Consider the following 72,089-nt stretch of genomic DNA (forward strand, 5'->3'; position numbering starts at 1 on the left):
GCGCAGGCCCAGCGGCCATGGGTCACGGGCCCAGCCGCTCCGCGGCATGTGGGATCTTCCTGGACCCGGGCACGAACCCGTGTCCCCTGCAGTGGCAGGCGGACTCTCAACCTCTGTGCCACCAGGGAAGCCCCCCAAAATAACCTTTTCTTTTAGTATGTGTTTAGAAAACTCAAAAGTATCTTTGTTTTTAAACTTCAACTGACTAAGGACTCTGTAACTGCTTTGTTTGAAGAAATTGGCTTTTGAAAAACAAAGGTTAGGGAGTAGAGAAAGTGCAGGCTCAGCACCCTGCCCAGCCTCCTGGTGCATCCCTCCCTGTCACCTTTACAGGGACATCCAGAGAGTCCACATCTGAGTGTTCGTAGTAGTGGACCAAAGGACAGGTGACTGAACTTAGAGCAGGCGAGGAGATGACCCATGAGGGGCACCTAGGAAGTGATGGGGCTGGTTTTTCAAACAGGTGAATGTTCCTTTCAAAACTAATTTAAAGACACTCATGTTGGGAGATTAGAAATATCTTCCAATTAGGCTCCAATTAGAGTTAGAATCATAGACTCTAAAGATGGAAGGGACCTTCCAGGACATGGTATAGTCCAGACACCATATATGGATGTCTTTATGGTAAGATAGCTTTTTTCCTAGAAAATTGATTGAGTGTTTGAAAATTGCCCAGTGCCAGTTAGAGTCAGAGTTGATAAATAAGGTGGCCCACTGAACAGAGAGCTGTTGGTTTTGCCCATCTGATGTTTGTTTTCCCTCTTTTGATGCTGCTCCCTAGCTTTTCTTTAGGGGAATCACCCATCCCTTACTCTCAGTCTACAGGGACAGCAAGGGACCCACTCACCTTATGCTCTAGGAGTGGACATGTGCCCCTGGCTTTAGCCCATCAGCAGATTCTCTCTTCTTCATGGTGACTGTTCAGGATTGACATGGCCCAAATGAGCCAGTGAGAGTCAGGCCCAGGGCTTGTGTTGTAACCTCTGGGGTGAAAGGAGGGTGGGTGCCTGGGCTGCTGGCTGCCGTCTTACCACAAGAGAAGAGCCAGCAGGAGAAAAAAGCAAACGCAGAGGAGAGCAGAACCCAGAGCTGGAGAGAGGCCAGAGCTGCCAGCCCTGCCTGCACTTGACTTTCCAATCTTTACTTTTGGTTCAAGCCTGTTGGAGTTGGAGTTTCTGTCACTTAAACATAAAGTGCCTGTTATTGTTGTCAAGCTGGATAAAATACTTTAGAAAACAATATTAGAAATAAAGTATTAGATTAATATTCCTGCAAGACTCTGTAAAAAAGGAATTAACTATTGTTTGTGTCCTCATCGTAGAACCCGTGTCATCATTGGAAGGTAGGGTGGTACTGTAGTTAACAGGAAAGGACAGAGTGTGGTGTCCAGACTTAGGGAGAGCTGATTTAAATTCTGCTGGAAATAAAAGAGTCTATATTTGCAAGTCATAGGTGCCCAATCATGTTAGATCTTTATCTTAAACTCTAAGATGTTATACACCAGCTTCTACACTCCCATCCTGAATTAGTAACTGTTGGTTTAGCTGTTGAGCTGAGGTGGTCCAGAAGAAGCATAAACCACAGTTTTGGAAGGGGGTGTGTTAGTTACCAGTAGCTGTGTAACCAGGAGCCACAACTTTGGTACATTTACCATCTCACAGTTTTCATGGGTCAGGATCTGGGCAGAGCTTAACTGGGTTCTCTGCTTGGGGGTCTCACAAGGCAGCAATCATAATATAGGCCAGGCGAGTTTCTGTCTGGAGCTTGGGGTCCTCTTTCAAGCTCACGTGAAAGTTAGCAGAATTCAGTTGCGCTTGGTTGTGGGACTGAGGTCCCATCTTCTTGGTGGCTGTCAGTTGGAGTTACTCTCAGCTCCTTACCACGTGGCCCTTTCACAGGTGCTCTGACAACATGGCAGCCTACTTCTTCAAGGCCAGTGTATCAGTTCTTATTGCTGCTGTAACAAATTACCACAAATGTAGTGGCTTACAACAGCACCAATGTATTACTTTATGCTTTCCATTCTGCGGAAGTCTGGACACGGCATGGCTCAACTGGTTTCTCTACTCTGGGTCCCACAGAATGTTGGGATCACAAGGGCTGTGATCCTTTCTGGAGGTTTGGGGGAAGTAGCTGCTTCCAGGTTCCCTCTGGTTTTTAGTAGGATTCTGTTCCTTGTGGTTGTAGGACTGAAGTCCCCATTTCCTTGCTGGCTGTCAGCTGGGGGCTACCGTTGACTCCTAGAGACCTTTCTCTGGTCCTTGCACTTGGCCCCTACATCTCAGAACCAGCAATAGTGTGTGGAATCTTTTCATGCTGGGAATCTCTCTGACTTCCCATTGGCTGCATCTCACCTGCCTCTCTTCTGCAGTATTTCTCTGACTCTAGCCAGAGAAGTTTCTCTGCTTTTAATGGTTTATGTGATTAGATTGGGCCCACTCAGATAATCCAGGATAATCTCCTTGGAAGTCTGTAATCTTCATGGCATCTGCTGAATTTCTTTTGTTATGTAATGAGTTCCTGGAATTAGGGCGTGGACATCTTTGCTGGGGTGGGGGGAGGATTATTCTGCCTACCAAGGCAGTCAAAGAGAATCTCATTCCGTGGCTAGAATGGAGATAAGATGTGATGTAATCACAGGAAAGATTATCCAGTCACCTCTGCTGTTCTCTGTGGGCCAGAAGGACGTCACAGGTCCTGCCTGCACTCAAAGGGAGGGGACTACACAAATCTGCGACTCACAGGGGTCACGTAGGTGTGTCCACTGCAGGGGATTAGCTGGGAGCTGGGTGGCCTTGTGGCTGTTGGGCCAGGTGGCCTTTAAGACCAGTGCTCCAGTGAGAGAGGGAGGGAGGCTTTCTTCCATCCTTACCACTCAGGTCAGCTCCAGGCAGCTTTCTCTTGTCTGAGTCTTCCCTCTCTGCTTTATTACTGCTTCTCCCCACCTGTGTGGGTTTGGTTGGGAATTTTGAGGTTTCCTTTGGAGTGGCCTGGCCAGGCCTTACTTTTACACTGTACACCTGCAGAATCTATTATTCTGGGCTGAGAAGAGAGAGAGAGAGCCTAAGGTTTAGATGGGGGGTTGCTTGTGCCTGAGCGAGGGTTGTGCTGGGGGACATGTAGTGCGTGCCGTTGGGTCCTCATATAGGGCAGACTCTTGGCCCTACCTGCCCGGGACAGCCTGTGGAGGCGAGGGGATGCGGGCATGTTGCGGGAGAGTGGGGTGGTCCTTCCTACCCTGGGGGACCCCTGAGGTGGGCATTTAAAGCTGCACATGGCGGTGTTGTGCTGAGAGTCCTCTCTCCTCGGCCTCATTCGTGCTGGCTACGTTTCTCAACCCTCTCTTCCCATTTCTCCAAAAATCATTTGCAAAAAGATATTCTTACTGACATTCCTTACCATTCACCAGGGAACCAGTGATATAGCCCCTCTTAGGGTGTGAATGAGCCCCAGTCTTCCGGAGATAATAGTTTGGCTGCAGTCTCAGTTACTGCAAACTGGGTGTCTTTGTTAAGTAGAGGTTTATCACAACTGCAGCAGAAAAGAATACAAAATGCCATTAAATGCGGATACAAAAGTGTTCCTGGATTTATATTCTCCAACGAAACACATTATGTTCCTCCCCCAAAGAGTGGTACTTTTTTTGTATCTTTTCTGAAATAGACTGTTTTGCATTTTGTCTTATCTAGAAAACAGCCAGTTTATGTCTCCCCTGCCATCTACCTTATTCAGGCTCTTTGGGAATTTTGAGTTGTGTGTGTATGTGAGTGTGCGTGTGCTTGCTATGTGTGTACATGTGTGTGTTTACGGCTGGTAATCTTTATGATAGGTGGGGTCCAGAAATTTACTCTCTTTAAATGAATTGAATAACATACTAAAATATTGTCCCTAGCCATTGTCAATTTTATGCTGAATGGAGGTGAGCCATGAAGTGGCAGCTGTCATTTTGTATTTCCACTTAGTAGTGGAATAGCTCAAACATCTCCCCGTCTTTAATAAGACCCAAATCGACTCATCTTCCGTGTGTGGGAAAGAGATGAAGAAAATACATACATGCCCTGCTGGATCTGGGTGCAAGTTTTGTCAGCACCATGAACTTGCTGGGGATCAAATGTCTAACTTAAGATAAAACTCAAAGACAGAAACTAGGGAATTCCCTGCCCGTCCAGTGGTTAGGACTCTGCCCTTCCACTGCAGGGGACACGGGTTTGATCCCTGGTTGGGGAACTAAGATCCTGCAAGCTGTGCAGCACCGCCAAAAAAAAAAAAAAAAAAAGCAGAAACTGTAAAATGTGATGTGATGCTCTTGGTTCAATGGTTTTATGGGCAGATTAATTCTGAGATGTATTTAACCAGTCTGGAGTATCAGAGATTTTGATAGATAAGAATAAGAGCTCTAAAATGATCCTTTAATAAATTAAGACTTATTTCAGTGTCTTATTTTGGCCCTCTGATGGAGCCCTTTCATCCAAGTGTCTAGGCTTTCACCTTCATTACCACATCGTTCTTTAGATAGATTACCTTATATCGTTTAAAAAATCCTGAACACTGAGGCTCAGTATGCTTTCTTTCCTCTTTTGACCTGATTTGTCCTCGTAGCCACTCACTTGCTCCTCTCTTTTGCCGTGAAGACTGGTATATGGAAGAGAAACTCAGGTCAATGGTGACTTTTGCCCAAGGTCCCAATGTTCCCAAGTGGAGACAATGCAGAGGATGCAAAGTGAATGACGTATTTGCTGTTCAGTTTCTATTAAGATGCATTTGCTGACTTATTAGTAAATAGGCAGGTGCCCCCATAGCTGAGTGGAATGAATTTGTGGGGAGGGGGGCTCCCCGGTGTTCCCAGTTGCCCTGTGCACGTTGCCTAATGTCTGGGCTCTGCAGAACATTCAAAAAATTAACATGCTCACCAAATATGTTTTTCTTGCTCGTTAACTCGATAAAGCCCACTGGTTTTTTAGAATCACAACAGCAAGTTGTAAATGATGTATGAAATGAAAAATCTTTTCTCGCCCAGTGGACAGGGAGAGAGAACTGACAATGCTTTCTCACTGCAGCCGCTTGCAATCACATCTAAATGCAGAGATGGCCACATACCAGCGGTGACCTCAGAAGGCCTCCGGGATGAGCATGTGGTGAGCTCACGGTCAGACCCTTGCGTCCCCAGGATTTCCTCCCCTCCTTCACATACTCCGCTGGAGCCCAGAGAGAATGTGGTTGAAAGAAATGCCACAAGTGACCCAGTTGTCTGCCCTCTGGGGACAAGGATGGCCTGGGTTCTGTTTAGAAGTCAGGACCCCCCTTGGGGGCCACTGGTGTCTGAGGCTTAATTTGAGTCATACAGTTGCAGTGGCTGTAATATGTCGTTCAGCTGCTGCTGTTCACTCACTTGATAAACTAACACCTATTTGCAAACCCATATACCCAGCACTGGGCCAGGCGTTGTGGAGGACAAAATAAACATAAAATATAAATATGTAAAAGATAAAAACGCAGCTCAGCACTCAAACTGCCTATAAGTCGACAAAATGGTGAATTTACTGAACATTTCTCCCCTAGATGGAATAATTTTATTCTTATTGTTGCCCTTGTGGTGCTATTGCAGTGATTCATATATAAAAATTGACAGTGTATTATATGTTCACCCACTTTTGTAAATAGTATGCATTCATTGTTTTGAGAAATGGGGAAAGACTGAAAAATGGAGGAAGGCGGTTTTCGCTGGTTCCATCTCACGGGGATGGACCAACATTAACCAGACTCAAAAAGGCTGATGTGTAGACCAGAATGCTGATTTAGTGTTTTGAAATGTGCTCATGACCTGGGAAGGTGCATTATAATCAGAAGATGGCAGGTGAACATGGACTTCTAACAAGGTGCTCTGAGAACCAGCCCTGGTCATCTTTCTCAGAGAAGCTGGCCTGCCCCTGGGATGGCTGTTGGGCACCTGGACCAGGTAGCCCTCCTGTCTCAGTCAAGTCTTGGGGCTCTTCTTTCTTCGTTTCCATGACTATCCATCCGTCCTGACTGATGTATTCTTTCTTTAGATATTTAACCTCATTAGCCAGGTGATTGTCATGTCCTACAAGCCTACGGGGGTCTCTCTTTCTCTAATTTTAAGAGCCTTTGCATGTCTCTTTGGTCTGCAGATACCAACTTTATAGTTCAACTGTAAGAGGAAATGTCTCCAAATTTGTGCACCCCATTTTGTCCCTGTCACCTTCTACTGTATAGTAACCATCACGACTCACTCACGGTGCTGTAATGGAGTAGACGACACCCAGTTTGGGAGTCTAGAAGTCCCCCAGGAAACCGTGCTCCATCCCCGCAATGAATAATAACTATGGATTTTAAGATTGGCTTTGGGTTTGGGGTGAATTATCTTTATAATATCTGGGAGATTGTCTTTACCCATTTAATCGAGTTGCTTTAATGATAGCCATTGAGCAGCTTGCTGGTACATGAATGTAAATGTATTAATGTCTTCTTGGGAGAAGTCACAGACATTCTGGTCTCTGGACCAGAATGGCCAGGTCATGGCTTGACTGTCCTGATCTTCTGTCCATCTTAATGGTCACTGTTGTATTTCTACACCATCAGTTGTTCTCACGGTTGCTATCCTGTCCCTCAGTGATTGAAAAGGTAGCTGAAATAACTAGATTGCCTTGCCAAGGTTGATTCTGGTGGTTGTGTATGTATGTGTTCTGACTCCTCGTAATAAAAAAAAGCCAATAGTTCAAAAGCTTCCTATGTTTTCATCAATACATTGAATGTATCCTGAAAAAGGCTGTATTCTAGGATGAGAAGTCTGTCATTGACGTCAGTTGCTCTGTAAATGCCAGGAAGACATTCATCTTGGGGATCAAGTATAACCACATTGGTAGAAGATAGAATTTCCACATTTCAATAGTCACAGAAATTACTCCATTACTTTCCGTGCCCTCTTGCCCCCCACAATGGCAATGCTTAGGAGCCAATTCCATTTTGCACAAAGATTAGCAAATACCAGTCTGAATCCATGCAGATGTCTACGTAATTACAACATAGGAAATAACATTTTTAGACAATGAAAATCTGGATAATCCCTAAGATGAAGTTATCTCAGAGGCCATAGGAAGCATGTAGTTTTGAAACATCGTTTGCCTTGAGGATTTCACACTGACCGATGGGGACGTTTGGGCAGGTGGAGGACCCAGAGGAGAAGGCAGATGTCCTGGCAGTGGCTGACAAGCCCCCTTCACACATTAAATGCTTGGAAGGAGGATGTGGACCTTGCTTGGAGTCCCTTTACAACCACAAGAGGAGTGGAAATTGAACATGGGCTATAGAAGCTTAAAGAATTTGGCAGAATGACTATAAAAGTGAAATGTTTGCTCTAGACAAATCTTACCTTTGACCGTAGATTTATCCCTAAAATGTCTGCAGTGTTTAGATGCTTCCTGTCACCTGGAATGGGCACGCTCTCAGTTTCATTTTTCCTCTTAAAGAAGTTCTGAATGTAAAATGTCCTGGGAGTCCCCTTCCGTGGACTTAATCTGCCTCAATAGCCTGGGCCATCCCGAGAAAAGCACATTGGGTTTTGCTGTTTACACATCTTGACAAACTCAGCCTCTGAGGCAATGCATATCGAACCAGCTGGAAGGACATTAAAATGAAAAGCTAGCATCTTTCCTGTTCAGTGAAATATTCACTTCAAGGCAAACTCACCACTCAGCCTGAATTTAAAAGATGCTGCTTGAATACAAGTTGGAGTTAGTTTGAAAGTTAGTTCACTGCAGAATGCCCTGTAATCAAAGGGGACATTGCCCCTTAAATTTTGAAAGTGTCAGACATGCACCCCACCCAGTAGGACTATACTGATGACAGAGGATAAAATACACATGCATATTTATAACACTTTCCAAGTGTTTCTAGAAAGCCTTTCTTCTAGGAACTCAAAAGCTTTACTAGTATTACCTCGGGGACTTCTGATGTTGGGGGAGTCCCCCTAGACCGCCTGGTTCACCTCTTTGCCTCCAGGCAGCCTGATCTAGACAGGTTCCAGCCTCTCCTCCTGCAGTCTCTGGGGGAAGGGAACTCACAACCTTTATGATAACCCATCTGATAATGAGATTCCTCTGTTATCCTTTAAGCACATTTGTTCTTCTCTCTTTAAAAGAGACCTTAATAGTCTGATCACAATTTATACACTCAAGGCGGTTTTAAAGTCACCTTCTCAGCATGTTTTTCTTAACTTAAATCCTACAAGCCATTTTCCTCAGGTCTTACTTTTGGACCATGGATTTGATTTCTTTGTTTTCCTTGGGTGGGGTGGGGGCCAGGGGAGTGGGCGATGGGTGTTGAAGGGCGAGGCGTCTGGGGTCAGATGGACATCAGTTTGAGTGTCAGCTCCAGTATTTCCTGGCTGTGATTTGGGGCAAATTACTTGGCCTCTTTAAGCTTTGGTTTTTTCATCTGTAAAATGGAGATAATACAGTTGTGACTCACTGAGTTGTTGTGAAGATTTAATGAGACGATAAAGAATTTACACCACGCTGGGCACGGAGCTGTTTCCTCCACTACGTTATTTTCAGACACGGTCTTCCTCATATTCCAAAGAAAATGTGCTTTTGAGAAGCTGTGCAAGAGTTCCAGTTTGAAGTCAGGGTAGGGGTTTGGGTCCTTTATGTCTGGCACCTGTTCTGACTGGTCCTGATTTCTTTCCATGTGGTCACTGTTCTTCCCATACCAGTTGTCAAATATTTAGAAATGTATGAATTTTAAGTCAAGCTTGGAGCTAGCTAAAAGAGTATGTAATCGTCTTGAAGACATTATGCTAAGTGAAATGGCTCAGTCACAAAAGGAGAAATACTATGTGGTTCCACGTAGATGAGGTACATAGAGGAGTCGAATTTACAGAGGCAAAAAGTAGAGCGTGGTTGCCAGGTGTGTTGGGCGGGAGGGAGGAGAGTGAAGAATTATTGTTCAATGGGTATGGAATTTCAGTTTGGAAGGACGAAAAAAGCTCTGGAGATGGCTGTACATGCACGGCAGTGTGAATGTACTCAATGGCATTGAACTCTACACTTTAAAATGGGAAATTTTATGGTATTGTATTTTATCACAATAAAAAAGAATATATAAGGAATAATTTCATTTCTGCAGACAGAAACTCTTTTGGTACTGCAAATCGTCAGTTCTTTAGTTTTGCTGAGGCATATTTTCACATATTAGGCAATCAATCAATCAACCAAAAAAGTATTCCCTACTTGCTATACGTTAGGATGTGTCAGAGAATCACAAAAGTAGTGAAAGGCAACCCTCCTGCCCATATAGTTGGGGAAAGTCTGTACTCAGGCAAACAGAGGGGAAAACAGAAGATGGTCCTGAAGGAATCAGCTCTGTGCTCCCGAGATCCCTGAGAAAGAGGCAGGGGAAAGAATGTGACTCGGAGGATGAGGGAGAAGGTTGAGATGGGAAGGTACCTGGCTGGAGCAGGCCCACCTTCCAGCCAGGAGAGAAGGGGAGCCCCTCAAGGTGAGAGAGACGCCCCGCCCAAGGCAGGGCGAGCTGTCTCAGTGCAGCACCCAATCAAGTGGGAAAATCAGAGACTTTCATGGGGCCTGGGAAGCCAGGCAGAGGGCTTTAGAGGGCCGTCAACAAGGAGCCAGTGTTGAACTGGAGAAAACAAGCCGTGCCTCAGCAAAGTTTGTCAGTGGCTAGGACTGGGCTGCGGAGAGGGGATGGAGTTCAGAGTGGCCTATCTTTTTCGCTATGCGGCTGCAATGTTTTTGAGGACTTGTGCAATTCCTTTTGTCCAGATGGCCCCCTACCTTGATTTGGATTTCTCTGTCTCCAAGAACCTGCTGAACGTATCTAAACTCTCTTCCAAACCACGTTTCCCTCCCAATTTCCCGGTTTCTGTTTTGGCAACATGTTTCAGACTCACACACTTGAAATACTGATATTGTCTTGGCCTCCTGCCTCTCCTTCAATCTGCATATTGTAGACATCAGATCATTCTGTTTTTTGTTCTTTTTTTTGACGGAGGCCTGGTTGCAAGGGTAGGTAGTCTAGTGTTATGGAAACGAAGGAGAATAAGAACTTAAAAGGAGCCAAAGGATTTGGCAATAAGGTAATCACTGGTGACTCTTCTGAAATTGTTTTTCTTCTTTTTTTTTTTGCGGTACGCGGGCCTCTCACTGTTGTGGTCTCTCCCGTTGTGGAGCACAGGCTCCGGACGCACAGGCTAAGCGGACATGGCTCATGGGCCCAGCTGCTCTGCGGCATGTGGGATCTTCCCGGACCGGGGCACGAACCCGTATCCCCTGCATCAGCAGGCGGACTCTCAACCACTGCGCCACCAAGGAAGCCCTGAAATTGTTTTTAGTGTAACATTAGGAGTGTGTGTTGAGACCATAAAGATGAAGCAGGGGATTGGTAAGCAAAATGTGGCAGAGGAGGGCACAGCACCTTGCATAGATTTATTCCTGATAGGATGTTTGTTCACTTCAAGGGCAAAAAAAGCAAGAAGATTCTTATCAAAAAAATGCAGCCCAGCATCTCAGCGTTTTCCCTGCCTTCTTTCTGCACTCCCTGGGGGGAGGCGGTGGTCGGTGGTGAGGGCAGAGTACTCTGCCCTCCTCTTCTGTCTGCAATACACGAACACACACCTGAACTTTACTGCTGCACAGAGACACGTGGGCTTTCTGTCTAGCAAGGTCTTGGCATCACACACGGTCCAGATATAAAGAATACTGCAGCTTCCCCCTCCATGCTGCTGTTGTCCAGAGTGTTCACCTTCTTGAATTAAATTATTGATGAATTTTTGAGCGTTACTGAAGTCATTATGTGTTTTTCTCTTTTTCTTAGTCCATTGTTGTCAAAACCACAACTATTAATGACCCAAGAAAGAGAAGGAGAAAAACTAGAAACTTGATTTTCTGGACGATGTCATTCTCATTGCTGTCTAGGTTGTCTCTTTACACTCGGCCCTTCCGCCCAGGCTCTTGGACGGCACCAGACAGAGCTGCTAACAGCAGCAAGTGTCTCCTTCAGCCACTTGCCCCGGACCCTCCACGTGACTCCACTTCACCTGTTCCTGCTCTTCCGAGCCCTGGCTGTGGACTCATGGCTGCACACTTGCTGGGGCCTGCGACCACTCAGATTCCTCCTTGGCTTCTCTTGTAGAAGCTTCGGGTCACTCTGCACCCCTCCCCCCGCCCCGCCCTGTGGCGTGGGCCTCCCCAGAGGTCTCCAGGGCTGGTCTTGGCAGAGAGAAAACCACTCTCTGGCCTGGGCCCTGCCTCCTTTGCTCTGGGCGTCAGGTGAAGGTTAGGATGTGGTAAGATTCAGTGCATTACAGATATGACCTCATTAAAAACAAACAAGGCTTCCCTGGTGGCACAGTGGTTAAGAGTCCGCCTGCCGATGCAGGGGACACGGGTTCGTGCCCTGGTCTGGGAGGATCCCACATGCCGCGGAGCAGCTGGGCCTGTGAGCCATGGCTGCTGGAGCCTGTGTGTCTGGAGCCTGTGCTCCGCAATGGGAGAGGCCACAACAGTGAGAGGCCCGCATACCGCAAAAACAAAACAAAACAAAAGAAAACGTGAGTCAGACAGTGTAACTTACCCGCTTAAAACTGTCCCCAGGGACTCTTACTGCACCCCTCTGAAATCCTTTACTCTGGTCACCCCGACTTGCCTTCCACTCCCTGGAAAGTCTGTCTGTCTGTCTGTCTGCTCTCTCTCACTGCTGAGCCCTTTTCAAGCAACCACTCCACCTCCATTTCCACCCTGGAGAGTCCCCAGAGCATGAAAGACATCACGTGGGGGCCATGCCGTGCAATCCAGGCTGGATGGGAGATCTGAGGAAGCTCGTGGGTGTTCCAGAAGGACAGTGACAACAGTTCATGGGGAAGGGAGCGAAGTCTGGGATCAAGTATACGGTGGGGCCTCTCAGCAGAGGGATCTCTAAAGATAAGTGATAGGGATTGTTTCCAGAGTGTCCAGCATTTGGCTGCGGAACTCTGAGGTCACTGCTGAAGTGTTGCAAGGGCTTTGTGAATCCAGACATCACCTATAGAATGAACAAATGTTTCACATACAACTCTTTCATGTATACTGATATTGTAATTAATAAAATATAAATTTACTTTAAAGTCTAACTGAGTTCAGTTACTTTTAAACAAATTATGATGTGTTTTCTCAAACAACGCCTACTAAAACTATAATTTGAAGTGAGTGGACTCAGATTTTCAGTGAATCTAAGTTTGAATCCTAGCTTCTCCATTATGTGATGGTACTTAACCTTTCTATCTCTACTGCTTCACCTATTGAATTGAGTTTATATAATTCCAGAATCGTCATATTGTTGTGAAGTTTAAATGACAGAGTATATATTACAACTTATGAATATGCTCCACAGCAGTTGAATGCAAGAAATGTGTGAGATTCTTTTCTTTTTTTGAAAACCAAACAGCAGAAAGCCCTGCCAGCCACCAAAAGGCTGTGCAGTTCAATCGCAGGATTCTGTGATGTTCTTGTCGCAAAATATTTAACAGCTGGGTCTCTGAGTCTAGTTTGGACACAGATATTGGTTGATATTTTCATTTTCATTAGTGAGTTATATGACAGTGAAATAATAAAGCTGTGTTTCGGAACTTCATTAGTTTGCAGCGTCACTGATGTAAGTATCTTCTTTACTGAACTGGAAAATAGTTTTGAATATTAGAAGAATATTTCTTTAATTTTTTGTGCTATTCAAACACAACTACAGACCACATATGCAACACATTTTTAAGTTTAATCTGCATTATTAACATTTTCTCCATCACTTTCTTAAGTCTAGACTGGGGGGGTCAGCAAAATTTTTCTGTAAAGGAACATGTAGTAAATATTTCAGACTTTGCAGGCTATATAGTATCTGTTTCAACTACACAATTCCACTGTTGCATAAAAAAAGCAGGAAATGCAGCCATAGACAAAGCATAAAGGAATGGGCATGGTTGTGTTCAAATAAAACTTTATTTAGAAAAATAGGTGGTGGGCTACATTTGGCCTGTGGGCCATAGTTTGCTGACTCCTGGTCTTATAACGTCAAGGCTTGATTGGTAGGGATTGCTGATTTCTATGGTGTAAATACTCTCATCAAGGCTGGTACCAAGCTACTGATGTGACATCACTGCACACAGAGTTGGCAAGAGGTGTGCAGCAGGCCCCATGACGGTATTTCTATCGTTCAGGTACAGCCAAGGTAAAAGACTCCAAGAGCATAGATTATAGTCCAATGTAGTCAAATACTTAGGAAGTGTGAGTTTTAAGTATTTATTGCTTTTTGTACTTAATATAATTTATTTAATTGTAAGTTTATATGATTTAATTTTTAATGATGACATGTTTAACAACTGGCTCACAAAATTCCTGAAAATTTAACAATTGACCCTCGTGAGCCAGTACGGCCAGCGGCAGTAGAGCCTGGTTGCCTTCCCCCACCACAGGATCACATAAAAGTTCCATCCATACAAGGTGTCAGAAAACAGACGAGAAGCTCTAAAAGTCTGCCACCCAAGAGTGCCAGTGTAGTAACCTGGCCCAGGCTGGTGGTGCTGTGCTGTTTATGGTCAGCGGAGCATAGCGCTCTCACTGCAGCTCTTCAGGCGTCAGTTCTTAGCGTCCAGCCTCATCAGAGCAGTGCACAGGCCCTGACCCCTTGTGGAACCCACCCTTTTCAGTCATCTCCATTTCCCCCTCATCTGGAGCTTCCTTCCCTCCCCCAGGCAGAAGCACCTAGAGGCACCTCTCCTCCTAGGTCTCTGTGTGCACACGAAAGCCTGGGGTTGAGGGGCTTATTTCCAGGTGCCTGGCTGACTTCTGTGCCTTTGTCCCTCAAATAGGAGGGATGATAAAGCCCCCTCACCTGTACGCCTCCCCCTGTGTCCAGGCGGAGTGAAAAGAGAAAGGGAAATATAGTACTGCTCATTCTTTTGAGATCCCTTTTGCAGTGAGAATAAAATAGGAATTACTCATTTAAAAAATTATCTGGCTACCTGTTTCTCCTGGTTAGAGCATTGTTAGCTATAATTGTTCATAAGTGTTAGCTATCATTGTTAATACATAGAAGAAACTGGCTCTCTAGCGTTTACAATAAATTCCACAGTGAAATTAAAAATAGGTCAAAGTAAAGGAAACATGGGCTCAAGCCAAATGTATTTAATTTAGATTTCTAAAAATGCCTAATGAAAGTAGGTACTTTAGGCCCAAGTATATATCAGTGACACTAGCTTATACAGAATTTGAGAAAATCAGAAAACTGGTGGGAAGGTGCCGGCTAGTTGCTTTCAATTCAGGGCATGTGGCAAAACTGGGTCTTCAACTTCACCGGTAAATAGGCACTTTCCTTATTTTGTTTTTGTTTCGTAACGCAAGTACCAATATTTAGGCCACAATAAGTAGATATTAAGTTTGATCTCTTCCAAATATCTTAGGGAGGCATAGTTTTTCTTTTCTTTATTGTGAGGTACACTCATTGATAAATATTATTGCCCTATTAAAGGCAAACAGCAAACCCAGCGCAGCTCCTGATTCTGAACTTATGTGTCCCAGAGGCAGTGCACAAGCCTGGGGAAAGTTAAATATAATGCAGCGGGCACCCAGCTGCTAGTCTTCAGGCTTTGTCCTCATATTTAATATACCTCAACAGCAGCGATTGGCAATGTTTTTTCTCTCCCATCTGGATTCCTTATTGGCCTCTCAACTTCAGCTGACTTCCATCTTCCCTTTCTCCCACCTGCTCCTTTTAAGAAAAAGTAATAGACTATTTTTAAGACTATTTTTTGGCTCCCAGAAAGACGGAGCAGAGAATACTGAGCTCCTGTATACGTCACCCGCACAGTGGCCCCTGTTGTAACCTCTTGCATTAGCGTGGTAACTTTTTTACGATTGAAGAACCAATATTGATACATTTTATTAACTAAAGTCCATTGTTGAATTAGGCTTCCCTCTTTGTGTTGTACATTTTATGGGTTTTGACAAAAGTATAATGTCCTGTATCCACCATGACAGTCTCATACAGAATCGTTTCACCTGTGTTCCACCTATTCAACCCTCCCTTCCTCTGAATCCCTGACAACCACTGATCTTTTTATTGGTTCTAAAGTTTTGCTTCCTTCCTCTCTTTTAAAATTAATTAATTAATTAATTATTGCTGCATTGTTCTTGCTAATTGGATAGGCCACTTAGTCTTATCTCACCACCTCCATTCTAGAACTCATTGCTCCAAGAATTGCAGTTTCACTATTGCAGATTTTGTATATAAACCAGAGAGTTCTATATAAAGGAAAATACTTAAATCCTTTCTAATTTAATGTGGTTTCCTATCTCTTTTAGGAAACTTTTTCCTTGAGTATCTACCCACAGTTTCAATTAGGTCTAATAAAGCATGTCAAAGCTGGGAAGCAGATCTGAAGCAAACCTATTTTGCAAGCCCATTTTCTCCTTTAATTATTTTGAGCTGCGTGTTTCTAGTGCCTAAATTATGCTCCCACTTCCCATAAATGGGGCCCTTCGGAAGATGCAGTTTCTCTTTGAGGTTCCCAAGGTATCATTTACCGTGCTACAGCTTTAGTTAATTGAAAGCATCTTTCTTAGATCTTGGAGCTGATGGCTTACTCTGTGCCCATCTGCCTAAAGTGAGTTATACTTAAAGGACAGGCAGTTTGCATGTGTAATTAAGTCATATGTAAATAGTAGTAATCCCCTTTTCTTGGGCTGTTAGACCTGGTCCAATGTGAAACTCCAGTGGGAGTTCCTTAGGTAAATATACAGTCTTGAGAATCACCACATAGAGAGAAATGTTATATGAAGCAGTATGCCATATTTAATTTTAATATTAGCCTATGAGATTAGCAGAGATGAAATTTACCCTGGGAAAGAGAGCTGACAAAGTTCACCCAAAAGGGGAAAAATCTCTTTGATTTTCAAATTTTGCATAGAAAAGATTCCTTCATTCCTTCTTTTTCTTCTTCCTTCCCTCCCTGCCATATGGGATGCCAAGTTCTCTCTTAAACTCTTAAGAGGCTGAGATTTGGGGCCTGTGGTCATGCCTGAAGGGTACGATGGAAGCAGAGGGGCCGTCTAGTTTGTGGCCGTCCTCACTGAGAGATAGCCCGGCCTTCTTTATAAAGACACAGAGTATGAAGTGCATGATGCTTTGCCCACGACTGTGTCACTTGGGGGCATATTTTGATCTCCGTTGCCTTGCTCTCAATCATTGGAATCTCTTTCTCTCTCTCTTTAAAAATATTTTTAATAGATTGTATTCTGTGTTTGGTAGACGTCCTCATGGACTTTAATAAAGCTTTCAAACCTGAGGAACCAGATTGGCTGGGGCAGTTGTTTTTCCTTGTTTCAGTTGATAACCAGCTCTGTTTATTTATTTGTCATAGTTTTGCTTGATCTTACAAGGCACTGAAAACACAACTCCTATTAGCATCACACTGAATCCATTACATAAAGATCTTGTGTACGTCTTCTGGTGGGGCAGGCCAGAGAAGGTTCTGGAATGTGGCAGCACAACACCACTGATGATCCATACACAGGGGAGCAAAACCCCATGGGTTATCTATGAGTTCAGATGGCTCTAGACTCTTTTTTCCTCCCTTGCTTCAGTGGGCTGGAGAGCTTCTGCCTTTGGTCATAGCTCAAGATAAGTTATTTAAGGTGCCACCCTTGAGCTGTTCTGGTTTCTGGGTGAGGTACATTGGAGAGTTTGGTGTGAAGAGTGTTACACGGTGAGCATTTGAGCTCATTAGATTTTATTTGCAGTTTGCAAATCCTTTCTTATACCTAGAAATGCAAGAGAACTGATTTTACTTTTTATTAAACAAAATAAAACAGAAACAGAGCCACAACAAAGCCAACTATTTTTAGACTGAGAATTTTATGTTGCTTCTGCCCACACAGCACCAAAAAAATTTTCATCCTATTTATACCCCAACTTCAAGAACATTTACAGCCTTGATTGCTTTTGGAATTTGAAGTACGAGTGCTGGAAATCACATTTTGTTGAATAGCTGTTTGCACACCTCAGTTCGAGCACTGGCTACAAGGCATTGCAATTCTTTGTTTATATGTCTGTCTCCTTCGATAGACTGTGAGCTACTTGAGAGCAGTTACTGGGCCACTTCTCCATCCATCCATCCATATGTCCACCCATCCATCTCTCCTCAGCATTTATTGAGCGCCTATCATGTGGGAGGTACCGTGTTTGGCACTAGGAATTGAGCCATGAGGAGGAGATTGTTTTCCTCTCCCCTTTGTAGTCTCAGCATCTAGCACTATGCCCTAACTAGTGGTCGGTTAAGAAATGTCCATTGAGGGGGCTTCCCTGGTGGCACAGTGGTTGAGAGTCCGCCTGCCGATGCAGGGGACACGGGTTCGTGCCACGGTCCGGGAGGATCCCACATGCCGCGGAGCGGCTGGGCCCGTGAGCCATGGCCGCTGAGCCTGCGTGTCCGGAGCCTGTGCTCCGCAACGGGAAAGGCCACAACAGTGAGTGGCCTGCGTACCGCAAAAAAAAAAAAAAAAAAAATTAAAAAAAAAAAAAGAAATGTCCATTGAATGAATGAATGAACTGATGACTTGTTACAGCTTACTCCTGATGCAGTGATCTGGCTTCTCACATGAATTTCCTCTGGTTGTCTGGAACAGGGTGGGCTCCTTGGAGCTGGTTCTCTCTGCTGGGCATGCCCAGTCTCCTACCTCTTTTGATCTGATGTGTCCAAGGCTAACAGAATTCCAGAACTCTATTCTGATCCAAATTTTGGTTTCAGCTCAACCAGTGGGTTGGAGGCAACTGGATCTTAGAAGATAATTTTGCTCTGGGCTAGTGAATCCTTCTCCTTCCTCGTGAACTATTGTGCTGGTGCCTTTTGAGAGTCTGAAGTGATAATGAACGTTTAATGCACAATAAACACTATTTAGTCAATTTATCCTTTTTTTCTTTTTTAAAACTCAGTGTAGACTACTGATTCTCAAGGTGTGGTTCCAGGATCCTTGGAGGTACCCAAAACTCTTATCAAGGGGTTCACAAGGTCCATACCATTATATTTGCCATTTTTACTCTTATCTTCTCGTGAATCTAGAGCAGAGTTTCCCAGAGATCAAATGACATGTAATTTGCAATAAATTAAATGCAATGGGTATTCAGTTCTTTTCTGTTAAGCCAACATTAAGAGATTTGCAAAAAGATAAAATAATACCATTCTTCTTACTACAGTCGTTTTTTGTTTTGGAAATAGAATTTTATTATTTATGTTAACATGTGATGGGTTGTCACTGCTATTTTTAGATAAATTTTAAAAATTCTCATTTTGAATATGGTAGACATTAATAGACATATCAGTAGAGGGAACCAACTAAACAGAAGCTCTTTGGGGGCTTCAATAATCTTTAAAAGTGTAAAGGGATCCGAGACCAGAATGTTTGACAATCGTTGATGTAGATTGATATAACTGTGTGTGTGGGCTTTGCAATCATAGGGCCTGAGTTTACCCACTTTACCACTTACAATCTGCTGGCTTTACCACTAAGTACTCTGTGACCTTGGGTAAGTTACTTACCTTCCTTTGGCTTTAGTTTTTAATTGGTAAAATGAGGATAATAGCACTCATTATCTAACTCGCTGATTTGTTTAGAGAATTAAATGAGATAATACACACTAGATACTTTGAGTAGGGCCTGGCACAGAGTAAGCACTGATTAGTTATTAACTTATGACAGTGTTTTAAATATATATTTAATATATATTTATTTTAGAAAATTTAGAGAATATGGATAACTATTGGAAGAAAATGAAAGTCACCCATGCTCTAACTACTCAGAAGGAGCCATTGTTTATCTTTTGGTGTCTTTCTTTCCAATTCATGTGGTTGTGTGTCTGTGTATTTGGCCTTTACACAAAATTCCATGCCCTACATTGTATAACATATTCTCAGCAATCTGTTATATAGTCTTATGAAACATGATTTTTCATTGCTGTATTATATTACTTATATTTCATTTTATAGTCAATATATGCTATAACAAATTTAACCCTTCTCCTTTTAGACTGGGTCCAATTTTTCACCCTTATAAATAAAGCACAATTAACATTCCTGAACATAAATCTCTGTCCATGTGATTATTTTTTTAGGATAAATTTGCAAAAGTATAATTACTGGGCAAAAACCCCTTATGGATATTTCCAAGTTGCTATTTGGAAAATTTGTATCCATTGCATTCTCTTCAACAGTGTATGGGAATGTCCATTTTATGGTGTAAACATTTGCCATCATTTAAAATTACTGGTTTATTTTAAAATTATTTTTGCCAATCTGATAGGGCAAAATAGCATAGAATTAAAAAATTTTTTGCATACTCAATTACTAATGAGTATAATTTTTGGAAATTTGAATTTTCGTTCTATGCATTGCTGTTAATTTCCTTTGAATTTTAAAAAGTGTGGTATATTATTATTGTATATAACTCCTATTGATTTGTACGAGGTCTGTAACCTTTATCTATTAGACTTATGGCAAATAATTTTCCTGGTTTGTTGGTTGACAATTTTTTCCTTTTAAAAATATGCGGAAAATGTTTTGTGAAAAATTTTACATGGTCAGATCTTTTTGTCTGTTTAAAAATTTTTTTCTTCCCTTGCTTTTATGCTTAGAAGGTCCAGTCCTATCTTGAGTTTAACCACATTTGTGACTTATATTTTCTTTTCTCTCCCTTTTTCTTAGTTGTCCTTCATCCTTCCTTTTCCTCTCCCTGTCTCCCTCTGTCCCTGTATCTGTCTGTAACATTAACTCTTTTACACATCTGGATTTTATGTTGTTGTACAGTTGAATTTCAGCTCAAGCTTCGTTTTTGTTTCAAAATAGCCAATCTTCTTAATAAAAGTTTTTGAATGGTGTTTGAATAAGCCTCCTTTATTTGGGGTGGTTTCTTTATCATTTATTAACTTCAAATATATATGTGGTCTGTTTCAGGGCTTCCCATTTTCAGTGTGCTGCTCTGCAGAGTGATTATTGTGCCAGGATCATGCTGTTTTAGTTGGTTTCATAATATGGTTTAATATCTGGCAGAACAAAATTCTTCTTACTAGTTTTCTTTAAATCCTGCCCAGCCATTTGCATGTTTTATTGTTCTAGAGATCTTTTGAATCATTCTGTGGGGTCTCCCACTCTCCCATTCCCTGCATCCCATGGACATTTTGGTTTTGATTCTTATGGAGGTAAAAATTAATTTCAGAATTGACAATTTACAGTGTTCTCCTGAGGAACGTGTTCTATCACTCTGTTCATTCAGTTCTTCTTTTATGTGTATCAGGGAAGTTTTGGATTTTCTTCACACAAATATCACACATTTATTGCTAAGATTATTTCTAGGATTGTTATGTGAATGATCTTCCCTTCCTTTAGAACCTCTGCCTATTGCTGGTATACACAAAAGCTATTGATTATTGTATATATACCTCATATTAAGAGCTCTTGAATGGTGTTAAGTTTCAGAGTTTACAGGAACATCTCTCGTTTTTTTAAATATGTATAATCATATTATTTGCAAATCACTGTAATTTATTCAATATATTCATATATAATATAAAAATATAATCTGTAACATGTTATATATCATGTTATAAAAATATTATCTATTATATATTTTTTGTTTCATGTCTTATTGATTAATTAAAATTTACTGGCAGACTGTTAAACGGTTAGTGATAGCAGACATTCTTATCTGGGTTCTTCTAGTGTTTTGCAATTAAATGTTAACTGGCAGTGTGAGATAAACAGACTTTGTTACACTGATGATGTGTTCTTCTACTAGTCTGTCCTTTCCTTTCTTTCTTCCTTTTTCCCTTCTGTTTTCTTTCTAACAGGACAAGGGTAGGATATCCCCATGTCACTTTTGGCATTGACTGCACTTAGTGAAATTTTTCTTATGTGTTCTTTTGATATGATGTGTTATAATAATATAGTTCGTTATAGTAAACTATCATTGCATTCCCAGGATAAAACCCATCTGTTCAGATTTTTATTCCTTCTGAAGTTTATAGGATTCCTTCATCTTCCAAAGATAAAAGATAAGGGAAATTGACTAGTTTTATAGGTATTGGTAGTAAACTGACCAACTGCTTTAAAGATGCGATTGTTTGTGAACTCTCTGAATTCAATGACAAAATTTATTCCAGAAATTATTTTTCAAGTTTTAAATCTATAACAATACAACCTTTTCTTTCTGTGCAGAAAATACTTTGTAAACTATATTTTTCATTAATAAAGGCAGTTCTCTTCCTTTTTCTTCTTTTTTCCTGTTTAGTATGACTTGGACCTCATGTGTTAGCAATATTCAGAGAGTTTCCTAATCCAGTTAGGGAAAATGGTTACACTGCATTAAAAATGAATGTCCATTAAGGATTTTATTCCTTTGTTATTTACATTGCCTTACAGAAATAGGGATAATAGGGATAAAATATGGGTGGTCTAGAGACTAGACATGGAATAGATTAAAGTGATTATATAATAATAATTAAATTATAATACTTTAGTTGTTAAATGTGAATATAGGGCTTCCCTGGTGGCGCAGTGGTTGGAAGTCCGCCTGCCGATGCAGGGGACGCAGGTTCGTGCCCCGGTCCGGGAGGATCCCGCGTGCCGCGGAGCGGCTGGGCCCGTGGGCCATGGCCGCTGGGCCTGCGCGTCCGCAGCCTATGCTCTGCAGCGGGAGGGGCCGCAGCGGTGGGAGGCCCGCGTACTGGAAAAAAAAAAAAAAAAAAAGTGAATATATTTTTAGTGTATTGGGAAACATTATTTTTAGTAATATTGACTGTGATTGCATTTATATCTCCAAAAATAAAGAGAATTGCAGAATGTTACCTGAAAATAATTTTTTCTCATTTTATTCTTAGAAATTACTCACTGTAGTTGCCAGCAGGAACAAACCAAATAATTATGACTTCAGTGAAAACTATTAAATTATAAAAGAAGCCTTAAACTTTTAGCAAAAACACAGAACAGAGTTTTTCTAGCAGGTTAGCTTTTGGAGTGGGGCAGTCTTGGCAGCCCTCCATCAATTCCTAGTTCATCGTTAGGGACCTCTCCCTCAGGGTTCTGCACCCTGAGGACTTGGACTTTGAAAGTATGAGGATGGCTGCTCTCACTTCCTCTACCACTTGTAAGGTCTCAGCCATCTCCCACAGACACGAGGGTGCTTGACTGCCCCTTCTTATCTCTCTTAGGGGTGAGGGGAGGTCCCCCAGTTTCCCCTGTCTCAGCCTGGTCAACGGGCACCAACCACCAGTCAGGTGTTGGGGGTGATTCCTCAGATTGGCTTCCCTGACTTCAAAGCACTGAGCTTTAGTCCTCAGACTGGCATTTAATCATGGCCCCGTGAATAAGAACAATACATAGGTAAGTTTGCCTCATCTTGGTTCCAGAGGAAACTACAAAAATGCAAGTCCTGTCTCTGGCACAGTGTTAACGCAGGTGGGCTGAGGGGGAATGACTTAAGTGTTCTGTCTACTTGTCGGTGTGGATGCTGCCTATTTGACAGTCACAGTCGAGTGTTGAACACCTGCTATGGGCCAGGCACTGTGCTAGATCCTGGGGCTAAAAACATCGAGGGTGACCTTGTTTCTTGAAGCACTTGAAACATTGTTCCGCTCCCTGTGCGCCGCAAACGCTTGTTGAGTGCCTTCTGCATAGTTGGGGCTTAAGGAAGGGACGGCTGTTTCTTGGTCAGATGGTAAGCATGGCTGGACTCCTTAGCCTCATGTAGCCATGACCGTTAAATGTCAGTGCCAATGGAGGCAAAATGGCTGTGGGACCGTTGGTCTAAGATGCTAAGTGGCACGATTCATACTACAGATTCACTTCCTTGGATGAAATGAGGAAGAAAAAGCCATTCCTAGTCAGCTTAGTACTTTGGCTCAGCAAAATAATATGCTCACTTTCAAAATTAATATTGCAGAAAATATCAAAGTGTGGTTATTTATACTAATTGTTCAAAGCTATTAACCTTAAAAGATTATTTTTCTTGTTTCTATATCTTGTGTTTGTATCTTGGTTATAGCAAAACCAAGATAATCAACATTGGAAGAAGAACCTAAAGGCTTTAAAATCATGTAGGGGAGAATCTGTTTTTAGATGGTTAACGAATATATCTGGTTTTGAATTTTCAGTTGGACACAACTCATTAATGTATGGTGTAGAAATGTCAAGGAGCAGAGAGGTGGGGTGGATTTCACTGTAATTCAGCATCTGGTTGGCTGGAGCTCCCAGAGATGTCCGATGCTCTAACATGGGACATGCTATGGCTCCCCAGAGTGGTTTGCTCAGACTTTAGGCAGAGGCTGACCATCCCCAGCAAAGCAGGGTTCAGAATGTCCTTCCCCTTTGGCATAACTGGAAAAATGCTGTGAATGGTAGTAGAGGAAAAATGGCAGGAGAGCTTGTTCAGATTAGAGAGTGAGATGCAGTCACAGCAAATGGCAAAAGCATCTCTGGGAGTTTAGGAGACCGTGGGTGGACGGCATCCTGCTGGGGATGCAGGGGACCTGGAGAGCACAGGAGTCACTGATTACGGCCCTGGGCGAGCAGGGACCCTGAGTCTGACAAGCACTTGAGCTCACATCGGAGGTCCTGGGGGGCAACAGAGTGGCCCTGGGGAGACCTAATGTCAGCCTCCTCCTCCCCAGTAGCAGCCATGGTGGTCAGGGGGTGCAGACTCCTTCAGGGCAGCTGGGAGGACTGACCGCTCGAGGCTTCAGCACAGTGGCCCCCACTCCTGGGTTTGACTTTCTGCCAATTCTTTGAGAATTCTTTGTGGGGTGCGCTAGCCCTTACAGCACCACCCTCCAGAAGTGGAATTCTTCAGGACAGGCCTACAAGAACCTGAGCTGTGAGGAGTAGCTCCCTCGCTTTCTGCCAGGCCAGTGGAACGAGGAGGCTGTACATCTAGTGACCACCTGGCTGGGGGGCTGGGTCCCAAACCCACGTGTGGGGAGATGGCAGAGCCTCAGCAATGCAGCCAAAGCCGTTTTGAGGTGTAATCCATGAGAAACAATGAATCCCAGAACCTCTGTGGAAGATTTGAGAGTGTGATGTAAATGGTGATTTCAGAGAAAGACATAGAGAGGTAGAGAGATGGGAGCACAGCTCGGGTCACAGCTGTGACAGGTTAGGAGGTGAGACAGTAGCATCAAAATTCCCCGGGGACCATTGCTTAGATGGGAAACCTGGATGAGAAAACCTGACTACCTCTCAGAAGGTAAAAAAATCTCCAAACCAATACTTTTAGCGTTAAGTATATTATTTTAAAGTTACATCATTTAAATTTTCACACACAGACGCACACACAAATAGAGGTGAGAGGGAATGACAAGCAAATACTCTTTTCTCAGTTAAATCTGCATAGGAATTATAATGCTTTATTGTCTAAGTGTTTTAAAATACACTTTAAAATGTATGGGTTACAAGTCAGGTAGTAAAAGTTTGAGAGGAAGTTTTATCTGGGTTCGGAATCTTCTCATTAAGATAAAAATTTGGCAGTTTGAAGACCCCAAAAGCTAAAATATTAGCAGTATAGTTTATAAGTTCTATTTCTTTTATTCCAATTCTTTACCTATAAGAAGCCTGCATAATAATTGTATTTTAACCCAGGGAAGCCCTATGCCTCTGGTGGGGGGAACCTTTCTTTTTCTAGAGTGGGTTTAAATGTCCGTTGGTGCCTGGGGTGGGAGTGGACACCTTTCCCACCCTTCCCGGGGCACTCCATGATGGAGGCAGTCCCAGCGCGGGCCTGTCTGATTTCGGGGTGAAAGAAGGAGTAAGGATAAGGTTAGTTTTCTTTTGAAGTTAATAACCTCCTACAAAGGCCTTCGGTAAAACAGAGATGCCTTAAACATCACTTAATGTTCCCTCTTTTTTTGCCCTGGGATGGTGAAATCAGAGGACAGCAAGGCTTGGGAGGCAGGTGTGGGCCAGTCACCAGGGGATGCATGTGTGCCCAGGACTCCCTGGGCAGGACAGGTGGGGCAGCCCCTCCTCAGCCTCTTCTGTTGCTTCTCCTCAGCTGGACGCCCTGTGCAGAACAAAGAATCTCTCTCCTGCATCCCTCTTCCGCCCAGCCTAGACAGGAAGGCAGCCCAGGGAAGCGTCTGCGTGGCTGATGTTTCCCTTTTCCATTCCACTGCAGGAGGCAGGGGATCCTTTTGAATGAGCTCAATCTTCTTGTTCAAAGGCGCACTCTCCAGACGGCATTTGGAGAAGTCTGGCTGTAACAGTCTGTGTCTTCTCACGACCATGACTCATTTGGAGAGAGAGATTATTTGCAGGACAGATTCTGCTGGAGATTTTGGACCAACTTTGAAGGATACATATTCCAGATATGTTGAACTTGGGGTGATGTGTGGATGCTTTAAAAACAGCAAAACCAAACAACGTAATAGTGACATACTCAGACAACACTCCCACCGTGGACAGACGTTGTATGTCTATGAGGTTGAAGTCCATGGAGGTAGGGGACATGGGACAAGGGAGATGAACGATGAACTTAGAACATTTGTAGACTGTTGTATATACACAGTACCTCATTTAATCTTTCCTAGAACCATTTTGAAGTGAGATATTTTAGACTTTTATTTTATCAGTGAGAAAACAATCAGAGAGGTTAAGCCACTTGTCTAAATCACAGCTAGTATGTGCTGGAGTTGGAATTGCACCCGGTTCTCAACTTCACTTTCTGTGTTCTTTCCCTTCCCCATTGTTAGCGGTACAGACAGTGGCCTGCTGGATGCCACTGGCAGTGCCCCACCTCAGCACCTTGGTTAGATTTGAGGTGGCTGGTTGGGTCCACCCAGGGTCAGATGCTTCTGCTGTAAGAACATCTAAATGGCATTCTTTATCCTGGGACTCTTGGAAGCAAATCAAGAAGAACCAGAAATAACAACTTGAGTTAGCATGACGCAGGTTTCCTCAGCGGCTATACCGGAGAGCACAGAGTGAGGGGCTTTGGTGTCAGAGAACACAATGGCGTGACCTTGGGCAAGCTACTCAAGCTCTGGACTCAGTTCCCCTTTGGTGAAATGGGACTTAAAATAGTTTGTACCTCAAAAAAAAAATAGTTTGTACCTCAAAAAGGTGTTGATAAAGATTAAAGGACGTGATGCAAATAAGCACTTAACATAGTGCCTGGCACATGGTGAGAGCTAATGGGGTTAGGTGTTGTTGTTACATATAATTAATTGAATTAATTCAACAGGTCTGGCTTTTGCTAACTGCCTTATCACTTGGGGTTGGATTTTGTCTGGCCACTGGTGTCTAAGCGGCTGACTTTCCATCCCACTTCTTTCATTCTTACCCTAAGTATCAAGCTTATTTGTTGATTATTTATAGGATATAGGAATTTTCTGGAAGGGTGTTACTATATTAAAAAAATAAAGTTCTATAAAGAAAACCCAGGGAGGAAGAGCATTCATTTAAACTCACAGCAATGTAAACATGAATAAATATTCTTGCATGGACCCATATTTCTTTTCCAGTAAGCCTTGCTATGTTGTAGTTTGGGGATTTTAGGATCTTGGTATATTTATGCTCCGTCTCTGGTGTAGTTGGCACATGTGTGGAGTAAATACTTCTCCTTAAAGTCTCAAGTCTGTGAAAGAAGTTCCCACTGTCCAGAGTGATACCAGGGTGCACAGCACAGTTCTAATGTGGGAATATCTTGCTGTTTTCCCAATCCTGTCAGGATTTGAAAGACTAATGGGGAACTTATAGACTGTATATTCTGGTAGCTCACAGACTTTTAAAAAACCATGCTTAAACCGGGATTTAGAAGTCTTATAATCTCCACTCTTTTAGTCAGTTTGAGCAGCTCTAACAAAGTACCATAGCCTGGGTGGCTTACAAACAACAGAAATTGGTTCCTCACACTTTTGGAAGCTGGAAGTCTGAGATCAGGGAGCCAGCCTGGTCAGGTTATGGTGAGAGCCCTCTTCCGGGTTGCAGACTCCTGACTTTTCCTCATATCCTCACGTGGCAGAGAGCAGAGAGGAAGTAGGCTTTCTCATGATTTGTAGAAGGGCACTAATCCCATTTATGGGGGCTCCACCCTCCTGACTCATCTAATCCTAATTACCCCCCCCACCTCCTAATAGTATCACATGGAGCGGGGTTAGTGTTTCAACATATGAATTTTAGGGGGACACAAACATTCAATGCATAGCACCCACTCACTCCTTCTTGTTTTGCTGAGGCTGAGTCTGATGGTCAGTTGTCATTTATTGTTGTACCTGTGCTACTGTCTTCACTGAGCCTGCTTCACTCATCCACGTAACCTCCCTTCCTCTGTGGGTAGTTAGGTTGGTGAACTCTGACTTAATCTCCTCATCAGGCAAGCCCACTTCCTGACCCCCTTTATGGAACTCAACTGCACTTTGCTGTAGGTCCTCCCACCTCCCACCTGGGTTGCTACTCACATTGTTTGGTTAATATCCCATCTCTTTCATTAAAAAAACCCTGCTCAAGACACCTCCATGAATCCTCCTAAATTCTTTCAGTCATGCTGATCATTCCAGCAAACGCTCAAAAAGGAAGAAGAAAGAAGATAGAGGAAAAAAAAAAAGACTAATATTTACTGAGTACCTGTTAGATAACTGGAACTTTTAGGTTCTGTTCTTACCATTTCTCAAAGGAGAAATTGAAGCTCAAAGAGGTCAAAGATCCCAGTTTTTTTGGTGTGGCCAATCAGGACCTAAATCTAGACCTGTCTGGTTCAAAGATCCATATTCTTTACAGAATAATAACATTTGTACCTTTTGCTGTGATTATTGTTTTCTTTTAATCTTGGTCATTGTAAAATAAAACACAGATATGGAAAACCACACGCAACAATTATGTAGCTTAGTGGAGTTTTATGAGGTGAACAAACACCCTTGTAAATGCCATGCTAGTCAAGAAAAAGAACTTTGCCAGACACCCCATGGGGGCCTCCTTGTGTCTCATTCCCCCACCCTCCACTGCCCACTCCCTCCAAAAGAAGCCACTACCCTGACTTCCTTGCATTTAAAAATGGTTTTGTCACTCAACTATGCATCCAAGATGGCATTTATTTGATATGTTTTTTAAGTTTCATAATTATAGATTGCCCTACATCCCTTTCTGTCCCTTAAAACTTATATATTGAAGAACGGAGCCATTTAAGATTTCCAGAGTCAAGATTCTGATGCTTGTATACGCATGGGACATTTTGATATGTGCTGCTAGCATCTCTATTCCCTGCAAACTGGCAGATGAATACAGAGGCTGGGTCAGACTCAGGGTTGATCTCTTTGACAAGACTTGGTGACCTTGTATCTCTTATCAGGAGGGACACAATGCCTGCTTTTTACTTTCTTTTGATGTTAGCAACTGTTGATCCTCAATGCCTAGATCTATTAATTTATAGGGGTTGCCAAATAATGGTGTTCTAATTCTACCATTTTGTTTTCATTTGTTAACTGAGATGATTTTATGAGATGATATTTCCCCTCATCTACTATTTGTATGCCCAGAGGAGACTCAGACAGGAAAGGCAGAATAAATGTCTGATTTTCTCCTTTTATTTACCCAATTTTGAGATCATGCATTGGTTCTCTGTCACCTTTAGAAAGTGACCACTTAAAAAAATCATTATTAAGCCCATGGATTTAAATGTTTATGTTGAGTTTCAATCCATAGCAATTTTAGTCCTTACTGAAGCTCAAACAGACCTCCATAGCTTTCTTGATATCTCGTATATTAGGATGTACCATGCTTATCTTCTCATCTTTACATTTCTTTTCTCACTTGTTGCTCTAAGAAGGTGTCCTTGCTTTTTTTTTTTTAAATTTATTTATTTATTTTTGGCTGTGTTGGGTCTTTGTTGCTGTGTGTGGGTTTTCTCTAGTTGTGGCAAGCGGGGGCTACTCTTCGTTGCGGTGCGCGGGCTTCTCATTTTGGTGGCTTCTCTTGTTGCGGAGCACGGGCTCTAGGCACGCGATGTCAGTAGTTGTGGCTTGTGGGCTCTAGAGTGCAGGCTCAGTAGTTGTGGCACATGGGCTTAGTTGCTCCACAGCATGTGGGATCTTTCCGGAACAGGGCTTGAACCCGTGTCCCCTGCATTGGCAGGTGGATTCTTAACCACTGGGCCACCAGGGAAGCCCCTCTCCTTGCTTTTTAAATATCGGGAAATGACATATCAAAACTACAGTCTTGGAACCAAAAATGCTCATTGTTACTGGATTGCTCATTCATTCTAGGCTTTTCCAGTAGACAGATCTAGGAAATAAATGTGTGCACATGCTTACTTAAAATACAGTATCTCATAATTTCATAGTGATACCTCAAATTTAAATTCAGAATTTGTGCTTACACTATATCTTTATCTTCTTTCTTCCACATTAAGAACGACACAAGGGATGATAGAATTGGAATATTCCATAATTACTCATTTGCTTTACACCATACTACACATTAAAAAATATAGGAATAGCAATACTAATAGTACACCACCAATTTTGAAACAGTGAAATAAAACTGCTAAGAATAGTTACATAATTTTTGTATTAAAAATTATGAAAACCCAGACATTATGTTCCTCCTGATGTATTACAGCACCTATAGTTTTTCAAAAGGATCAAACCTGAGTCTCCTCAAGTCTCTGAATCCAGAGACCTGTAAATTTCTGCCAATTTACAGGAGATATGCTATGCTCACTCCTCTTCCATTCAAAAAATGATTGTGCTTTGCCTACACTGCCAGATCATTTAGCTATTGCATATTAAAATTTCTCCCTTTAAATTCCCTTTTAGTCTTACTTTGATAGTTAATGCTGTGTTTGATACTCATCACAAGTCTTTTTGTTTATGTCCCTCTAGGAATCCATTTCTAATGGATTCCTTAGGAAGAGCTCATGGAAACAAGATTTTCTGAAGTTTGCATGTTAACAAGTTTGTGCCCTTTTTATTTGAAGGTTAGTTTTGCCGGGTATAAAATTTTTGGCTCATGTTTTCTCTCTTTGAGAATCTGAAATATTATATTTCCTTATTTTCTTTTGGCACAAGAGTTGCTATGTACCAGTCTGATGAAAACCTAATTTCATTCTTTTATAAGTCACATGCTCTTTTTGTCCAATGTCCAAATGATTTTTTCTTTAAAGTCCAGCAATTTTATTAGAATGTGACTTGGTGTTGATCATTCTGGGTTGATATTCTCAAGGACATAGAGAGCTCTATCAATATGTGGTTTCACACCTTTTTTTTTTTAATTTCAGGAAAGATTTTTTGAGTTATTTGAGTTTTCATTATTTATTCTGCCCCTTTGCTCTGTGTTTCTACTTTAGGGACAACTGTTGTCCACATGTTATATTTTCTTTGCTTATTGCCAATATTAATCTCTCTTGATTCTTTAAAAAATTTTTTATAAATTAATTTTTTAATTAAAAATTCCCTCCTTTTTAATATTCTGAAGGCACTGTTTGTTGTGTTTATTTGCTCTTGTGTTCCTTATAACATAGTCTCATTTCTAAAATGATTTTTTCTTTTATGTATAACTTTTTTCATGAATTTTATCTCCTCATTTCTGAGTTTTTCTAATTCTGATTTACTGTTCTTTCATGTCTTGTATCATTTTCTTAATGTCTTTAGTTTGTTTGAAAGAGTATATTACAGTTTTGATTTTTTTGTTGTTGAGTATGTCTTTTGGCATGCTTTTTTGTTGGGTGGGATGTTATTCTGATAAATATTTCGTTTTTTTCTGTCCACTTTGTATGGACATTGACGTATACATTTTTTGATTGTTTATTTTTATGTGAATTTAGTTTTGCTGAATTTTTAGAAGGTGGATGAGTTCACAGAGCTTTGCTAACTTTCTGGAGCTCCCTCTTGAGACGTTGCTTTTGTAGAGTGTTACGAAAATCAAGTGCAGCTTGCTTTCTGAGATTTCCTCGCTGTTTCCTCTCTTCCCTCTCCCACTTTTATTTGCACCTTCTCTTCCCGTTGCCTCCGTTGTCCCTACCCTGCTCAGTGTTGGGTACATTCCTAACTGTCTCCTTCAGTGGGGCCCTTCCCTAGTCAGTGTGGAGGGTTGAGAGCAGCTGGGTAACTCGAACCCCTTCGACTTTCTAGTCACAGGCCCCTGGGACTCACCCTCTGTGGGAGGTCAAAACCCTTCTCAGCTTCAGCGGCTCTTCTCAAACTAGCTACCACACTTCCCAGGGAATACCTTTTGTTCTTTTGGGTCCCCCCTCGCGGCTTGCCCTGTTCCTTCCCTCTGCTTTCTGCCTCGCGAGTGCCAGTAACATCAGGTACTTCAGCACTATCCACTTGTATTTTAGGATTTGTAGAGAAACCTTGTCACCTAGTTTTGTCACAAATGTTATCCACGTGTTTGGTTTTACCATCTACATGCTTTGCCTGTTTTATGTGAAGAATCTGGAAGATCCAAACCTATGCTCTTGAAGCTGCAGCCATTTTCCCAGAATTCCTCTACTAACTGGTTTCCTAAGAAGTTTGCATCTGTGTTGCTTGTGGTGCAAGTCAGGGTGAGTTGACCTGGTTTCCCCCTGAAGCAGAAGGGCACCCGAGGGTAGGAACCACCCCTGGTTTCCTTCCATGAAAGCTCACCCCTAGACTGAACTGAATGATAATGGTGGACCTGCCTCACCGTGACCGTGTGTCTGGAAATAACAACCAGTTGACACTTAAAAAATTCAAATTCAAGAGACTACTGGCATCTGTCCTTTCACTTTTCTCGTATGCTCCAGAATTAGCAACATCTGCAGCCAGATCCCTAGAACATGCCTCAGCAAGTCCCCTCTTCTCCACTCTAACCCCCAGAAGACTGAGTGTGAGCTGAGATTTATAGTTAACATTGCACACCCCCTGTCCGTTTTTTTTTTTGCCTATAAAACTTTTGTTTGGTCTCTGTGTAAAATGTGCTGTTACAAAAGTGCAAGGCATACATGTCTGAAATAACCTTAAGTGAAAATAAGTAAATTAATTAGCATACAGTAGACTCTTATTGTTAAGTGGGAATGTAGCCTTTCCTGTGGGGCTTGGTGTTAAACAAGATGATTGATAAATTGTTATATTCGCACAATGTTGCTCTGTGATATAATCATGCCTTTTGTAAATATTTAGTCAAGAGAGCAATCCAGCTGTTCCCAGTCAGGTTTCATCCAGTGTCAGCCAATGCTCTGTGCTTCTGATTTATCTCTCGTGCTGTTTAAAAACTAAGGAAGCTCACATTTTTATGAGCCTCTAAATACCCATAATAATAAATAGTCAAAATGATGGCTATAATAGCAATAGCCCAAGTAATTATAAAGAAGGATACCTGCCATGGCCAGAAATAAGAATAAGAATGACGCTGGGTTTTTTCTTTCTTTGTGTAGACATAAATGCCACTCCCTTTACCTTTAGAGCACTGCTAATACCAAGAAGCCTATCATCCGTCTTTATCAGGGTCATAAAAGACTCATGGATGAGACCAGAAAGGTCTGGTGGACTGAATTTTTAACCTTTGACCATTTTTCACTGAGGAATAAAAGAATGTTCTAGAATGTACTTTTCCACTTTCTTATTTTGAGTTGTTCAATATGAACAAGTGCTTGTTTGAGGTGTTTAGAGTTACAGAGTTGGGGGGAGGGAGTAAGGATTGTTTTCCTGAGCCTTCAGGCTGCCCTGTGATGTGGGAGCAGAGAGGGAAGATGGCTTCGGGGAGGGATGCTCCGGTCCATATGGGGTGGGAGGAGGGGTGGTGCTGCGGCCACTTCTCCCGATCGGGGAGGGACTCCAGGGCTGGAGCCACGAGGGGAAGAACCCCTTGGAGGCAGCCCTGCACGAGTCTGGGCATGCGTAGGCTGAAGCCTCCACCCCAGGGAGAAAGAAGAGTGATGGAAGATGGGAGCGTCAGTAGTAGCTGCAGCTGTATGAAGTAGCAGGACTTCTTAGCCCAGGAGACAGCAGATGGAGCAAAAACAGAAGTGTAAAATATACCTGCCGTTTATACTGTTTTCTGCTGCAGTTAATAATTAGTTCAGTTTCATGTCATTTGGAATCTGGACCTAAAGAACTTCGGAAGCAATGATACTGAGAGGGTTTGCATTTCACTGCCATGATTTTTCGGGGTCACGTTGACCCCTTTTGTTATAGGCTAGAGTTAAGGTGATCAGGGTAAGTAACAGTCAGGTTTTTGTAACAAAAATATACACTAAAAAAATACAAGTTATGGTTGTTTTCCTTTAATTAGAGAAGGTTTGTCTTGGAGCAGAGCATGAGCTTCAGTTGAAGCTTATGTGGTCAATCATTATTTAGAGGTTTGTGTTATGTTTCTATTTATGTAATAAGCCACTGAACGTATATAATATGTATATTTTTCCTAGGGAGAGACTAACTGCTTCAAAAGAGAGAAAAGGTGAGGCTGAAAACGAGGAGTTGGTTAAATGTTTTCATGGAGAGGCGCACAAAAACACTAGTAATAATTGTAATTCAGATGGATGGTATCAGACATGTCAGTGTTGCCCGTATCTGACCACTTCAGAAGGAAACTGAGAAGTGTGAGCCCGAAGCAGAGAAGTTCACCGTCAAATGGAGGCGCAGCACAGAGGGCTTTCCCTGAAGGTCCTGGCGAGAGCGAGGCCACATCTTATAGGTGTAGTCGGCAGAGTGGGCGGAGTGGGGAAACTTAGCTGGGCCTGTATGTATCTTGCAAAGATCACACAATTAATTAAGGATCTTTCCTGAAGGTCATATGACATTCTAAAGCCGCATCTTTAGAGAACTTTTCTAGACTTGGATAAGCACTTCCTTGCCTAATGACGGCTGTAGTTCCATAAGTAATAGAAACCGCAGGGAAAAACCCATTATTTACATTATTCCAATTGATATTTCCTCATAAATTACACTTTTGTTTTCCAGGCCCATTACATTTCCTGTGTGGCTAATTATATTAGGCAGTTCCTTTAATTTACACACTGTTTCCTGCAATTTGCACTCCTTTCTCAGAAAATGCTTGGTAAGCATCTCCATTCTTTGCTTTTAAAGAGCAGACCAAGGTTACTGCAAGCATCCAACAAGGGTTGAACATATTCCGTAATGATTGATCATTTTCTTGCAATAGTCCTACAGCAGATACTTTGATAAGAGGTACTAAAAATAGGGACTGAGACCATGGGTAAAGTGAAAATGTGAAGAAGTAAATCGGTGAGTTGGCACAAAATTGCCTTGATAAAAGGTGGTTTAGCATGGGGGATGGGCAGAGCAACCCGTGAACTCCTGGATAACTTTTGAGTGAGCAGCATGCTCTAAAAGAGATTTACATTTCATATGCTGGATTATGACTTTTTCTCTGATCCTCTGTCTTGATGGCTTGGCCTATTCAATCCATACCCAAATTGATTTAGTAAGAACCTAGCTGTGAGTGACGTTGTGCTCTAAATTCTACAAAGATACTTCCATAGAGCAGTGTTTCTCAAACTTTGACAGTGGAAGCTTTCTTACAAGGGCTTCAAGCAGAGGCCCAAAAGAGAAAAAAATGGGTTGCTGGCTTTAAGTAGGGGTGTCCGCTTTCTCATCCCTTCCCTTCTGATTCTGGCCTTGGTTATTCAATTCATCAATTTATTAATAAGCATTTATTCGACGTAAATCTTGGCCAAGGTGTTACAGATAAGGCCAGCTTAGGGGTGGGCAGTCTGCAGTCACACAGAACCCTGGGCTTGGTTTAATGCTCTGCTTTCATACTCTTAATACTCTTAATCATTTTGAACAAGGGGCCCAACATTTTCAGACTGCAGTGGGCTCCACAAATTATTTAGCTGGTCCTGATTATAGGAAATACTGGAGGGGAAAAATAATAAACCAAACAGGGATCGCGACCCTAAGGAATTTATCCTATTCACCTATTCTAGTTGCTTCACATCTAAGCCCTGTGGCTCTCTCCCTGGCATACCCTCAAGAAAACTGCTGGCAATATCGCTGTGGTCCCGAGGCCAAGGGTCATCGTGTTTGTGTTGCTTAGCAATGCCCAGGCTGGTCTGGAGGGAAAGTGCCCTCCCCTGGACTGGAAGGCCAATGAATCGTATGTGACACTGAGTTTCCAGGAGCAGATTCTGGACACTCTTTTTTTTTAAAATATTTATTTATTTATTTTGGTTGCGCTGGGTCTTAGTTGCTGCATGTGGGATCTTTAGTTGCGGCATGCAGGCTTCTTGGTTGTGGCATGCAGGCTTCTTAGTTACGGCATGCGGACTCTTAGTTGGGCATGTGAACTCTTAGTTGTGGCATGCGGAATCTAGTTCCCCAACCAGGGTTGAACCCGGGCCCTCTGCATTGGGAGCGTGTAGTCTTAGCTACTGGACCAGGGAAGTCCCTGGATGAAACCTTTCTATATTTAGCTGTTGTCTGTGTTTGTGAATCTGACTGAACTTGGGACTGTGGAGGGTTCATTCAATTTTGTTCCCTGTGTACCTTTTGGAAGCTGTTTTGATGTAACCAGGAAGTGTAATTAAAAAAAGTGACTGTCTCAGGTATTTACCGAGGTACTTGCCTGGGCTGTGAACAGAACTGAATCTTGATAGGATTGTGAAACATTTGTGCCATGCTCAGAGGAGCTGGAAAACCCCTTCATCCTTAACTGAAATCAACCAAAATAAGCAGACACACTCAGCTGTCTGGGTCTCTCCAAGTCTTCTCTCCCTATAGCCTGTAATAGTCCATGGTTTGGACAGTGACCTGGTAGAGGGACTTTGCTTTGCTGTGAATAGGATATCAAGAAGGAAAACGGAAAAGCAAGTAGACTCTGACATAAACGGTATGCACAAAGAGGAGCTGTTTAGTTGTTGGTACACTGTTTGAGAAAATGAAAAAATATAAAGTTTTGCTTATCTGTTGATATCATGGCCCTGTTTCCTCTCAAATCAGGAGGGTGAGGGAGAAGGACATTTATTTACTTATCTTTCTTTTGTGCAAGCTGAGACGCTCTTTGTAGGATTGCATGAGCTTGAAGGATTCTACTGGTGCAGTCCTGAAAGGTGGGGCAGTTGGCTGGGGGTGGGGTTAGTGTCTTTCACCGAATCACTTAGACTTCTTTGGTGGCAAATGACAGAATCTGAACTCAAACTAGCTTAAGCAAAAAGGGGGAGTTTTAAAAAAGGTTTTGGGTGACTCTCGGGACCCAAGATGAAGAATGTGGCTCATCTCAGGCAAAACAGGGACCAGAATCTTGGGGTTTTAAAATTTGCTTGGTCTGTTCTCTCTGTGCCCCCCTACTTTCCTGTCTTCCTCTGTTTGGTCAGCTCTCTCTGTGCCTCCCCACCCTTCTGTCTACACCTCTATTTCTGTCTTCTCTCCCTTCACCAGTAGGGGCATCCCCTGGCCCACATGACTGTAAACATGGCACGCACAGTTTCCAAGCACCACACCTTGAGTCCAGTCACCAAAGAGAAATTAGCTTCTCTGCTTCAGTTTTAGTACTAGTTTCTGTACAAAAAATGTGATTGGCTCAGCTTGGGGCAGTTGACCACCAGGACTAACTGGCTGAGGCTGAGCTTGGGATCACTGACTGTGTAAAAACTCTGTAGATGGTGTGTGAGGGAGAGGGATAGCTTCCAGACATAGAGGGAGCTAGGCCCATATCAGAGTTTACTACCTGTATACAAACTGTAATCCTGCAATTCATATAGAGGTGAACATATTTATTTTTCTGATAAGGTGACTAGACCATAGATAGCAGAATGCTATTATATGGTAGATCTTCCTTTTATTAAGGACATTGGCAAAGTTTCTTACAATATTTGTTTAGATAAGATGAAGCTGTGTGAGGTGATGGGCTACTCTCAAGAACAAGGGACACCTAAGGGAATAACAGAGTAAAGTCAGCTGGTTTCAAGGGAGAGTTTTAAAGCAGAAACTGAAGTCTGCGTTGGACAAGTTGGTTCATTGGGATGAGGACTCAGGAGCACCCAACCTCAGGAAAGTTGATTACAAGGATGGGAGGGAAGGACATCAGGCTTTAGGGGAAGGCGAGTACGAAACAGGGCCCTTAAGGGGAAGCCAGGAGCCATGGACAAAAAGCAAAGCAGGTAGCAAAATAGTGGATCCAAGGGGGTTTTGCGTACTTCATTCCTCATGCAGCTATTGCATGTGGCCGACCCTAGACCAGTGCCTGCAAAGAAGTATGTGAACTGAGCACTGACTGAGGAAATTCATTCCTAATTGAATGACCAAAGAGTGTGAAGTAATGAGCTGGTGCAAACCAATGGGGGGCTGACCCACGGCCTCTTATAGGACTCTAGGCTCTGTTTCATTGGCTTGATTTATTAATAATTTGAATGAAGACACAGAAAAGTGTGGCCTACAAATCTATGCAGGATAAATAATGTGCTAGAAGACAGGCTTGAGAGTCATAAAAACGTGATAGGCTGAAACAATGGGCGTGAATAAGAAAAGAGAACGTAATACTCATACATGTCAAGTCCTTCACTGAGTAACCGATGGCACAGGTGCAGAATAGGGGCGTGGTGGCTGGAAAATCTGATGGTTCCTGGGAAGAACCTTGGATTTTTTTTTTTTTTTGCGGTATGCAGGCCTCTCACTGTTGTGGCCTCTCCAGTTGCAGAGCACAGTCATCCAGACGCGCAGGCTTAGCGGCCATGGCCCACGGGCCCAGCCGCTCTGCGGCATGTGGGATCTTCCCGGACCGGGGCACAAACCCGCGTCCCCTGCGTCGGCAGGCGGACGCCCAACCACTGCGCCACCAGGGAAGCCCAGAACCTTGGATTTTGAGTAGGTCACTTGAAGTCCAAAGTGTGAAAGAAGATTCCCCTCAGAGCAAGTCTGCTAGTATCCAGAAAATGGGAGGACATAGTCTTACTGTCTCACAATGTCAGATGATATTTGGGACTTTTGTTAGGTTCTAAGTATAATATTTTAATATGTAATAGAGGCATATTGGAACTGTCCAGGGTAGGAGAGGGAAATATCTGGAAACCATGTGCTAGGAACAATTCTTGAGGGAACTGGAGATGTTTGTCCGAGCGTAGATGGTGGTACATACCCAGTAGTCTTCCCTACCTGCCAGTCCTCAAGTGGGAGTGAGACTAGATTGGATAGTTCTACATGGCACAGTGAGGCGAAATCAGAGGACATTATATCGAGGTTGATGTTTGTATTTTAATAACCAAAAGATTGAATAATAATTTAAAAACTGAGTGCAATTCTTACGAAGTGATGAATCCATCATCCCTAGATTTGCCTGCGTTTCAGAGGTGCTGTGGAGGGGATTGCTGTTTGAGGTAGAAAGTTGAGCTCCTTAATTTTTCATCTTCCTTCTGACTAAATGTCCAGGAGACCAGGTTCCATTCCTGGCTCTGCCAATAAATAGTTGAGTGATTTTGGGTAAGTCGCTTATGCTCTGCGAACCTCTGTAAAATGGGGTTAATAATTCCTGCCCTCTCTCTCTCAAAAGAGTGTGACAACTGAAATGAGAAAAAAAACAGGTGAGAGGAGATTGAAAAGTTGAAATCACTCTACGCTTATAGGATTTTATTTTGACTCTTCCCTTTTGTGGATTTTTCAGACCGCTGCCAACCTCCAGCAGCCCTGCTTCCTGCAGCCTCGCTCTTTTGACGTTTCATCCTCCTGAAAGTTTTGTTCAGCAGTTTACACTCAAGGCTTTGAAGCCATCTATCAAAACTCCTCTGCCAGGAACTGCATTAAGATGTTGGCAGCAGGTGGCTGATTCTCCCCAAATGTGCTGCTTGTTCCAACGAAGGAACATTGGAGAAAAGTGGGGAGAGGGTTTTTTCCTTTTTCTGCCAAACCACGTATATTATGATGCCACTTAAAATCTAAAGAGACAGCTTCTTCCTCAAGAACTTTCCACAGGATTCGAGTATGCTAACCTCATTGCACTAGTAATTATTACTTTCTGTTTTTTAATAAATAAATGAGTCACAAACTTGAAGCAATCTGCCCTGTAGCTGTGGTGTTGTGTTGCCCTAGTATTTCCTGCACGCACCCCTTCTGGAGAGGGCTGTGTATGAGCAGAACAAAGCGATCTGTACTCAGAGAGGGACGAAGGCAGTTTGTAATTCCGTAAAACACTTTGAGGCTTTCAGAAGGTGCTATATACATCAATAAATAATAATAATTTTCACTCTGTCTTCTTTGTAATACTCCCTTAGAAGGTTGAAAATAAAATTTCTTTTGCTATTGATTTTGTCCTTCCACATTTGGCAAACATTGATTTTTCCCTTTCCTAATGGAGCAGAAGCCAACATAGCTGTATTTCATTTACTTCAGTCTCTGAACCCAGCATCACAGCTGATGCGAGCAGGACCACAGGCAGCTCCTAGGGATACCAAGGGCAGTTGTTTAACTGGAGGGCATGGGGTCCTATGAGACTTGGCCTTGCATTTCAGGCACATAGTAGGTTCCTGGTCAGTCTTTCAGTTCAGTGTAAGTCAGAATATTCAGATTGATTCAGGAAGGAAAAGAGCTTTGAGGCATGGAATTATATGTGTGAGAATGCTGCTAATAATCGGAAAAAAGAGGAATTGGGGGGGCTAAAAATGGGTAAGGCACATGGAAGATGAGAACATATTTATCTTAGTCTGCTTGGGCTGTGATGACAAAATACCATGGGCTCTGGCTTAAACAAAAGGCATTTAGTTCTCACAGTTCTTAAGATCAGGGTGTCAGCACAATCAGGTTCCTGGTAAGGGTCTTTTCCTGCCTTGCAGATGGCTGCCTTCTTGCTCTGTCCTCACATGACAGGGCGAGACAGTAATATCTTTGAGATCTTTTTTTTTTTTTAACATCTTTATTGGAGTATAATTGCTTTACAATGGTGTGTTAGTTTCTGCTGTATAACAAAGTGTATCAGCTATACATATATTCCCATATCCCCTCCCTCTTACGTCTCCCTCCCACCCTCCCTATCGCACCCCTCTAGGTGGTCACAAAGCACCGAGCTGATCTCCCTGTGCTATGCAGCTGCTTCCCACTAACTAACTATTTTACATTTGGTAGTGTATATTGACATCTTTTTTATAAGGGCACTAATTCCATCATGAGGGACCCACCCTCATGACCTTATCTAAACCTAATCATGTCCCAAAGACTCGCATCTCTAAATAGTATTACACTGATGACTAGGGCTTCAAAAAATGATTTTTTGGGGGACACAATTCAGTTTGTAGCAATATTTTTCCAACATTGTCTGTTTCGTGCCAGTGATTTGTTGAGTTCAGTGCACAAGCATCACCTAACTTAATCCTCACATCAATATCGTTCCCACTGAAGTGTGGAGATCAGGTGCACTTGAGACTTGGTGTTGCAGAATAGGTCTGTCAGCCAGAACTGCAGGAGTTGTGTCTAAGGGTCCTGCTGTGTCCCAATGAACTCTGTTCCAGAGTGACCTGGGAGCCAGCTGGAGATAAGAGAAATACCCTGGATGCACGTGTTTATTTTTATCTAACCATACTGAGCTAAGTAGGTTAAGTAGAGGATGCCAACTTAGCAGGCATGGAGTCAACAGTATTACCTAGAAATGGAGCTCTTATTTTTCTAAGAGGAGGGAGGAAGGCTTTAGGTTCAGACCAGGGCACCTTCTTAGGAAGGCACAAGGTCTGGGGCAAGGAACAGGAGGCAGAGGAAGGCACATATATCAGAGTCACACTTTCAGGTGAGATAGTTGCTGAAGGTCCCTTGTGGTGATGGTGATGATGATGGTCGCCACTGCCTCTGGGCCATATGCCACGTGCAGGAGAATCTGACTCTTGTGGCCACAGTTCAGGAGAACGTGGGTGCTGGGAGCACAGCCATGAGTACACCCGGGGTCCTCTACACACATTGGCTTAACTGAGAAGAAGAGAGCTGGGCTGATAAAATCATACTATCAAACACTGAACATAGACCTGTATTGAGAATTGGAAGAGAAACCACGTAATATATTAAGACTTTCTATTATTATTTTTTAGTCTCATACAGTATTCATCCACCTTTTTCCTGTTCAGTAAGAAGGGGTAGAATTAGCAAATTTTCAGGAAGAAAAAGAATTTGTTCCAGCATGCATGAAAACAGTGGGCCCTAAATTCCCTAAAATTGATCTTTTCTGTTTCCACCAAAATCCAGGGGAGTCTGAATCTCAGTGCTGAGTGATGTGACATCCTTGTGTCAACTACTTTGCTAAAGAAGATTTCTCTTTGGAAGACTCCTTTCAGCAGAGTTGCAAGAATCAACCTTCTCTTTTGAAGGTAGGCTCTTTATATGTATGTAGTTCACTTAGTATTTCTATACCCACTGCTTCCAAAATAGATTTGAGGCAGCTGTTTATTACAAGGGATTAAAACTTTATGGTTATGATTACATGTACAAAGGGTGAGAGTCAAGGTAATTATCCTGATAATAATGAAGGTTAAAAAGGCTTTTTCCTGAAAACCCAGATAATTGAAACTACTGTCTATTTTGGCATGTGTCAGCTAGATAATAGCTTCACTTCTATACCTCACTTTGCACATGGAGACTCTGCTAGCTGAAATTCACACGGTTTGCATGTTGGAGCATCAGTAAATCTGAACTGCAGCATTAATAACAGACAAGCCAGGCAGCTGGTTTGCCAACTGTGAGAGGATGAACAAACACGGATCAACTGTCGGTCTCATTCTTGTTCTTTTAAGCAATATTAACCCACACACTCAATGAAAATCTGAATGCATTTATGCAGAATTCCTGGAACTCATGGATTTTTAACAGTGTTTAACTTATATATCCACTTTTATGGAGACAATCTGGGGAAAAATTAACAAGCGAAAATTGCTCGGCTCTATAAATGTGAAGAAGCGGGCATGGGGGATGGGTAGTCCTCATTTGCTAAATATACAGCTCCTTCGTCGGAGACATAAATAAGAACACCGCCTAAGTAGGTCAGATTCGAGCTTGGGCTTTTCAGAAGACTTGAAAGCGGCACCGTGAATATACACTTCAAAGCCAGGATCCATTTTTTGTGTGCACATTTTGTTCCTGAGAAGTTTTCCATCTGTTCTCATGTCATGGCTGTGCCGCCGCGGCATGTCCTCAGACTCTCTGAATTTCTGGCAACTCAATTAGCTTACTTTCTACCCTGGCAGGTAGAGGAGGTAATGTCCAGGGGGCTGGCTGGTAGGGGGACTCCCTCGGGAACCTGAGGAAGGGGAGGGATGCTTTCCTGGCCATGAGCTGCTAGGGTCTCCATTGGCTGCAGGATGTTGCAGGAGAGGAGGGAGGGGTCTGAAACACTTCCCCAGGGCCTTGCCTGAAATGAGGCACCACCTGACAAAGGTTGGTGAAGTTTGGTTCACTTCTGTCTCTGTACCAGCGCTGTTCTGAATTCGGGATTCTGACAGATTTAAACGCCTGTTCATCAGAGGCAGTGCTACATGATCTGCCTGTCACTCTCAAGTGCTCTCTCTCTGACTCCTTTTCCGAGGAGTTCCACAAGAGGAGGGAACTTTCTCACTAACGTGTCACTCAATCCACCCACCCAGACACCCACTGCTCGTTGAGACTGGCAAAAAAGAAAAAAAATCTGGATTTTATACAAATCTGAGAAAATGCTTCAAGCCTTCCTCCCATACATGTGATTTATGGAATGTGACACGACTCTGTACTATTGTGATCAAAAAGCCCGAGGTTTTAGGTGAGTCAGGGCAGAAATGAACTCTCTGTTATTTTCTCAATAACAAGTAAAACTCTCCTGGCTTGGCTGGCATCACTGGAACTCTGATGGTACCATTAGGAACAGCATATGAGAACTGCTTTTGTCTGTCCTTGAAATGGAGCTGTTTGTCGCTGAACAATTTTCTCTGCAGGCCATGCACTGGTTCTACGCACTGCCAACGGCTCCCAGTGCTGGCTGGTGTTGCAACCAATAGATCTCAAGGTGGCATCCAACCTCTCTCACTGGACTGCACGGAACTCCAGGACCATATCCTACCAGTTCCCTCAAGTCAGGAGCTTGAGGCAACAGGCACAGGGGAGCAGAGGGCTCCTGGGGTGGGGGAGGCAGAGCTTAGGGAGCCCCCAGAAGACATGCATCCCCTGCCCTAGCAGCACCCACACCAGGGAACCTGAGCCAGAGGACACAGGTTCTCATCCCAGCCTCACAGACTCTGATCACAGAGTCTACACTCTCGGACCCCCAGTTTCTTCATCTGTAAAAGGAGAATGTAGAATTGACGATCTCTCATGCCCCACAGAGCGCTGAAATGCTTTTATTCCATAGGTAGATTTGGGAGTAATGGGTATTTACAGACTCCCAGAGCTGAAAGTCTGGTTCAGTGGATATTAACTTGGGGTTTATGAATCAGTAACAGGTTCAAAGATAGCTTTAGACAGGTAGATGGTGCCCTTAAAAGTGTACACAACACTTGAAGTGCCTGTGCATGTCTCTAGGAAGAGTGTCCATAGTATGTGTAGGACTTTTCAGAGCCCAAAATATAGAAAGGTCTTGATCTTGACTTTGATCAAGATCTTCTGGTCCAAAGTCCCCCCTTTGCAGTGAGGAAAGAGGGTGGGGAGGTAAACGGCTTGCATAAAAGCTAGTTGGTGCCAGAGGCAGGAGCTGCACAAGGGTTTCCACTTTCTGACTTATGCTTCCTCAGCCTGTGGTGTGCCTGGGGTGTGAACAGGGCCTTCTAGAGTGACCAGGGCAACTGAAGGTCTAGCCAGGCATGTCTGAAAAGAGGTCTCTTCTAGCACATTGCCACGAAACCACACTCAGGACCCAGAGGGCCTCTGTCCAGTCAAACGGCTGTTGTGTTCCACATCCAGGTCCAAGGATGGTTCTCCTCCACCACCAGCTCAGCACCTTTTCCTATCTACATGACTTTCCTTTCAAACATAGCAATCCAAGCTCTCACCCGATATTTATAATTTTCATTTTTTTTTGCCTTCACTGCCTGCATGGATTCATTTAAGCTCTCTCTTATTTCTGCTGTAAAACAGAGTAGAAGGAAGGAGGCAGTCAAGCAAAAGAGGTAGGTCAGGAGGGAAGAGTGAGTGTTGCATCTTGCCTCACTCACTGAGTAGAAGGAAATTTAAAGTAATGTAAGGGAGGAAATAGAAAGATAACTAAAATCTGAATTTAAAACCACACAGTTTGTTCCTTCCTAAAGAGTAACAGCAAATTGAAATAGTTCAGATACTAGAGGATGATTTGTACCGTTATTAGATTCTTCCAAGAGAGGAGAGTGATTTTATGGCATTCTGCTCAGCACTTGAATTACAAGACCTGATAAAGGGTCTCTTAATACCACTGAAACATGCTATTTTCATGAGGAAAATGGAGAAGGAAATCCAGCATCTGTATTTTGATTTTTTGTATTTGTTCCCAGTGGTCTCTTTCTAATGTATTTATGGATGGATATTCAAGAAGCAAGATAACTGCAATGATTTTCTTCCAATTTTGCATGTGGCCACTCTAAGGACACCATTATACAACCACCATTTTAAAGTCATTCTAGCCTCGAACTGTTTCCCCTTTAAGTGAAAGATAATCCTTGGACTGAAATTGAGAAATGGTATAATATACCATTTTATAGGAAGGGTTAGATGCAGGGTTGGAAAGTCTGGATATGAGTGTTGGCTCTAGTATTACTTCGGGTGTCTATCTCATTCCTCGCTGGTGGAACTGTTCCCCTCCCCAATCCTAAGGGGTGGGCCTGGGTAGCCCAGCATCCTGGCCGCAGCTGATTGTATCCTGCCTGAACTCTGTCCCCAAGATGAGCCAATCAAATTCATAATCTGCTGAATTGGAGGAGACATGGAACCTGTGGTTAGAAGATGTTAGGCTTTGAAGTTGGGATCAGATTTTGGTAACATGGCAACTCAAAGCCACATTCAAGCTGAAGTTGTGACGGACAGGATCTAAGAGCATGGCAGGTACGAGAAGGGAGCAGATGTGCAGGAGGAAGTAGAAATGAGAGGCTGATGACCTTCCATTTCCTTCAAAGCCCTGATTGGATTCCGTAGGAGTCCTCGGTACTCTTATGATAAATATTCTTTTACTTAATTAAGCTAGCTTGAGTTGGGTCTCCCTTTATTACAACCCAAGATTCCCTTACTAAGACATTGTATGACCTAGTCAAGCCACTTTGCTTCTCTGGTCTCAGTTTCATCTTGAATAAAATGAGGTGGTTGTATTAGATAACCTCTAAAGTCCCTTTAGATTTCAGGAATCTATACTTTTAATTATCTATGTTGGCTGTATATGAGGCTTAAAAGCCAGGGGATGCTTGATAACTCTGCCCTTCCCTTTGTCTTGTGTAGGCTGGGTGTGATGATATAGTTAGTCCAGAGGACCTTCCAGTGCCTATCAAGGTTATGTATAAAAAGAAAGATGCTGGCTGGGGGAGAGAGGAGCTCCCTGCCAAACTGATATGTGATGGGCTAGATTAAAAGCCTCCTCGGGTCCGTCCTGTTTTGATTCTCCAGTGAACTCAGGCACTATGAGAAAGATGTTGGCAGCTCCCGAGCATTCGCTCTAAATGAGCAGTATAAGGAAGTACAGCCTTGTTGATTGTACATCAATTTGATAGACTAACTATGGAACAGTAATTAAGCCAAAGAGAACATTCAGAAGTACTTATTGCTATTTGCTGTCTGTTCAATCCCCAGAGTGCTACAATAAATAGAACCATAAGTTTAATTAATATCTGCAGGTCTGATTACCCATTTAGGATAGGCCATAGTGGACAGAGGTTACACTTTCAAAGACAGCCTACTGTGAGTGATGTTGGAAATGTCTGTATTTGCCTGTAGCAAAAGTCTGCACACTGTGCCCTGCTGAGTCTTTGGGGGTCCAGCAGAGGTGCTACCACCCAACACCCCAGTCAAATTCTGGGGACTAAGACTAATCAGTCCAAGAGAGCAGCATTGCCTGGTTGGCCTCCACGACACACATAATCTGTCCGCTCTGCAGGCCTTAATACTTTTGGGTCCTCTCCTGTTGCTCCTATTGTGGTGTCACATTTCTGTTGTCATGTGTGAGCTGCCGTTCCCCTTCCCACTGCACCGTAAGTCTAGTTTCCACAGGATGCAGCAGGTAGAGGAGTCTGCCAAGTATCTGAGACAGCCACTGCCCCTGGGATGCAGACATCACAGCCATGAGGAAATCATCCGTCATGACTGTGCCTGACACAGAGGCAGTGCTCACCAGGGCTCAGCTGTCATGGTTGTGACTGCTGTTAGGATCATTGTTGGAGAACTCACCATGGTGTGCATTTACCTCCTTTGGAAGATGTGGATGATGAAATACATTAACCCATAGTGCTGGTGCAAGGTGAGGTAACTAAATGCTTAGCTCACTGCTTGGCACATGGAAGTGTTACGACATGTGAGTTATCATATCAGGATTAGTATTTGTCAGGTACTGCGCTAAGTGCTTCTCATTAATTGGTTTATATAATTTTTTACAGTAGCAGCAATTATGATTATCTGCATTACAGAGGAGGAAACCGAGACCATCAGTTGGGGGGTTTATGTAACTTGCTGAGGATCAGTGCAGCTGGGATTCCAGTGCAGGTTTATCTGACCCTGATGTCTATGTATGCTCTTAATAATCACACGTGACAACTAGGGAGACTGAGAGTGCGTGAGGCTGTTGCCTTCTGGGAGCTGAGGTGAAGCCCCGTGGACTTGGGGAAGGGCTTCCTCCATTAGCAGGTAGAGGTGTGTTTGGATTAAATGAGGAGCATTTCTGGTTAGATTTCTAGCAGCAACTTATATAGCCTCCCTCCTTTCTTTTCTTTTTTTTTTTTTAGGACCCCCCCTCCAAGCTTTATTGAGTACAATTGACAAATAAAAGTGTAAGATATTTAAAATGGACAACATGATGATTTGATAACGGTATACATTTGAAAAGATTCTCCCCATTGAGTTAACTAACACATCCGAAAGACCCCAAATAGCCAAAGCAATCTTGAGAAAGAACAAAGCTGGAAGTATCACACATCCTGATTTCAAACTGTATTACAAAGCTGTGATAATAAAAACAGTATGGTACTGGCATAAAAGCAGACACATAGATCAATGGAACAGAATAGAGAGCCTGGAAATAAACCCATGCATATTTGGTCTATTGATTTTTGCAAAGGAGGCAAGAATATACAATGGGGAAAGTAAAGTCTCATCAATAAATGGTGCTGGGAAAACTGGACAGCTATGTACAAAAAACTGGAACTGGACCACTGTGTTACACCATACACAAGCATCAACTCAGAATGGATTGAAGACATGTATAGCCTTTCCGAGAGCAGAGCAAGAGGCTTGAGAGTTTTCCTATATGTGCCATGGTTGAGTCAAGGACTAAAAACTGTTTATCCAACAAGAAAATTCAAGGAAAAAATAGTGTATTACAGATAGTGAGCAAAGAGGTAGGACTGAAAGGGAAAAATATGTTTACAACGAAAAGAAAAAAAGGTAGAAAGGAAGGAAAGAAAGAAAAGACCAAAAGAAGAAAAATTGAATTAAAAATAAATGAAGCTATTGGGAGCAACAAATAATCACCAGGAAGTGAGGAGAGGGAAACGAGAGGTTAAAACTCTAGAACAGTGAATCAATCAATCATTCCAGTGTAAACACACACAAATATCGTGCAGACGTTAACAGTGGTGATATTTAATAACTCAGTCCCCTGCTGGACCAGGGTTGATTTTCATTCAGGGATCGTGCTGTGTTTAATAAATCGAGGGAAAGGAAAGCAAGCCACGTCCTCCATCTAGGTGAAAAGTCCTTGACGTTCTGCTTCCTTTTGAGTCAACAACTATGGCTGTGTTGTTGGGGGGGTGGGGTGGGGCGGGTACTGGACCAAGCCAGGTTTGTGCTTATGTCTTGTGAGTGCTTAATTAGTGAGGAAGACTTCTTCAGAAACAGTAACATGGGAAGTTTCCATGAGTTATGCAGCAGCAAGAGTGAAAAGATATGTTGAAATATTTGTAACCACACTGGATATTTGGAAACACTCTGAATAATGAAGAAGTATCTAAGTAGATACCTTGCTGGAGATGTAAACAGGAATCTATGTTTTAGATCTGGCTTTAGAAAAATTACTGATAAACCCCTGTAAGCTGAGCTTACTAAACTGAGGCAAGGTGTTTGAGCCATTTCTGAATGTGAAACCAAATTTCTGATACAGAATCTATAATGGGTCTGATGCCAATCAAATTTTTATTGGCTTACAAAAGCAGTTTGGAGTCATTCTTACATCATCTTGTGTCCAGTTTCCCCAGAATTAAGTTAAGATCCTCTTGTTTTGGGCTTCCCTGGTGGCGCAGTACTTGGGAGTCCACCTGCCGATGCAGGGGACACGGGTTCGTGCCCCGGTCCGGGAAGATCCCACATGCCGCGGAGCGGCTGGGCCCGTGAGCCGTGGCCGCTGAGCCTGCGCGTCCGGAGCCTGTGCTCCGCAAGGGAGAGGCCACAACAGTGAGAGGCCTGCGTACCACACACACACACACACACACACACACACACACACACACAAGATCCTCTTGATTTATAAGGGAACAGGCCAACTTTGTTAATTACATAATAAAATATACTAGTTGGAGAGAATGCTGCTCACTGCTTCGAGATAATGCTGCCTCAGGCAGCGAGAGTTAAGGGTGGGGCAAGACCAGCATGGCTAGTCTAGTCTTTTTTTTCTTTTCCCTTAAGAGTTCAGATCAATGTATGGTTGATACAGTTGTGTCACGTAATCAATTGAAAAATTAAGGCAAAAGAAAAAATACCTTGTTGATTGTGCAGTGACGATGTCGTCTCATTATGCAGATGTGCTCCGAGTCTACACAAGTAAATGTAGTGAAAAGTGAAGAGGAAAATTGAGGCAATTTCCTGAATTATTCAAGGAAAAAAAAATCTCCTTGCCTCAATTATTCATATAGCACTTTTCTTTGAAAGTGAGGAGAGTGGGAGAAAAAAGGAGGGAGAAAAGAAAGAAAGCCTGATTGCGTTAATTCTCCACTTCATTTCGTAGATTAAGGCACATCTACAGCCCTTATTACACATCCCTGTACAGTGCAGTTTACTTCTTGACAAAATATTTCTTTGTCATTGTGTTTATGTGGATTTTACCCACCTTTCATTTTTCTCTAGTTAAACAGTGGGAACTTGAACTGACAGTACTCTTTCTTTTCCATAAATAAGCTGCCTATAAAAAGACTAATTTCCCAGTAATCCAACCTTTTCCAAACATTCCACCCACAAGGCAGCAAGTCAGGGAAAAACAGAATTCTGCCTGAAGATGTAAGGCATAATTATCATCAAAAGATCTATCCCACCTCCTTTCCTTGGTGGTGGAAAATATGTGTTGGGACCTAGAGTAGAAATTTTTGAAAAGACACAAATGTCCCCAGAGTTTATCTGTGAGGGCCAGACACCAAATGTGGTGTGCAGAGGGAACATGGCAAACTGGATCTATCTATCTATCTATCTGGCTGCCAGTCACATTACAGACATTACATAGTTGTGTATTTATTAGGACAAATTTCTGCCAGCAGCAACTTGTCTTAACAAAATTAGTATAAGTGACAATTTTCCATGAGATGGAAGTAAAGTGTCTCAAGGAAGGAGGCTGTTTTCTGTTTCACATAAAATCACTGTGTGGGTTAATGGCAGCTCTGAGTTGCCAATTACTGTAAGATTTAAATAACGTGGAGAGAATCTGGAGAACAGCAGTGGAGATAGTTTGGGAAATAAACCTTAGGAAGATATGCTAAAGGAATAGGGTTACAGAGCCAGGAAAAGAGAATGTTCAATAGAGAACTAATATTGGTCTTCCAGAATATGAAGGTGTAACGATTGATATATAGGCATCGGTTAGTGGCTCTTCTTGGTGTTCACTAAAGGGAGTACGAAATGGAATGGGCTTAAATCAAGAGAACTTAAAGTATATTGAATTTACAGAATTGCTTAGTTAGAGTTTGCTATGAAAAAGTCCCAATATGGCACTAATTTCTTGACAAAGTAGGTCCTTCTTAGAGAAGAGATTTTCACCGTTAGTGTCTGTGACCTAGGGTTATCTTGTGGGCTGTGAGAAAATTGGGGAACAGCTCAAAGCCCTAACAGTGATGTGTCTGAGTGACCAGAGGCTTTCCAGTTGCCTCTCTAGCTCATAAAATGTGCTTCTCCAAGTGCGTGGTGAGCCCTGGACTGTGCACCCCACCTCAGGCTCTCTGAATCAGAACCTTCGGTGGTTTTGGCCCTGGACGCTACACTTTCTCATTTTTATTTGCTTTAGAAATACTAAATTAAACTATGAGCTGTTTGGTGACATGAATCAGATATTATTCATTTTTTAAAAATAGATCTTTATTGGAGTATAATTGCTTCACAATACTGTGTTAGTTTCTGTTGCACAACGAAGCAAATCAGCCATATGCATACACACGTCCCCATATCCCCTCCCTCTTGAGCCTCCCTCTATCCTCCCTATCCCACCCCTCTAGGTCATCGCAAATCATGGAGGCAATCTCCCTGTGCTATGCTGCTGCTTCCCACCCGCTAACTATTTTACATTCAGTAGTGTATATATGTCGATACCACTCTCACTTCACCCCAGCTTCCCCTCCCACTCTGTGTGCTCAAGTCCATTCTCTATGTCTGCCTCTTTATTCCTGCCCTGCAACTAGGTTCATCAGTACCATTTTTTTTTTTTTTTAGATTCCATATATATGTGTTAGCATATGGTACTTGTTTCTCTCTTCCTGACTTACTTCACTCTGTGTGACAGACTCTAGGTCCAGCCACCTCACTACAGATAACTCAATTTCATTTCTTTTTATGGCTGAGTAATATTCCATTGTACATATGTACCACATCTTCTTTATCCATTCATCTGTCGATGGACACTTAGATTGTTTCCATGTCCTGGCTATTGTAAATAGTGCTGCAGTGAACATTGTGGTACATGACACTTTCTGAATTATAGTTTTCTCAGGGTATATGCCCAGTAGTGGGATTGCTGGGTCATATGGTAGTTCTATTTTTAGTTTTTTAAGGAACCTCCATACTATTTTCCATAGTGGTTGTATCAATTTACATTCCCACCAACAGTGCAGGACGGTTCCCTTTTCACCACAACCTTTCCAGCATTTATTGTTTCTAGCTTTTTTGATAATGGCCATTCTGAACGGCGTGAGGTGATACCTCATTTTAGTTTTGATTTGCATTTCTCTAATAATTAGTGATGTTGACCATATTTTCATGTGCCTCTTGCCCATCTGTATGTCTTCCTTGGTGAAATGTCTATTCAGGTCTTCTGCCCATTTTTTAACTGGATTGTTTGTTTTTTGATATTGAGCTCCATGAGATGTTTGTATATTTGGAGATTAGTCCTTTGTTGTTTCATTTGTAAATATTTTCTCCCTTTCTGAGGGTTGTCTTTTTGTCTTGTTTATGGTTTCCTTTGCTGTGCAAAAGCTTTTAAGTTTAATTAAGTCCCATTTGTTTATTTTTGTTTTTATTTCTGTTACCCTAGGAGGTGGGTCAAAAAAGATCTTGCTGTGGTTTATGTCAAAGAGTGTTTTGCCTATGTTTTCCTCTAAGAGTTTTATAGTGTCTGGTCTTACATTTAAGTCTTTAATCCATTTGGAGTTTATTTTTGTGTATGGTGTTAGGTAGTGTTCTAATTTCATTCTTTTACATGTAGCTGTCCAGTTTTCCCAGCGCCACCTATTGAAGAGGCTGTCTTTTCTCCATTGTATTTTCTTGACTCCTTTGTCGTAAATTAGGTGCCCATATGTGTGTGGGTTTATCTCTGGGCATTCTATCCTGTACCACTGATCTATATTTCTGTTTTTGTGCCAGTACCATACTGTCTTGATGACTATAGCTTTGTGGTATAGTTTGAAGTTGGGGAGCCTGATTCCCAACTCCGTTTTTCTTTCTCAAGTTTGCTTTGGCTGTTCGGGGTCTTTAGTGTTTCCATATGAGTTGTAAGATTTTTTGTTCTAATCTGTGAAGAATGCCATTGGTAGTTTGATAGGGATTGCATTGAATCTGTAGATTGCTTTGGGTAGTATAGTCATTTTCACAGTATTGATTCTTCCAATCCAAGAACATGGTATATTTCTCCATCTGTTTATGTCATCTTTGATTTTTTGCATCAGTGTTTTATAGTTTTCTGAGTACAAGTTTTTCGCCTCCTTAAGCAGGTTTATTCCTAGGTATTTTATTCTTCTTGTTGCAATGGTAAATAGGAGTGTTTCCTTAATTTGTCTTTCAGATTTTTCATTGTTGGTGTATAGGAATGACAGAGATTTCTGTGCCTTAATTTTGTATCCTGCAACCTTACCAAATTCATTGATTAGTTCTAGTAGTTTTTTGGTGGCATCTTTAGGATTTTCTTTGTATAGTATCATGTCATCGGCAAATAGTGACAGTTTTACTTCTTCTTTTCCAATTTGGATTCCTTTTATTTCTTTTTCTTCTCTGACTGCTGTGGCTAGGACTCCCAAAACTATGTTGAATAAGAGTGGCAAGAGTGGACATTCCTTGTCTTGTTCCTGATCCTAGTGGAAATGCTTTCACTTTTTCACCATTGAGTATGATGCTTGCTGTGGGTTTGTCATATGTGGCCTTTATTATGTTGAGGTAGGTTCCCTCTATGCACATTTTCTGGAGAGCTTTTATCATAAATAGGTGTTGAATTTTGTCAAAAGTTTTTTCCACATCTATTGAGATGATCATATGGTTTTTATTCCTTAATTTGTTAATGTGGTGTATCACATTGATTGATTTGCATATATTGAAGAATCCTTGCATCCCTGGGATAAATCCCACTTGATCATGGTGTGTGATCCTTTTAATGTGTTGTTGGATTCTGTTTGCTAGTATTTTGTTCAGGATTTTTGCATCTATGTTCATCAGTGATATAGGTCTATAATTTTCTTTTTTTATGATATCTTTTTCTAGTTTTGGTATCAAGGTGATGGTGGCTTCGTAGAATGGACTTGGGAGTGTTTCTCCCTCTGCAAGTTTTGGGAAGAGTTTGAGAGGGATTGATGTTAGCTCTTCTCTAAATGTTTGATAGAATTCACCTGTGAAGCCATCTGGTCCTGGACTTTTGTTTGTTGGAAGATTTTAAATTACGGTTTCAATTTCATTACTTGTGATAGGTCTGTTTATATTTTCTAATTCTTCCTGGTTCAGTCTTGGAAAATTGTACCTTTTATATGTACAGCATATTGTAAATCAAGCTTTCAAAAATGAAGCTCTTAATTATTGCTGCACTGAACTAACAATACAGTAAATGATAAGGTTAGGATATTTAAATGATTTTCCAGTAGCAACTATGATTTTGTACAAGTTTCAGGATTATTATGTAAACATCATTTTGTGGCGTTTTGAAAATTAGAAAATGCTGAAGCTTATTAATAAAAATATGCAATAATACCTTGATGACTGTGTTGAACGTAAATAAGTCTTAGTCTAGTGTGACACTGATTATGAAGACTTAACTTCTGAGCGTTCTTTTATTATGTTGACAAATGCATTTTCCATATCAGAGGGAAAGGAAGAAATCAGGGATTTGTCTATTTTGTCAGTGAGTGAGACACACTGAGTCCTGCCAGGTGGTACATAACTGATCAAAAATCCTGAATTCGTACCTGTGATAAGATTTAAAAAGTGGAGCAAGATAATGTTATTAAGTGGAATGAAATAACAGAACCTACATCAGCCACTAGCCTAGAATGAAGCTGCCTGTTCCCTGTGTGCATGTGCCCCCCGCCCCTACTTTACTATCTGAAATAGAATTCAACAGTAATCCATCAGTCAGCAGTTTTTGCTGTGAAAGAGGAAAGAGAGGACGAGTTTCATCATAGCAAGAGCATCCTAAGAATTTGTCCCCCACAAACTCTGCACGCTGTGTAATCTTGAAATTCTAGGTCCACCTTTTGGTGGCTTTCTCCGTGTGACTCCATATAGAGGTGGAACCACTTTGGTCCCTGTATTTGTGCCTCCTTCTGCCCTCTTTCCGTCCACTGCGGCTTCATGTACAATAGAAATGTGCTTCATTGATAATGCCAACCCTCGGCTACACATCCACAGGCAGAGATGAGCTGGGTAATACTTTCAATTCACACTTGAACCTCCTAGTAATCAATTCAACTTTTTATCCAACCAAAAGTTGCAACTGTGGTAGCAAAACCGACTGTATGAAGTCTTTTCTAACTGATTCTCTGACTTCCTGTTCTCTGTTGATGGCCACATACACTTGGGTGGGCAGGGAAGGGGGAGCCATAGAGTTGTTGCCATGTCCATGAATTGATAACTCTTCTTCCTCCTCATCTCACCCCCACTACTAATGGCCAAACACTTTATATGTAGTAGGTGGAACCACAGGAAGTTGCCATTTTTGTTGGTCAAAACAGTCATATGTAAGCAATTTACTATGATTCAATCTAATATTATGTAATCTTTTTTTTTTTTTTTTTGTGGTACGTGGGCCTCTCACTGTTGTGGCCTCTCCCGTTGCAGAGCACAGGCTCCGGACGCACAGGTTCCGGATGCGCAGGCTCAGCGGCCATGGCTCACGGGCCCAGCCGCTCCGCACATGTGGGATCTTCCCGGACCGGGGCACGAACCTGTGTCCCCTGCATCGGCAGGCGGACTCTCAACCACTGCGCCACCAGGGAAGCCCATATTATGTAATCTTTAGTAACTTTATGAGATGAATATTACTACCCCCATTTTCTGGATAAAGAAAGCAGAGACTCAGAGTGATCAAGGTGACCCAGCCAGAGTCTGTGGAGTCTGGAACTATGCTCTGTCATCTGCCAGCACCCTTGGGCTCCACCGCTGGGCTGGATGACCATTTTGTAGGCATAGTCCATCATCTGAATCATTCCATTTCTGGCACCATATGTCTGTTACCAATCTCAAATGTATGTTGGTGTTTTCTGATTAATACAATAAAATTTCATTGAAATATTTTCTAAATTCATGGTAGTGTTTCTGAAATGAGGTATCTTGTCATCAAAGAGCAGAGAAATTGTCCTAATATTCCATGGTAGACAGCATTGATTCTGCCTCAGTTCCTTTTCCACTAATCCTGAAACCCTGATATCTTTCTCTGGAGGAGTTTGGAACTTGTCCCTTGCACCTCATTTACCAAGGTGTGGCAGCTCATGCCTCTAACTGTCTGCCTTCACTCTGAGCTGCTTTGAGTCTCTGTAACTTGAAAAGGTTCTGAGGAGTTGATGAGATAATCCATACAGAGAGCATAGGTGAGGTGCTCAGCAGTGCCTGCAGCAGAGGAAACCTTTAGTAAATAACATTGTTGTTCATATTATCTGGACATTCTGATGACCACGAACTCAGTCAGAGAATACTTTTGACATACAACACAATTGAGGTTTTTGATTCCTTTCAGCTTGTGCCCCACATCTGTTAATTCCATATATTTCTGTATATTCTCTCTCTCTTTCTATGTAACTATCTACCTATCTATCATCTGTTTCCCATCCATTCATCCATCTATTCTCTCTCTCTTTCTCCCTCTCCCTCTCTTCCCCCACTTCTCTCTCCCATCTGCAATCTTGGAGACATAACCTGCATGTTACTTTGAAGTTCTCTTATTCCAGGTCCAATTTTTTCCAGACCGGAGCCATAACATTTTTCTTTAAGGAAAAATGGAAATGGATAGGAAATAACTCGCAGATTTTGAAAGTGTAGGTGAATGACGGTATTCGGTTGGTTTTATAGTATGGTGGCATTTGAATTGGATAAGCTGGCATTGAATCACCCAAAATATGTATTTATGCATTAGATTTGTTCAAAATTCATGGTGCAGTTTTCTTTTTAACAAGAAAATAAATGGTGATTCTGATTTTTGTCCTTCGGTTGCTCGTGACAGTGATTCAGTGTGTCTCTGTACTAAATGGGATCCACGAAGGAGGTAAACGCACTTAGAAACTGGTTTGAAAAAGTCATTCATTGAAAAAAAACCCAGAACAAAAAAACATCTCCTTGAATACACAGGATTTGTTATGTCATCATCATCCTCAACAGAGATTTATTGAGCACCTACTATGTGCTTGTTACTTGATAACTTTGATACCAGCTTTGCAATAAAATGGTTTCATTAGAATGTTGAAATGAAGGGCCATTTGTGGATTACATTCATTATGTGTACTTATTCAGAGTGTATTATCTATATTGGCTCATAGGTGATTGGCTTTTTTTTTTTTTTTTTTTTTTGTGCGTTACGTGGGCCTCTCACTGTTGTGGCCTCTCCCGTTGCGGAGCACAGGCTCTGGACGTGCAGGCTCAGTGGCCATGGCTCACGGGCCTAGCCGCTCCGCAGCATGTGGGATCTTCCCGGACCGGGGCACGAACCCATGTCCCCTGCATCGGCAGGCGGACTCTCAACCACTGCGCCACCAGGGAAGCCGGGTGATTGGCTTTTATTTATGTATTTTTGTGTTTTGATTATGCTTCATATATGAAATGTTTAAAATAGTCATGTGAATCAATTTCTTGTCAAGTAAACTGGAAGTTTTCTCAAAAGAGTTCTCTCTGCCATATGAGTTTTGTGTAACACCTTCACAGAAATACTTAATGTTTTCCTTCAGATAGTGCACTTCTGTAAGAGAATTACCTCATGGAATTAAATAGCATCAAAACTCAATCATGGTAATTCCTTAGGCACCTATAAGTTTTATAAGGGAATTCACATACCTTAGTCCAGTTACTCATCTGATGGCATTTATTGCTCTTTTGCTAAGTGGCAGGCATTAGTCTAGCTATGTCATTTAATCCTTTCAACCACCCTAAGTGGAAGATACTTTTGTCACCCCATTTTACAGATGAGGAAACTGAAGCACCCGGTTACTCAGTGGAAGAGCCGGGATTTGGACTCGGGCATTTTAGCTGTAGAGCTGGTGCTCTTAATCATTACTCTACCCACACCTCAACTCAGCCTTGTTCTATAAACTGGCCTTGAGTACAGCTTACTCTTTGGAGATTGTAGGTAGGGTGCAAAGTAGCATAGAAACAGAAATTGAGCAAACAGTGAGTTTGTCTGTCTAATGTGGTTCGTTTAATTATCTTAATGCAGCGCGATGTCCATCTTTGCCATGATTACTCAGAGTTACTGTCCTTCTCCTTCCCACACCTCCCCCTCATTTCAACCTGCCCTCACTTTTGCCTGGTTAATTCCTTCTCATCCTACAGTTCTTCCCCTTGAACTACCCCTTTCTACATTCTCCCAGCGCTCAGCCATCTATGCAATCAGTTTATTGCACAGTCTGAATTTGGTAAGGGTATGAAAAGACATGATTTGATATTTTTTGGTTTTGTTTATTTCAACTACTGCATTAATCATTGATCTTTTTTTTTTTTTTTTGACTCTTTCAGTCCTGTCCCTTAATTACAACTCAGGCAGATTTCTTAGATCTTCGATTTCTTTCAGTAATTAAAAATCCACGTCAGTTCAGTTGAAAACGTGTTCTTTCTCTCCTCCACCTAAACTCCCCTGACCCCTCAGCTCAGGCCCAGGGTGTTCAGTGGAGAGGGGTAAGGGCCCCTCCTTTCACTCCCCCTTGCCCCCTCCCCTGGTTCCAGCTCCTCTGGGGTGGGGCTGTGAGAAGGAGACAGGAGAGCTGTCAAGGATTCCCTTGGGTTTCTGGCCCTAGCTGGGGTTCCTCTCTGGGCTACTGCTGGCGCCATTGGGTAACACTGGCTTCATTTTTTAAAACCCTGTGGGCTCTCTCTAAGGGTGTGGCTTCTTCAGGGGGCTCTAGCCCCATGGTATAGATTTCCTTATGGAAAGTCATCTCTTTCTTGACCTCTTAGAAGCCTCCTTCAGCTTCTGCCTCTATGGAACACCCCACAGCATCTGGCTGAGAGTGAAAGTTGTGTGGATGGCCAGGCCAGCCCGTTGCATGGTGGGTCTGCAACCTGGCTCCCATGTGACCCCTTCTATGTGCCAGGCCAGGAAGAGCCATGCATCTTCACCATACCAACTGGTGGAGAGCAGGTTGCTCCTCTACATGGTTCCCACTTCCTGCCTTGCTGTGGTCTCTCCAATCCTTTCCTCTCCCCTCCCCCCAACCCCCGAGAGGGTGGCTCAGCAAGCCCAGTGCATAACTAGATGCCCAACCAGCATGAGGAGATGCCAAAGACAAACGCCACATCTAGGAGACGTTCTCTTGGAGCCGTCTTTACTTATGGAGGGAAAAGTCATGGTATTTGCCCCATCCCAGGTGGATTATCAATTTCTTTCTCAGCCTTATCTTCTCTCACTGGTCCTATTTTATTTATTTTTAACAAAGTTGGCTGATTTTTGATAAACCCTGAGGATTTATCTGGTCCAGTTTCAGCTGTGTGTGTGTGTTTGTGTGACTTATCATTGTCCTTAGCTTTGAGTCCAGCAAAAGTCACTTTAAATATCCTGTTACCTTGACGATCACTTATTTAATATACATCTTCCTATTAGATGCAGTGCAGTACTCCCTCTTAATCTCATTTACCCTGTTTCTTCTTGAGTTGCTGGGATGATAAGCATACTGATGGGATGAGAATTTAACTAACAGGAAGGAGATACTGATTGCAGTATCAGGGATGATATGGTTTGAGTCAGATTATAGAGCTCATCACCATCTGATCCATATCTTAAATGTTCCATCTTTGGTATAAGGCATTTGTGAGGAATAAATAATGTGCAGGGTGTTTGTAAATAATACTACATTAACTATAAGTTAATTACTGGGATAGGGTAAAAACAGGGGATGAATACATAAAATTGATATGTTACCATAAAATTAAAATAATAATTGCAGTTCTACTCATGTCAGACTCCTTCCTAATATTCCTATAATTATGTTTAATTTCCTTTCCTTTTTTTCTGCTCACATTCTGGGAGCTGTCCTATTAATAATGAAATGGGAAATAGAATAAGGAAGGTAACCAAAAGCGTTGCTTATTCTCTCTGTGATTAATCAAGGAGTCATTAATAATATTTGAAGGATATAATGCTATCTCTTTAAGAACAAAAAACTAGAAGTATGTATAGCAGATCAATATATGCAAAAGTTTCTTAATTAGGAGAGAGTTAAGACTTCACACTTAAGATTAAAGTTCACTCGGGCTTCCCTGGTGGCGCAGTGGTTGAGAGTCCGCCAGCTGATGCACGGGACGTGGGTTCGTGCCCCGGTCCGGGAGGATGCCACATGCTGCGAAGCGGCTGGGCCCGTGAGCCCAGCCTGCGTCCGGAGCCTGTGCTCCGCAATGGGAGAGCCCACAGCAGTGAGAGGCCCGCGTACCGAAAAAAAAAAAAAAAAAAAAAAAGATTAAAGTTCATTGAATTTACATTTCAATACAAAAGGAAGTTAACTCCTGTTAATATTTCTGCGGAAGTTTGCAGGACTTAAACATGGTACGGCAGTTTTCATACTATGGCATTAGGTCCCCCTGCTCAACACGTGATACCTCCCCTTTCTCCCTGCAATACCCACCCCTGCATGCCTGCAAAATCCTTCTCTTTTTTTCAGAATTATCAATGTGAATTAATCATAGTGAATTTCACAAATAATCAAGCAGGCTATAGGCTGGGATCAAGAATGGAACAGTCTGAGAGTATTTCTTCTTAGCTGTGGAGGCCTCTGGTGATGTGGAGAAATGTCGGCTGTCAGTCTCTGAAGACAGTCCTTTGTCCATAGAACTTGTACATTTAAAACATTTTCATTCTTCTCTGCATCTAAATCTATGGAACATCAATTTAATCAAATTTTATATTTATTAATGGTGATTTAAAAAGCAGAGAGGACACTGAAAAAAATCATAAACCTAGAATTAATTTTTTAAAATTATTTTTTAAATTATGAGAGATTTCAAATATACACACATGAAGTTGTAAAGAACACATCTGTACCTACCACACATCTTTATTAAGTCTTAACATGATGCCATAATGCTCAATATATTTTTTTCAGTAATATAAAACATACGACGCAGTTGAGCCCCCTTGTAAACCACTCTTTGATCTTATTTCTTTTCCTCCCTAAACTATTATCATGAACTCAGTATTTGTCATTCCCATGCATGTCTTTGTACTTTCAATATAGAATATTAAAATATATGATAGTATTTAGCATAGTTTAGTATTGTTTTCAAACTTTTAGTCTTGTTATTAGTGGCATGATACTGTACTTATTCTTTTGCAAGTTTTTTTTTATTCATTGTGTTAATGAGAATTTTTCATGTTGATGGATATAGCTTTAGTTCATTAAGGATTAAATGGTGTCTAGTGTTCCACTGGATGAATGTACACTATTTTATTTATCCATTCTTCTGTTGATGGGCATTTGGATGGGTTCCAATTTTTTGTTATACAACTAATGTGGCGCTGATTACACCTGCTTGTGCATAGGCCTAAGTTTCCCTAGGGCAGGGATTCTTAAAATGTGGCTCATGGACTCCCACCCCCCAACCCCCCAGGGTCCATGTTACCTCTTCCAGGGAGTCTTCAAGGTTGTAACTATTTTCATAATAATACTGAGATGTCAGTTGCCCTTTATGCTGTGCTGTTATTTGTACTGATGGGGAAAAGCAATGATTAGTGAAACCATTGACGCCTTAGTATGAATCAAAGAGATGGCACAAATGGTGCTAGCAGTCATTTTCTTCTTCATCACTATGCACTCACAGAGAAAAAAGCCATTCATTTAAGAATGTCCCTGGTGAAGCACTTAAGTACTTAATAAAATGATTTTAACATTTAACAAAATGGATTAGTTTTATTAAATCTTAACTCTTGAATACGCATCTTATAATTCTGTGTGGCACAGTGTGGAGTGTGTTTATAGCCCTTTGGCTGCACACTGCAATTGTTTAAGTTACAAGCTGAACTAGCTTCTTTTTCATGGAACACCATCTTTATTTACTTGAAAGAATGATGGGTAAACTATGGCTGAACTACATTGACAGTTAAACTACTGGGTTCTTGGCAGACATTTTCTCAAAAATGGATAAGGAAAGCCTTTCACTTCAAGGAAAAAAACTGGCAGTGTTTGTTTCCAGTGATAAAATTTGAGTTTTCAAGTAGAACTTAGAATTTTGGAAAAATTTGCCACTGTGAGGTTGACATTTCCTAACACTTAAAGACTTTTTCTGATCTGATCAGTAATAATATTAATAAAGAACATTATTTTTTGATACTGTATAATGAAGTGTGTCCACATTTGGAAGATCTGTATAACTCAATGCATCAGTATTTCCCAAATGATCAGTCCATCATGTTACAAAATTATGCATGGGTAAATGATCTATTCCAAGTACAAGGCTAAATTTTCTTCATATACTTCAACCAAAACAACATAATTCAGCAGATTGAATACAGAGTAGATCTGAGAATTCAGCTATGTTTAAACCAGATATTAAAGAGATTTGCAGAAATCTTACTAATTTTTGTTAGTTTTAGAAAATATAGGTATTTTTCATAGAAATGTTACCTTAACATGTAATAGGTATATTATTGTTATTTTAAAATTAATACATATGTTAAAAGTTCTTATTTATATTTCCTAATAATGTAACCATTTATAGATATAACCCACATAAATAAAAGTTCTTTGGGGTCCTGAATAATTTTTAAGAATGTAAAGGGGTCCCGAGATAAAAAAAGTTTGATAACTTCTGTTTTAGGGCATAGCTTGTAAGAGTGGGATTGCTGAGTCATGGCGTGGGTATCTTCAAGTTGCTCTCTGAAGGTTGATAAGAATTTGCATTCCCGTCAGTAGAATATGAGAGCCCTGTTCTCCCACATCATCCCTCGCCAGAATTTTGTTTGTCAGACTATAAAATGTTTGCCAGTCTGAAGTGTGTGAAATGGTATCTCATCATTGTTTTAATTTGTATCTCCCTGATTACTAGTGAGTTTGACAAAATTACACATATTTATGGACTTTTGGTTTTCTTATTCTGTGAATTACCTATTCATATCCTTTGCTCATTCCCCATTCACATCCCATTAGGTTGTCCTTTTTGTTTGTCTTCTTAAATGATTTTTAGGAGTTATTTATATTTCTTGGTTTCTAATCATTTTTTCATTATATGAGGAAAATATTTTCTCTCAATCTGTGGCTTGTCTTTTAATTTTGTTCATCATGTTTTTGTTGAACAGAAGTTTTAATTTAGATACAGTCAGATTTATCAATTTTTAAATTTTTTTCCTGTTTTGTATTTTTTATCTTGTCAAAGAAATTCTTCTCTACTCAAAGTCCACACGTGTCTATTCCTATATTTTCTTGTAAAACTTTTAGGGTTTTGCTTTCCATATTAGATCTGTAATTACCTTGAATTGAACTTTGTGTATGGTGTGAGGTCAGGATCTACTTGTTATCCCCAACCCCCATCACACTTCATAATCAATTGCCCCAGCACCTTTCAGTGACGTTGATTTGTGCTACCACTCCTATCACATACCCAGTTTCCACATAGGCATGTTTGTTTCTATAGGCATTTTATTCCTTTCCATGGGATCATTTGTCTATCCATACACAAATAACTATAGTTTCTTGATATTATTATAAAGCTATAATAATCAGCTACATAATATTATTTTTGAAATCCTCCAACATTGTTATTCTTCAAAACTCTCTTGCCTATTCTAGGCCTTTGGTTTTCCATATAAACATATGTAAGGATTTTCTACAGTGTTCCATGATCAACTCTTCTTGAGACTTTTATTTTGAATTTATAGATTTATTTGGGGATAATCAAACTAATTACTGTATTTAATCTCACAGTCCTTCAGTTCTTCTTTTAATCCTTCAATGAATATTTGTGATTTTCTGCGTAGGGATCTTGCACATATTTTGATAAATTTATTCCTAGGAATACCTAAGAAATATTCACTAATATTTTGAGTTGAGTGTTTTTTTTCCCCATTACATTTACAATTGGATATTACTAGTGTAAAGGAATAGTATTACTTTTACATGGTAATTTTTCTGTCCAGCAACCTTTCTAAAAACTCATTTTATTTTAATAATTTATCTGTAGATTCTTTGGAGTTTCTAGGTAGATATTCTTACTATCTGTAAATAATAATTATTTTGTATTTTTTTTCTTTTCAAACTTTGTGCACTTTATTGCTTTACTGAATTTTTAGGCCTTCTAGTATAATGTTGGATGGAAGTAGTGATAACCACTTTTGCATCATTTGTGATTTTAATGTAAATGCTTCTAAAGTCTCACTATTCAGTATGATTCTTACACAGCTTCCTAATAAAAAGCATTTGCTAGAAAGACAATTCACTTATTCTTAGTTTGCTAGGCATGTTGATCAACAATTACGATTGAATTTTGTCACTTTTGTCTGTGTCTATTGAGCCAGTGATTTTTCTTTTAAAATCTCTTAAAATGATATACACTAATGGTTTTTCTGATGGAGTATATTATGAATTATCTGATATTAGGCCACCTTTGAATTCTTGGAATTAAATCTACTTGAACATGATGTTTAAAAAATTATTAATAATTATTTTATACACTGCTGAAATTAATTAATTTTCTGGTATTTTATTTAGAGTTTTTCCATCTGTGTTTACTAAGGTGATTGATATATAACTTTTTTCCTTTATACTAACTTACCCAGTTTTGGTATTTTGATTTCACCAACTTTATAAAATGAGCTGGGTAATTTGCTTTTTTTTTTCTGTTTTCAGAATCTTCCTGGATGATAAAACTTTGTCTGTTTCTTTGTTCCTTGAAGCTTGGAATAAATTTACCTGTAAAATGTTCTGGTTCTAGTGTCTTTTGATTTGAGGGACTTTTGATTACCAATTCAGTTTCTCCAGTGATTATTTTTTTACTCATTGTTTCCATTTCCTCATGGGTCAGACTGAGAAATCTATTTTTCTAAAATGTATATATTTAAGTTTTCAAATTCATTACATAATGTTCATAGTATTCTCTTATTATTTTTAACATCTACTGTACATTTTTGTCCCCCTTTTAATTACCTTCTTTTTTTTTCGTCACTTGCTGAAAACCTGTATACTTATTAGTTTTTTTTCAAGAATCAGCTTTGGATTTTATTTATCCCTTCTATTATCTCTTTGTTTCTGTTTCTTTATTATAATCATTTCTTCCTGCTTTTACTTTCTTTAGATTCACTTTTTAGTTCTTTTTTAGATTCTTGAGTTGAACGTGTACTTAATCTTTCTCTTTTCTAGTAAATGAATTTAGTGGTGTGAATTCATCTCTAAATAGTGACTGAGCATCATCCACATGTTTTGATATGTAATAATTTCTTATTTGTTCAGGCTTTATTTAAGAGTTCTCTTTAAGGTACCTAAATATATACTTTTGTTATGTTTTTGCTACTTTGAAATGTTGATTTCTAATTTGATTATATCACATTCAGAGAGATGATATGTGTGATTTAAGTTCTTTGAAATCCTGGAATCATGCTAGTTTTGTAAATGTTCCATGTGTTCATGAAAACATGATAGAGTCTTTTTGCGGTGTGTGGTTCTCATTACACCCATTAGATTCAGCTGGTGAATTTTTCTCCTTCAAACATCTATATTCTAACTAATTTCCCTCTATGATTATAAATTTATCAACTTGTCCATTTAATTTTGCCAATTTCTGCTTTATTTTTAAATTTTTATTATTTTATTTTATTTTATTTTTGCGGTACGTGGGCCTCTCCCTGTTGTGGCCTCTCCCTGTTGTGGCCTCTCCTGTTGCGGAGCACAGGCTCCAGACGCGCAGGCTCAGCGGCCATGGCTCATGGGCCTAGCTGCTCCACGGCATGTGAGATCTTCCCGGACTGGGGCACGAACCCGTGTCCCCTGCATTGGCAGGTGGACTCTCAACCACTGCGCCACCAGGGAAGGCCCTGCTTTATATATTTTAAAGCTATGATAAGTAGAGTAATTTCATGTTTGCTATATTCTTGTTGGATTGTGTCTTTTATTATTATATACTGTCCTAATTTAGTTGTATTAGTGCTTTTTGGACCTTAAATCTATTTGTCTTATATTAATCTTGCTGTACCAACTTTGTTTTGTCTAGTATTTGAAGGCCATATCTTTTTTTAGCCCTTTATTTTCATTCTTCTGTGTGGTGTTGTTCTAGATATGTCTCTTGCAAGCAGCATACGGTTGGATTAAAAAATCAATATGATTACCTCTTTAACTGATGAGCTTAATCTATTTATAATCATTATGATTACTTGTATATTTGAACTTATTTCCACCATCTTATTTTGTGTTTCCTGTTTACTGTCTTTTTCCTTTGCCTCCCCTCTTCCTTCCCTGATTTTTGTTATATAGATACAGTTTTTAATATTTCATTTTCTTCAGATGATTTGGAAACTGCACAGTACATTTTTAGTGTTTGGAGGTTACTCTTAATCTTAAAGGTAGTTACTTAACCATCCTTCAAGAAAAAAAAAGAAGTCTGTAGTTATATGGTATTTCCTTCTCCCAGTGACAACGAGGGTGTTAACACATGTACTTAACAATTGTTGTTGGCTGTTATGGTAGTTTAGAGTTATTATTTGCTATTTTTTATAGTCAATATTTAATTAAATTATTAACTTTTAACAAAGTTCTCTGTTTGGCTCAAGTTCCACATCTTCTGTGTTCTCTTTTTTCTTGCTGAATTCCTGTTTTAAAAAAAAAAAACAAGGTCCTTGGCTGGTACATTCCCTCAGTCTTTATATGCCTTGAAGTGTCTTTATGTTGTCTTTACTCAAACGATAATTTGGATGAGTATCAATTTCTTGGTTGTCAATTTCTTGGTTTCCCTCAACATGTTGAAGATACCATTTTGCTGCCTTTGCCATCTACTTTTAGAAAAAAGTCTAAATTTGTTTCCTTAGTTAAGTGACGAATCTCCCCAGTAACTAAGTTGACAATTTTGAATAGTGAAATAGGTTGGATTTGCAAAGTAAGCCCCACTAGGGTCCACAGTTCCCACCTGAGTATCTTGTCCATGGCACCTTGTTAACAGATCCTTCCAGCAAGTGCCAAGATGGATTGTCACAGTAATGTGTGAGACTCAAAGAGTTGGTCATGTCTATCCATAATTTTTTCCCCAAAATAAACTTCTATGTAAAAATATTTAGAACACTGCACATACACGGATTGGATATATTTATATATTCATAATAGAGGAAAATAGGAACTGGAACAAGATGTGAAGAAATACCTTTGTGAGCAGAGTTGTTATAGGGAAAACATTAGAAGGGATTTAGAGGCACTGACTGCTAATTCTGGTTCTACCTGCATGACTCTGGGCAGGTCACTGAATATCTCTGTCTCTCTCTCTCCCCCTCTCTTTCTCTCTATGTTCATTTGTAAAGAGAAAGTGTGGGACAAGATGAATGGTTTTCAAGCTATGGAGTCAGTGTGTGGCTTGTTGATTTCATCGGGGCCAGGTGGATGAGTGCTGAGCCTTCCGTTCTTCCCTGGATTGTTGGCCTTTTCTTTTCCATTAGTGACCTATCATGCTCTCCTGCAAAAGATTTCTTCTGAAGAAAATATTCTGGTAGCCAAAATAATCAAATCACTAAACCATGTAATCTAAAAGCCCACCTCTAGCTCTGTGACCGTTTTCACACAGGTGCATAAGTACGACCACTCACCCATCTTGTGCATTATTAATTACTGCTTGACTTAGTCAAGGTTAAACTCCAATTTTTAACTTTTATCCACCTGCAGAGTTTCCAGACATCATAAAGCAATTATTATGTCAATTTTTCTAGAGCTTCACATGCTTCTGCAGTTTTAGTATGAAAGCCTTGAAGATACTTTACTCGGGTTTTATTAGAGCCAAAGTGATAGCCCTTACTTCTTTGATCCCATCTTCACACAGGAGTTAAGGGGCACCTGCCTTATTCCTTCTCCAGTAAGTTCTTCCCAGGGGCTTGATTTGCTGCTCTCTTTTTACCCTGTGGTCTGCAATGGAAGCCCTACAGTATGAGCTGAGGGAAGCCATAGCTTTCCCTTCCCTGTTCCTCTCCCTTCTTTGTGCCTTCTACTTAGGACATTTTACCTGGATGATTAAGTTGTAGACCCAGGAGATTTTTACTTTCTTCCATTGTGATTCATAGAGTATTAGCTTCCAATACCTTGTATCTCAAGGCTTCGTTCCTAGGGTTTTCCAAATTTCTGCACGGAAAATCTATATAAAAAATAGATGATTATGTATACAGACTTTAAAAAAGGATTCAAGTTTTTCATCATGCTTAAGGTAACAGTTTTTGTGCATAATTCTTTTCTATACCAAGAAAGATAATCTTTCTTCTAGTCTGGACGATCTTGACTTGGTGTGAGGTGCCCATGCTACACTGGCACCTTCTATTTGTAGAACCCAAAGTTGCAAGTTGCTGCCATTTAGAGAAAGCAGTTGAAGGAAAGGATGTGGTAAAAGTTAAGAAGTGCTGGAGAGCTTCCCTTGCTTGTGTGCATATTTAAAATAAAATATTTCACTACTTCTAAAAATTCATAAGATGTCCCAGTACCAAGAGTTTTGTTGTTTATAAACCCTCTATAGTATGTATAGGTAGGATTCATTTGCATTATAAATATTTCTTCATCATATGGATTAGTATTTACAGTCTAGTCCTTGAAAATTCTCAACAGTAAAGTTTCATGTGTGCAACTAACTTTTATTCAAATAGGTGATGTGTTTTATAATGGATATGGCAACTTTTATGGGTTTCTTTTATGTTTACTTCAAGTGGTCAAGTTCTTAACTTTTCTGGGTTAATTCTTCTTTCCTTCCTTGATAATTAAATATATACCAATTTGCTCTCTTTGTGGGTTTGCTGTGTCCCTTTTCATGGGATGTATTGGATTTAGAAGTCTTTCTTAAAATTTCCTCTGGTGTCGTAATCCAGTGCTGAGATGAGCTATCTGTCACATCAGCTCCAAGATTTCACTGCAGTCCATCGGGAATGCAGTACAATAAAAAGTTGCAGTTTCTTAACTGTAATCAAGGAACATTCCACGTGTTTGCAGAAGCATGGAAGTATAGGGGAAAAACAAGCAAGCAGATCTCTCAGTGTAGTCTAATCACACCTTCCTGTTCATGTTATTGCTGTGGTTTAGCCTACATACAGAACTTATTTTTCTGTTTGGGTCTCTATTCTGGGAATTCTTTTTTTGTACTGTTTAATTTTGGAAATAGTATTGAACTAGCAGCAGGTGGTAACAATGTATATTTTGCTTGGTGTTTTTACATAGAAAAGGAAATAATAACATCATATTTGGGAATATAATTTAAAAACAGGATTTTAGTTTAAATCTAAATTAATAATCCTTCTCCTAAGGGGGTGTTTATAATTATCAATAGCATAGGTTCTATTCAAGTATTGGGGCAGAGTGAGTTCTTCAATATCTTTGTATACTCTGGTGTTGTCATATCCCTCAAACAGTTAATCGAGGAATGTAAATCGATTTTAATATTATCCAAATCAGGACGTAAGCTTGGAGATACTCCAAATATGCTATAAAACACTTTCTACCCACAGGCATCTTGGGGAACACTCATGCTCCTAGTGTTGTTTTATGTGAATATATAGCCTCATTTGGCATAGCTGTGGGGAAATGGGTCCCCTGCACCCTTTTGGTGTGACAATTAGTCAATATATCTCAAAATCCTTGAAGTTCATATCTTTTGAATTACTTCATGGAATATATCATAAGGCATTGTGCAATACTTATGTTCAAGAATGTCATTACAGAGCCATTTAAAAATAACAGTAAATTGAAAAAAACCCTCTGTTATGGACTGAATGTTTATGTCCTCCCCAAATTCATACATTGAATTTTCGTGGAGGTGGAGCCCTCATGAATGGGATTAGTGCCCTTATAAAAGGGACTCCGGGGAGCTCTCTCACTTTCTCTGCCATATGAGGACACAATGAGAAAATGGCCGTCTGCAACCCAGAAGAGGGATCTCACCAGAACCGGATGATGCTAGCACTCTGATATCCAAGCCTCCAGAACTGTGAGACATGAATTTCCATTGTTTATAAGCCACACAGCCTATGGAGGCCCCTTTGATGGGGTTGACTGGAGGAGAGCAGTGGCATAAAAGGAGGCAAAATTTCTTTTCACTCTTCTCTGTATTATACAAATTTTATCTAATAAACAAGTAGAGACAGCATTTAGTTTAACAATATTTAGATGTAGGCCAGCTTAAAATTATTTGCTGACATAAGTATAGGGAACAAACAGAGCAGGAAAAAGAAAATGCAGCAAGGAAAGAGATATCAAAGAATGCGTGTAATTTGCCGTGATTACTTTTTTTGGTGTTAATGGATAGACAATTTTTTGAAAAAGAAAATCAGATGGTATAATACAGGTTGATGAGCAACCTGTTTTTAACTTACTGTAAAATAGATCATGAGTATTTTCTCAAGTCACCAAATATGCTTGTAAAACATATTTTTACAGCTATATAGTATCTTGTTCTATGTTATACAGTATTTTATTTAATTAATTATTAGTCACTGAGGTTATTTTCAATTTTTTCTCTATTATAAAGAGATAGCAATGACCGTTATTAGAGCTCTCTCTTTGTATGTTTCAGTAATAATTTACTTAAGATGAATTATTGGAAATGGAGTTGTTCTTCCACAAGTACTTAGTCTCTTTTCTCCCACTTGAATTCTTTCACATTATATTAATATTGGGGTCCTGCTTTTACTCTTATTATTTTACTTTGCCTGTTACTTCTTTCTCTATTCTTTGACTTTTTTGGAGGACATTTTGCTTTATGTTACCTTCTCTCTTTCCTTCTTCCTTCCTTTCTCTTTTCTCTTTCTCTCTCTTCATCTTCCTTAACCTGCCAATTCTCAGCTCATTAGAGAGTTTAATCCATTTAAATTTATTGTTATATGCAATGTATTTTATTTTCTGTTACTTTGTGCTTCCTTTGCTGCTTTCTTTGATTTTTATATTTTGGACATGAACTATGTTTTCATTTCTTGAAAAGTTTTGGAAGGTTCATGCTTTAGCACAATGCCTGACATCAGAGCAAACACAGAAACAGATTCTGCTTATAGTTCTACTAGTGTTTTCTGTTTCTATTGAAGTTTTCAGAAGCGTTATCTGACCTGTTCCTGTAAGTGTCATAGTCAAAGGTCCTCTTCTGCTTGTCTCCTCCCCGTCAAGACAAGGTGTACATTAGCCTTTTCCCCTCTTATCTCTGTAAGCTTTTGTTCCACTTATTTTATTATGTTCTAAGCATTATGATTCCTCTTTTTGGTATTACTCTTTATTGTACATAGAAGCCTATTTTATTTGTACTCTATTAGTGAAGAAGAATTTTCTAAAAATTTTCAGAATTCTGTAGTAGATCATTTTCAAAGCATTACTCTTCTGCTGAGTGTCTTGGGTGTGGATGTTTTCCTCTCTTTACTCATCTTACAATGCTTTTCCAAACCCTGTTTTTGTCACAGACAGGAGCCTGGATGGTGCTGGGTCTCCTCTCTGCCTTCATGAGTGATATTTGAACCCTCTTTTCAGAGCCACACATAAAGGTATGGCTGTGCATCTCTCAGTCTGATTTTCAGTGGACAACAGACTTCCATGCACAGCACCTCTGCTCTGTCCAGGGGGATTTTTCTCCTCCACTTTGCTCCTGCTCTTAGGCATTCAACTTAGCAGGTAGAAGCAGTAATTACCAGAAGGCACTACCAAACCTCTTTTTATACCTGCCCTTGTCTATCCTATTTGACAGCTGAGACACTGCCTACGAGAGTGCACTGTATCACAGGTGTACTCATTGATTCTTACTCATTGGTTTTCTGGGAATCTGGAAAGAATGAAGGGAGTGTGTGTGTGTATGTGTGTGTGTGTGTAGGGCAGAAGAGAGAGAGTTGTGCTGTAGTTCATTAACCCTCAAAGTTATCAGTACCAATTAGTTAATACAGTTTAGAAATGGGGGCAGTGAGATGATGGAGGGGAAAGGAGTCACTTACCATATAAAAGTCTTTATCTATGTGTAGCCATATCCATAGCATACCATGGTAATGGATGTTTATTTTAAATTTATTGAGTTTTTCTTCTCTCACAAGGGATTAATCTCCAAAATATACAAACAGCTCATGCAGCTCAATATTAAAAAAACAAACAACCCAATCCAAAAATGGGTGGAAGACCTAAATAGTCATTTCTCCAGAGAAGACATACAGAGGCAAGAGGCACATGAAAAGATCGTCAGCATCACTAATTATTAGAGAAATGCAAATCAAAACTACAATGAGGTATCACCTCACACTGGTTAGAATGGCCATTATCAAAAAATCTACAAACAATAAATGCTGGAAAGGGTGTAGAGAAAAGGGAGCCCTCTTGCACTGTTGGTGGGAATGTAAACTGATACAGCCACCATGGAGAACAGTATGGAGATTCCTTAAAAAAATAAAAATAGAACTACCATATGACCCAGCAATCCCACTACTGGGCATATACCCTGAGAAAACCATAATTCAAAAAGACACATGCACCCCAATGTTCATTGCAGCACTATTTACAATAGCCAGGACATGGAAGCAACCTAAATGTCCATCGACAGATGAATGGATAAAGATGTGGCACATATATACAATGGAATGTTACTCAGTCATAAAAAGGAACGAAATTGGGTCATTTGTAGACACGTGGATGGACCTAGAGTCTGTCATACAGAGTGAAGTAAGTCGAAAGAGAAAAACAAATATCGTATATTAACGTATGTATGTGGAATCTAGAAAAATGGCACAGATGAACCCATTTGCAGGGCAGGAATAGAGACGCAGAAGTAGAGAAAGGACATGTGGATATGGGAAGGGGGGAAGGAGGGTGGGGTGAATTGGGAGATTGGGATTGACGTATGTACACTACCATGTGTAAAATAGATAGCTAGTAGGAACCTGCTGTATAGTGCAGGGAGCTCAGCTTGGTGCTCTTTGGTGACCTAGATGGGTAAGATATGGGGGGTTGGTTGGAGGGAGGTCCAAGAGGGAGGGGATATATGTATACATATAGCTGATTCCCTTCGTT

Source organism: Aethalodelphis obliquidens, unplaced genomic scaffold (genome assembly GCF_003676395.1).
Source record: "Aethalodelphis obliquidens isolate GAN/ISIS:26980383/991018 unplaced genomic scaffold, ASM367639v1 scaffold3, whole genome shotgun sequence".
Lineage (NCBI taxonomy): Eukaryota > Metazoa > Chordata > Mammalia > Artiodactyla > Delphinidae > Aethalodelphis > Aethalodelphis obliquidens.